This window comes from Misgurnus anguillicaudatus, chromosome 23 (genome assembly GCF_027580225.2).
Source record: "Misgurnus anguillicaudatus chromosome 23, ASM2758022v2, whole genome shotgun sequence".
NCBI lineage: Eukaryota > Metazoa > Chordata > Actinopteri > Cypriniformes > Cobitidae > Misgurnus > Misgurnus anguillicaudatus.
In genome coordinates this window covers 19,064,248-19,136,336 of record NC_073359.2, presented here as the reverse complement: position 1 = coordinate 19,136,336, position 72,089 = coordinate 19,064,248, and the positions used below count along the sequence as shown (strand labels likewise).

At 37.4% G+C, this 72,089-nt stretch overlaps 3 protein-coding genes and 2 long non-coding RNA genes across 10 annotated transcripts in view; 3 read left to right on the top strand and 2 right to left on the bottom strand.

Moving 5' to 3' along the window:
- The window catches only part of LOC129453969 (granzyme E-like), a 20,741-nt gene extending 2,681 nt beyond the window's left edge, over nucleotides 1–18,060 (top strand). For both annotated transcript variants that reach the window (XM_073861722.1, XM_055218386.2), the window contains one exon: nucleotides 17,797–18,060. In XM_073861722.1, the coding sequence (XP_073717823.1) occupies nucleotides 17,797–17,949 (153 nt within the window). In that variant the 3' untranslated portion in view covers nucleotides 17,950–18,060. The remainder of the gene's footprint in view (nucleotides 1–17,796) is intronic.
- A 3,782-nt stretch (nucleotides 18,061–21,842) lies between these two features.
- On the top strand, nucleotides 21,843–23,888 carry LOC129454111 (granzyme G). Its single transcript, XM_055218622.2, has 4 exons — nucleotides 21,843–22,533; nucleotides 22,872–22,995; nucleotides 23,134–23,361; nucleotides 23,623–23,888. Exons 1-4 carry the CDS (start codon nucleotides 22,385–22,387, stop codon nucleotides 23,770–23,772), a joined length of 651 nt encoding a protein of 216 aa, XP_055074597.2. The 5' UTR covers nucleotides 21,843–22,384; the 3' UTR covers nucleotides 23,773–23,888.
- Nucleotides 23,889–30,979: 7,091 nt separating this feature from the next.
- Nucleotides 30,980–33,607, bottom strand: LOC141359349 (uncharacterized). Its single transcript, XR_012365796.1, has 3 exons — nucleotides 32,104–33,607; nucleotides 31,652–31,967; nucleotides 30,980–31,514 (listed from the first exon to the last, which is right to left on the bottom strand). It is a non-coding gene; the product is annotated as an uncharacterized lncRNA (long non-coding RNA).
- A 6,335-nt stretch (nucleotides 33,608–39,942) lies between these two features.
- On the top strand, nucleotides 39,943–56,710 carry LOC129453880 (granzyme G-like). Of its 2 annotated transcripts, none has more exons than XM_073862092.1 (5): nucleotides 39,943–40,001; nucleotides 54,621–54,780; nucleotides 55,463–55,583; nucleotides 55,707–55,931; nucleotides 56,047–56,710. In XM_073862092.1, the coding sequence occupies exons 1-5, from the start codon at nucleotides 39,947–39,949 to the stop codon at nucleotides 56,197–56,199; spliced, it is 714 nt and encodes a 237-aa protein (XP_073718193.1). In that variant the 5' UTR covers nucleotides 39,943–39,946; the 3' UTR covers nucleotides 56,200–56,710. The 2 variants fall into 2 exon arrangements, with proteins under 2 accessions (XP_073718193.1, XP_073718192.1); XM_073862091.1 differs by lacking the exon at nucleotides 39,943–40,001 and adding an exon at nucleotides 53,815–54,413 and having other exon boundaries at nucleotides 56,047–56,675.
- A 9,155-nt stretch (nucleotides 56,711–65,865) lies between these two features.
- On the bottom strand, nucleotides 65,866–70,006 carry LOC141359441 (uncharacterized). 4 transcript variants are annotated; one of them, XR_012365880.1, is made up of 9 exons: nucleotides 69,963–70,006; nucleotides 69,632–69,732; nucleotides 69,522–69,541; nucleotides 69,247–69,364; nucleotides 68,794–68,987; nucleotides 68,621–68,700; nucleotides 67,633–67,690; nucleotides 67,276–67,387; nucleotides 65,866–66,387 (listed from the first exon to the last, which is right to left on the bottom strand). It is a non-coding gene; the product is annotated as an uncharacterized lncRNA (long non-coding RNA). The 4 variants fall into 4 exon arrangements; XR_012365881.1 differs by lacking the exons at nucleotides 69,522–69,541; nucleotides 69,632–69,732 and having other exon boundaries at nucleotides 68,794–68,993; XR_012365879.1 differs by lacking the exons at nucleotides 69,522–69,541; nucleotides 69,632–69,732.
- Nucleotides 70,007–72,089: the final 2,083 nt, after the last annotated feature.

The following is a 72,089-nucleotide window of genomic DNA, read 5'->3' as shown; positions in this document are numbered from 1 at the left end:
ACCATGAAACAGCACCAATGCATAAAAGCATGTCAGCACGGTGAAAAGGTTCAGTTTCACATGACTAAAAGTTCACTGTAAACCTCATCGGCTGAAAAAAACACCTGATCTCTATCAGAGCACTAGGATGGATCAGCAATAGTTGATATTCAACACTTCCTCTTAAATGCTGTTAGATATTAAATAAACTGATCTGAATTCAGTTTATGCTGACTACTTTAGCTTTATATTCATGTTAGTATGATGCCTATTGGACAAATTAATGAGGAAAGGTGGTGCTGAAAAGCTTCATGATTAAAAGCTTAAGTTTAGGCGGAAACCATTTAAAGGGGAATTTCCAAACAATATACAGCACAGTGTTGTCATATGAATTGGTTTTGCTCTTGCTCAGAAAATTCTTGTGCATGTTTTGTCCTTGCATCAATTAAGACCAGATAGGCTAAATATTACATCATATTCAGCAAACATTTTACAAATTCTTCTTTAGTTGTTGGCATGGATCATGGTATTGATGGCATTAGAGGATCTATTCTACACAGCCGCCCATATATGGTCAACAGTCAGAACTTAAAAAACTTTCAGCATGTAAGAGAAGATTTGTGGTGACAGCTGCTCACTTTCCACTGCACACAACAAACGATGGTCAATAAACAGGAAGTCATTCATTAGAGTCGCAAAGGGGCTGCGTGAGGTGTCAACCGTCTGCGGATATGTAATTTTCGATCCATTTTGACAGTTGGATCCGTTTTTTTACTTGTGTGACTACCAGTGTTGGGTAAGTTACTCAAAAAATTAATTAATTTCTAGTTACTAATTACATCTTCAATCATGTAATTAAATTACTTTACAAATTACTCTCTCCAAAAAGTATTTAATTACTTATTACTAATTACTTTCTAAATCCTATTTAGTACATGATAGAAGGATAGGCTTGAAATGGCTCGAAGAAACAATATATAAAAGTACATCAATTATTCTGGTCCCACTTTAGGGTCCAATTCTCTCTATTAACTAACTATTAACTACTTTTGCCTCAATATACTCCAACTACTGCTTATTAATACTAAAGTAGTTGTTTATTTTAAGTATTTGTAGAAATGGGGAGGGTTAAGGATGTAGAAGGAGGTTTTGCAGAATCAGGCATTAATTGTTATTTAAGTAGGCCTACTAATAAACAGTCAACATCTCAGTAATATTAATGCTAATAATCAACCAGTTAATAGTGAGAGTTAAATGTTTAATCCACTATTTATTAAAGTTTATAAAACGGTTAGTTCCAATCCTTGATTCTGATTGGTCAATAGGTGTGCTTTATTCACGGTAAAACACTGCTATGACCGCTTCACCCAACGGTTCTATTAAATATCACTGCGCCCTTAGCAACACCCTTAGCAACACATAAACATATAATGAGACAAAGTCTGAGAACAGTTTGTTGTTTTTATTTGAGCTTTCATGTTGTTGTTCGCAGTCAGGCACTATTTTTTCTAGCGGAAGGAATGCTTTTTATTGATTTAACTTCATGAAAGTTGCACTAATATTTTTTTTACTTTAATATTGTGTAGTAACCGTTTTATAAAAGCAATAAGGTACTCGAGGCAAGTGCTGTATCGTGAATAAGTAACGTTTCGCGTCGTGCCTAACAACGCCCTTCAGCCGTTACTTATTCACGATACAGCACAGCCTCTCGTACCTTATTGCTTACATACATAATTGTTTTACAGTCCATACACAGTATTTAGTTACATCAGAAGTAACTGTAATTCGATTACAAGAAAAATACGAGTAATCCCTTACTTTACTTTTTCAAGGGAAAAGTAATTAAATTACAGTAACTAATTACTTAGTAACTAGTTACACCCAACACTGGTGACTACACCACTGACTGTAAGTGATGTATCAATCCAAACAATGCGCGAGGTGAAAATTATTTAATCATTTTTGTTTAACTTTATCAGTAACACTTGAATCCTTTAAAAAACTATTGATTATTACATTTAATATATGAAGAGTTTGGTTCCAAAACGCGATAAACGGCATTTTTGAAAAAAATGAGTTACTGCCAAAATCAGTATTATATCAGGTCAGTAGTTAAAAGTAAATTCTTAATTTTACGCAAAATCCAGTACCCGCCGTGATATTCTGTCATCTTTTCTCCCTTTTTTCCCAATATGCGATAAGCGCCACTCCCCCTTTTTTACAGAACGCAATAAATCCTACAGTGCACCATGCACGCAATGTAAACAAACATGGCGGCGCGCTGAGTACATACAATATTTACAGATGAGAAAAAAATACAAGTACAAAGACCAACAAAACACATAACATAACAGCCAGTAGAGTGTGTGTGTGTGTGTGTGTGTGTGTGTGTGTGTGTGTGTGTGTGTGTGTGTGTGTGTGTGTGTGTGTGTGTGTGTGTGTAACTATAATAGATATGACAGTTGAAATTGTTGAATAAAGGAGCAGAAGTATAACAGACATAATTAGGAGTAAATAAATAAATAAATAAACAAAATGGATAAGGAAATTGATAATAGCAATAATAATAATAATAATAATAGTATCAATATTAATAATAATGAAAAATCTATTAATATGAAATGGCAGATAGTAGTAATAGAAATAATAAACAAATTAATTAATAAATATACAAATTTCATCTGGACTTAGAGGGAGGATCAGGAAGAGGATTATAAATAATAGTAGAGATAATAACAATAATAATATTTAAAAAAAATAAATAAATAATCAAAATAATAGTAATATTGATACATCCAATAGTAGTAATGATACTAGTAGTTATAATATATGATAATAGTAATAATAATATTAATAATAGTAATAATGATAATATTTGATAAGGATATTAATAATGATATATTAATGATAATATTAATACAGATATTAATAATAAGGTGTTATAAAACTGCCTCTGACCCCCCTCATGGCTATGGCATAGGTTAGATCCCCACCACTGTCATGTTACAACGAGCTATCAAGGTGAGGTGCTGCGGGGCCCAGGGACCCAAAATCCATCCCCAGGCCGACCCATACACATGCCCCGTCTTCCCTGTCTACGTTGTTTTTTTTTTTCCCCTTTCATTATTATGTTCAAGCATTTGTTTGTGTCAACTAGAGTGCAGTGCATTAAAAAAGCAAGGCGTGCAGCATGGAACCAACCCGGTGCAAATCCGAGGCCGCCACGCCCAAGCCTCGCTTACCCTATATGTGTTGTATTTTAATTTATTTATTAGTATTTTTTATATATTTTTTTTCGTGTGTGCTTAATTTTTATTATTTTTAAAGCTTCAAATGAATGTGTGTGTGTGTGCGCACCTTGTCTAATGTGATGCATTAAAACCGCGAGACATGTGATGCATCGGCCGGAGACAAGAAATGCCGGTCGAGAGGACAAGCTATGGCGCGAAAGCCCAGGGTCCCCGGCCCCACAACACACCCACCTACAAATAATAACGTTCGCACAGTGCAGGGATTGATATGCCATAGCCAATATTGGGTGAGAAAGAGAGAGTGAGTGAGAGAGAGAGTGAGAGAGAGAGAGAGAGAGATTTAAGTATATTATTAAAAGTATTTTATATATATTTGATATTATTCAAAGGTTCTATCTCTTCCTGACCCCCTCCCCTCACTCATGTATGACTATTGATAGTGTGTCATTGGGGATGGCTTCAGACAAAAAAGGTCAGTAGATTTAAGACGGTTGGAAGTTAAGGAGAGATGACCAAGAGGGGTGTAATTCTGATGTATTGTTTTGTGTTGAGATAGACAAGTTTTCCATGGCGATGTACTCTATTAATAAATTTTTCCAAGTTGTAATGTGTATGGTGTTCCTTGATTTCCAGTTCATGAGGATAGTTTTCTTGGCGATAGTTAGGGCCACTAGGAGTAATTGAGTGTTTATATTGTTTAGATTAATTATAGATATGTCACCTAATATACAGAGGGATGGAGACAGCGGGATGTGACATCCCAGAAGGTTGGATAGTGAGTCAGTAATGTTTTCCCAAAATTTTTTAACCGAGGTGCAATGCCAAATAGCGTGTAAATAAGCGTCTGGGGTGTTTTGTTTGCAATGTGAGCATGTTTCCGAAGTGAAGCCCATTTTAAATAATTTCCGTCCAGTTAGATGATACCTATGAAGTACTTTATACTGTATGAGTTGTAAGTTGGCATTTTTTGTCATGGAGTATATATTTTTGCAGATTTGTGTCCAGAAATCGGCATTGGGAGCAATAGATAAATCTGATTCCCATTTAGCACTGGGTAGGCTTAATGTGTTGTCTGATTTGGATATTAATTTATACAATTTGGAAAGTAGCTTTTTGGGGGAGGATATATTAATTAATTCAAAGATTGGAGGGGAAAGGTCTAAATTAATTGTCTGAGTGTCGATTTTTGATTGAATAGATGATTTGACTTGTAAATATTCTAAAAAACAATTACTTCCAATGCCATATTTCTGGACCAAGTGTGAGAATGGTGCCAGTTTGTTATTAAGAAAGATGTGCTGAAGTTGTGTGATGCCCTTATCTACCCATGTTTGTAAATTGAGTGGCTTCCTGTTAACTGTAAAGTCTGGGTTATTCCAAATCGGGGTGTATTTAGATGGTGCAAGAGGAGTGTTTGTGATTTGGTGAAATTTCCACCAGGCTGTCAGAGCTGCGGCTATTGTTGGTGTTTTAAAACAGTGATGCTTTCTGATTGTTTGATTAAAGAAGGGTAATTCTGAAATGTTAATGTCCTTACAAATTGACTGTTCAATATCTTGCCACGTGCTTTCTGATGGGTTAGGATGAAACCATTTATATATAATTTGGAGCTGATTATCCAAAAAGTAGTGGTAGAAATTTGGTGCTTCTAGTCCTCCTTGTGTTTTTGGTTTTTGTAGGGTAGTCAATTTGATTCGTGGGGTCTTATTTTTCCAGTAGAATTTAGTGATGGTTGAATCTAAAGATTTAAACCAGGTGAGGGTGGGTATTGTTGGAGTCATTGTGAATAAATAGTTTAATTTAGGGAGTATTGTCATTTTAATTACTGATATTCTGCCCATAATAGATAGAGGTAAGTTCATCCAACGCTGAAGGTCATCATTTATTGTTTTAAGTAATTGAGTAAAGTTAAGTCCAAACAGCTCTGACAGTCTGGGGGAAACATTAATGCCTAAGTATGTGATGTGATTGGAGCACAAATGAATTGGTGGTGTTTGGGATGTCACATCCAAGCTGTTGGGATGTAATGAAAGTATTGAAGATTTGCTCCAGTTGATCGAGTATTCAGAGATATTTGAAAATGTATCGATGACTTTAATCGTTTCTTGTAATGAGGATGACGGGTCTTGTAAATATAGTAATATATCATCAGCGTAAAGACTAATTTTATGATGCATATTTAGTGTTTGAATACCTTTGATGTAGCTGTTTTGACGGATAGCTGTTGCTAATGGCTCAATGAAAATGGTAAATAATGAGGGGGAGAGTGGGCATCCTTGTCTGGTCCCACGATGCAGTGTGAAGATATGTGATGTTAGTCCATTGGTGATGACAGTGGCTGAAGGTGATGTATATAGAATTTTAATCCAATTAATGAATGACTCTCCAAAACCAAATCTCTCTAATGTGGAAAACAGGAATTTCCAGTTGACCCTATCGAAAGCCTTTTCTGCATCGAGAGTAACTATGATTGTTTTGTTTTTTTGTGTTGATGAATAATGCATTAGGTTAAAAAGTCTGCGTGTGTTGTTCGATGAAAGTCTGCCTTTGATAAAACCGGTTTGATCTGGATGTATTATTGATGGTGTGACTTTTTCTATTCTATGTGCGAGTGCTTTCGCAATGATTTTAATGTCCACATTGATTAGTGAAATTGGACGGTAGCTTGACGGTAATGTTGGGTCTTTATTTGGTTTAAGAAGGAGTGAAATTGTGGCTGTGTTCATTCTATCTGGGAGTTTTGATTTTTCTTTTGATTCAGTAATCATACGGATGAAGAGTGGTGATAAAATGGACCAAAAGTGTTTGAAGAACTCAGCATGGAATCCATCGGGGCCTGGTGCTTTATTGTTTGGCATGAGTTTGAGGGCATTAGAAAGTTCTTGTTCTGTTAAAGGTAATTCAAGAGAATTTATTTGATGGTTACTGAGTTGAGGCAAGTTGATATGGTTAAGAAATGAGTCAATGTCTTTTTGATCTGGGTCTTTTTCAGAGGAGTATAATTTACTGTAAAAATTTTGAAAGATTTGATTTATTTCTTCTGGTGAGTTGGTAGGTTTCCCTGCTGCATCCACAATCACTGGGATTGTTGCTTTTTCTTTATTTTGTTTGATTTGATTTGCCAAATATTTACCGGATTTATTACTATGGTGGAAGTTTTCCTGTCTTAATCTATGAATTAGGAATTGTGTATGTTTATTTATTAATTCATTCAATTTGAGTTTATATTTTCTTAGTGAATCCTGTGTTTCTTCTGTTGGATTATTTATGTTTATGTCTTCTAGCAGTTTGATTTTTTGTTCCAGTTCTGTTTGTTGAGCCTTTTCTTTCCTTTTTTTGTAAACGGAGAATGAAATAATTTTTCCTCTTAGTACTGCTTTCCCTGTTTCCCACAGAAGAGATGGAGATGTTTCCGGGGAGTCATTCATCTCCAGAAAGCATGCCCACTCTCTTTTAAAAAAACTGTCAAAATCATTGTCCTTTAAAAGAGATGTGTTAAATCGCCATCTAGTAGTTGGTTTATATTGACGAGTTGTGTTCCATTTCAATGTTACCGGGGCATGATCACTTATGATTATTGAATGGATCTTTGATTCAGAAATATGTGATATGATAGAATTAGTAGTGAGAAAAAAGTCAATGTGGGAATATGAGTGGTGTACTGATGAGTAAAATGAATATTCTTTAGTATTGGGGTGCTGTAGACGCCAACTATCGCCAAGACCAAAATCACTCATGAACTGTTTTATGGTTTCTGCAGATTTCCAAATTCGTTTATTGCCTAAGCTGTTACATCTATCTATTGTTGGATCTAGAACTGTATTGAAATCGCCTGCGATTATGACTGGACAATTAGAAAAATTTGAAAGTGAAGAGAAAAATGTCTGGAAAAAGGATGGGTCATCTGTATTTGGGCCATATACATTGCCAATTGTGACTGGGCTATTATTAATGGAGATGTTTATGATAATGAAACGTCCTTCAGGGTCTGCGATGGTGGTATTATGAACAAAAGAGACTTTTTTGCCTATTAAAATGCAAACACCTCTTTGTTTTGTGTTGTAGTGAGCAGAGAATAAGTGCGGGTAATTTGATGATTTAATTTTGTTATAATCGGATTCTGATAGATGAGTTTCTTGCAGTAGACATATGTCAGCTTGTAGTTCTTTTAAATGATTAAAAACTTTAACCTTCTTTGTCTGAGAGCCAATTCCACGAATGTTCCAGGTTACAAAAGTGATAGATGACATGTTTTGATGAAAAATAGACATATATGTATATTAATGTGTAAGCCTGTTAATACTGTACATGTATAGATGTGAGTATATGTATTCGAGTGGGTGTAGTGTATGTGTGCATAACAATGCAATGTTGTTGACCGACTAACAAAGATACATAAATACAACTGACAGAATATACACCACAGAACAGCAACAACAAAACAGAAACCATGAAATGCAAGCATATAGTGGAATATGGTACGGGGGGATCGAGACCTGGGTGCAAAGGTAAAAGCACATCTAATAGAAAAAAATAGAGAAAATAGTGAATGCGTTTAGTTTGGTTATGATAGTTATTGACTTACGGATTTAAGTAGAGTGTTCAAAAAAGCCAGGGAGTAATGTCCTTATCGCGATATAGTTGTCCATTTATGTATAATTTGTCCACTGTAATGATTGCCTTTTTTCCTTCGTTTATTTTTTGTTTTCTGATTGGGAAGAGTTGTTTCCGGCGTTCGAGAATGTCCTTTGGATATTGTTCATTGAGTCCGTAGTTTGTTCCTTTGAGTTGTCTGCCCTGTTTCTGAACCAGTTCTTTATGTTTGTAGTGCTCGAATTTCGCGATGATCGCTCGTGGACGGTTGTTGATGATTTTGGATCTGATGCGGTGAACACGGTGAAAGGTGATGCTCTGTACGGTTTCCGCTGGTAGTTTGAGTTGTTTTATCATAAAGTCCTTAACTGATTTTTCGGGGTCGTCTGGAGTTTGTTCCGGGATGCCTGTGAAAACCAAGTTGTCCCTCATGCTGCGTGATTGTAAGTCCAAAATATTTTCTTTAATGGTTTTATTTTCGGTGACGACAGAAGTGAGTTGAGCAGTGAGTTCGTGAACCGAGTCCTTCAGGAAGTTATTTTCTTTAGTGAGTGTATCTATCTGTTCTTGGCTGAATTCTAAGCTGTGCCGTAGTTCCTGGAATTCTTTGTGTATGACTTCTATTATTGCAATCCTATTGTCGAGTGCGGTGAGTTTATTTTCTATTGAGAGCAAAATGTCGCTTACATCAGTGCAGCATGGCGGTTTTGGTGATGTGGATGGAGTTGTACTTGGGGTGATAGGTGAATCTGGACGAGGTCTCTTGGAGATTGGGATGTTACCTTTATTTTTGTCCTTGTTCATGGTGCAGCAGAATGTGTTGTAGTGCCCGTCGATGTAATCCTCGAGATGATCCAGGTTGTATAGTGTTAATCCGGTTTTTGATGTGGAGGGAAAAAAAAAGACGAAATGATAGTAATGTGGATGGACGATGAAAAAAAAAGTTTGATTTCTGTATTTTTACGGGAGTTGCTTGAAAGTTGTGTGAAAGTTGTTTGGAAGCTAGCAGGCGGGAGCCGCCATTTTGAATCACGCACCGGGTCTCGTGAGGTCTCGCGTTACTCAGCCATCCCCCCGCCCAGACTCCTATTACACACCGCTTAATAAAAAACTTTCTGATTGGCCCACCCGATCTGTCAGCGCGGTCTGACGTCATCCGTTCTAAATGCCGGTAATGCTATATTTTTCATTCACACACAGCGCTTACCGGTAAATTACCGTTAATCTTACAACCTGTCTTACTGGTAAATTGGGAGCCCTGATTTACCGGAAAGGTTCTGTTCACACATGACATGTTAACTGCAATTTACCAGTAAATTACCAGTAAAGACTGTATGTGTGAAAGGGACTAATATGTATTTTTTTTACACATTTTCTCTTCTTCTTATATCCTGTTTTCCTTTACTGGGCACTGATGTCTAAGACCTTTATCATTTGTCATGAAAATGTACGGTAAAAACCTGATCGCGCATTTTGTATTTTTGTCACGGTTTCGATTTGGTCGCAGTCTGGAGCTGTAATGAACGTGAAACCGGTTAGATCCAAATGCTGGTTTTATTGAAGGGTAATCCAAAATCAGTAGTCAATAACCAGCCGTGGGTCAGGGCAGGCAAAGACCAATCACAAACACGATAAACAGAATAGACAGAATAGAGTAACAGGATGAATGCTAAGAAATGTAGACAAGGCTAACAAGACTTCGCAGTGTGAGTGTGTGTGTGAATGGATTAAATAGTCCAGGTGATTACAAACAGGAAACAGGTGTGGTAAGGAACTGGTAGTGCAAGGGATGATGGGTAATGTAGTCCAGATAGTGCCAGATGAGAGACATTCTGGCTCTCACAACAGGAGCCCTTGGTGCCCCCCATTGCCTGGTACCCAAGGGCACTCGCCTAATCCTGTCTATAGATAATCCGGCCCTGACCGTATAGAACCACACTGTGAGAACAGCAAAGAGCAACCCCAGTGGACCTTAATAAAAAACCCATGCACCGTACATACAGCCAGAATATAGGCCTTATCACCGCACTACACTGCAGCCAATAAGCCAATGCAACAAATGAGTATGTTAAAATCTTTCACTACCTTCCATGGATTCATGAAATCATGAAAGAATTTCTTTAAAGCAACACAAACCATGGAAGGCAAAGTTGGATCACCTCAACATGTTGATATTAAAGCATGTCTGATTTATCTGCAACTGAATTGAAATAAAGGCAAATCCTTATCACTTCAGAAGTTAAAATCATTTCTGCTGCAACAACCTACATGCTTTTGTGATTTTACAAATCTTTACGCTACCGCAGCTCACCTCTTTTAACTTGTGGTAAAAGTATTTACCATTGATATAACAGGAAAAATGGCATCAAACAAACAACATGTTTTAATAAATGATCATGCTGTAAAGTTGCAACATGCATTTGGAAAGGGGAGGCGCTAGAGAGCAATGTTCATTTGAATGCAAAATACAATTCCACCACTAGATGATGGTAAATCCTACTTATTGCCCCTTTAAACTATTTATTAGTTATAAGACTCTTTTAGCAAGAAAACCTAACTTCAATCTAGAGGTCCTGCTGAATCTTTAGTGAAATATTCTTGGATTTTTTAAGTGTTTTAATTTCCATGAAAGGTCTGAAGTAAGATTTTACACAATGATTCACAGCACCTTTTGCATCAACCACATTAACCAAACATTAGAAAGAAACTTCAACTATCTCATAAATCTATAGCATGCAGCTAAAAAGGAAGTAGCCAACACTTTCCAATCCTCATGCAGAAGGACTATGAATTTAAACAAGCTGAGTTTACCTCAATGTTCTCAACATGCAAGTTTTTCAAACTACAATATACAGCACAGTTTTCTCATATGAATTGGTTATGCTCTTGCTCAGATAATGCTTGTGCATGCTATGTCCTTAAGACACCATATTTAGCGCAAATTCCTCTTCAGTTTGTTGCCATGGATCATGGTATTGATGGCATTAGAGTATCTATTCCATATAGAGTCCCATATATAGTCTAGTCATGACTTAAAAAACATTCAGCATGATGTGGTTTAGTAAGAGAAGAGTTGTGATGACAGCTGCCCACTGCAAATGAGAGTGAGTAAAATGTTATGCTATAAATGGCCTATGGTTGTTATCGCAGAATAAACCCTGACAGATTGATCAAGAGCCTGACAAGAAGCAGAGGGGTGTTGTATCACCCTGTGTTATAACAACTGTCTGGCTGTACGTTATTCAGCTTATTACACGGCATTCAAGTCAATCATTACCTATGGAGAACCTACATGGTCTATTGTAATACAAATGTTCACAGCAGGCAACCACCATCACCCTGTGGTCTGTTGTATAGGACTTGATGTTGATATCACTTAAAGGTGCAATTTGTAAGATATTTGCATTCCAAAAACCACTAGGCCAGATATTTTGTCCAGCTGATTACTATCAATATCTGTAATGTTGTAAAAACTACTTGTAAATCGTGAGAAAATTGCCATTCAAAACATTCACACGGGGCAGTGCAGTCTCCTATCAATGACGTTAATATCCATGTGACCCTTTGTCACCGCCTTTACTGACGTAAAAACCACATGACAACAGTGGTTGAGTTCGAAAAAATTAAATGCCGGCCAAGGAAGTGACTGGAGCACAAATTTTGTATAAATGAAGGTATATTTTCACTTTTTACACATTTTAATTGCATTTCTAGCGAGAAATTAGTATTGTAGTTTTCAAATATGTGATAAGTTATCACAAAGGCGCTCTCTGTTTATATTTCAAACACGCTGCCTTTGAAGTGTGAGCCTTTTTCTGAGCTGCCTTTATGCCTCCGAAGTAATTGCCTCATGAGGCAGCGAGGCAACAAGTCACTGCCTTGAGTTTTCGGACGCAGCCAGTGTCGTGGACAAATGCGGAACTATGCGTTACTGCCTGTCGGGCTACGCGCTTGCTTATGGACTTATGGATAACTCTATTTACCGTCTGCCGCTGGTTGTGTCAGCAAAGACAGCTCCCGTAAGCGTACGGGCCAACCAAACGACCCAAGAAGAGTTTGGAACAAAACGAAAGAAAAAATGAGGATCAGTTTGGTGTTGCATTATCTGGATGGAGAGAGCTTCGCGACAACATTTAACTAGACCGAGATTCTGATCCTGCTTGTGTTTTACGTGATGGGTGAGTTGTTTTGATTCATAACCCTTCAAAAAACGTATGCTATTATATTGATCACAACATTAGTGTGTAAACTGTAATCAGTGCGTCTTCCCGTGGATGATATGCACATCAAGAGGTATTGTACAGCAATATAAATGGTAATTCTAAGACACTTCACAATAAGATTTATACTGTCAATACATTATGTGAAAAATCATTGTAGATTGTAAGTTGAAAACTAAATTCTGTGCTGTGTTAAACATCGAATTTGGACTAATACTGTAACATCTATGACTAACAATTTCATTTTGAACCTCACATATAAACTTACATAATGAAATAAACGATGTCATCAAACGCAACATTTATAAGACTTGATTACCTTATCCGTCAACGTGATTTCTCGTTCACGTCTGATTGATGGCCATCAGCGGTTGAGTTAAAGACTACAAATCCCATAATTCCACGCTGCTTCAGAACGTCATTAAACAACGTCATTTGATGTTATTGTGTTTTGGCGCAATCTAGTGGTTTAAAATTCTACGTATTCCACCTTTAATGCATCCTTGAGGCACCGATGAGACTCTGTGGGATGGTCAATTGAGTGACCCTATGCCACACTGTTCCTCAGCCCTTCCATCTCCTGAGGTTGGTCCTTTCTCGTAACTCAGTGCATAAACCCTTGACATGACCTAACCTCGATCTCTAAAGCCACAATCTCACCACAACCTGACCATACACGCCAACCCGTTTGACTAAGCCCTCAATGGTTTGAAAAAAGGAAAACGAAATGAGTAACCAATATGTGAAACTGGCACGAAAAAGAAAGTCATGCCACGGACACGTGGAAACGCGTCACTTAAGCGCTCAAAACATTTCGAGCTGAATTAAAAAACAGTCACATTCCTATCTTACCATATCTGCGGTACTCACCTGACCAATGGTTTGCTTGAACTGCCAGAAGCTGGCGGAAGGCTTGATATCTAGCGCTAGTGCTGTAATTGGCTGAAACGCTCAGGGGCGGGGAGTGCCTTACAGGCAGTGCTGCCTTAAAGGCTCCGTTGACGGCTTAAAACACCAACAACGTAGACATGATTTTGCACATGCTTTTTTCAACGGTGGTGCTTTACAGGGGCTTCTTGCAAGCAATTTCCCTTCAATCTGATGTCTTCTGACTGACCCAGTACTAACAGACAACAGCTAATTGCCAATTGCATAATGTGAATAAATGCAAATATACCCTAAAACACTCAAGTTTCCTTTGAAATATGATTGTGCCCTCGTCCACTCCATCCGCCTCTCACACCCCAAGTCAGAGAGGATGACAACAGAGATGCAGCCTGTCCCGTTACAGTTTCCAACGAAGACATCAACCGAAGTGAGCACTTTTATATAACAGGAACTTGTAAATTATGTTAATATGTTAATATGTTAATTATGTAAATCACAGGGCTTGAAATTACAATTTGCCTGGCATTTAGATATTTAGATAAGTGTTGCACGACCCAACTACAGTACTTGAAATTAGGGTCCTTGATCTAAGCATCAATTTAGAAACCGTGCATTAGGTTAAGAGTCTCATATGATGTAAAATGTATTTAAATACAGGTTAAATACTGTTATTTTCATGAAAATATTGAGGCTTTTATCCAAAGCGACTTACAATGCATTACAAAGTATACAGTTAAAAAGCTAATAAACTATAACTATTAACTATGAACTAATCTCTTAAAACACCATGCTTCCCTCATCTTTTATGTTTTAGAATATAGTATTAATATATCTTTTATTAATGTATTAGGCCTACCTGTAATATTTGCAAAATGTCCACCTAAAGGCCGGGGCATACCGTTTTTCCACGTCCGCACAGCTTTCCAAGTATACTCGTTCGACACTGTACGCAATACAAATGATTTCTTATTCAAATTATTACTCTACCAGGCCGTCAGTGCAACACTGATGTGGTGACATTTACAGTACATTAAAACATTGGGATAGGTGAAGAAAAGAAACCACCATTGCAAACACAGTTTAGAACAAACAGCAAGACAACAAAGAACAGGAATCAAACATTATGGTAACAAACATGCTCCACAGCTTTCTGTTCTTGGAAGAAATAAAAATTAAAGAAGAAAAACGATAGTGTGTGTGCAAATGCTGTCTATTTCCTTTGTATAATTGTTTGTAGTGAATTGTCCTGTCTAAATATTTTCACGCGCATGCGCTATTGTATGCGGACTGTACGCGCACTGTACGCGCGGTCTCAAATTTTGGCCTTCACGCGGACCTCTTGATGACGAAAATGATGCCTAGGACAACTCGGAGGTATTGTAAACCGGAAGTGCACGTTAAATAGCGCGAGCTTCTTCAGATAGCGTCTACTTCAAAATGTAAAATATACGTTAGCAGCCAATGTTTATCGTTAATGATTTGGGACAAATATGATGTTATTTAATGTTAAACTATGTGAGTGGCGCTGAGCTGCGCGGCCGGTGTGCGATCCCCTTAAGGATCATTATGAAATTAAAGCCACAAAGAGGTGCAGATTTTACGGAAAATAGGCCTAGTGGTTTGGTTGGGGTGCATGGGTTTGGGTGGGTATCTGGGGCTGCTCTTTACTGTTCTCACGGTGCGGTTCTGTGCAGTCAGGGCCGGAGTTGTCCCTGGATGGGATTGGGCTCCAGACTGCGACCAAATCAAGTTTTGGTCAAGTTAAACCCATCGGTAGATTCCACTGAGCGCATTGTGACGTTAAACGATTGACGCGCCATGCAAATGTGTGGTAAAAAACCCTATTGACATTTCGTATTTTTGTCACTGTTACCCGCACATGTCCGAGTACTTGTGTCCTCGCCCTGTGTCAAAAGCTTGATGTGGTCGCGGTCTGAATCCCAGTCCCGTCTGTTGATGGTTCCGTCCCTGACTGTATAGAACAGTGAAGAGCGGCCCCAGTGAAGCTTGCTCGAAGCCATGCACCCCAACCACGCCAATGTGAAAAAGATTGGATGCCAGAGCCTTTACGGACCCAATCAGGAACTCGTCCCAACTCAGGACAGAGTACATACAGACACAGCCAACATATAGGTCTTATCGTCGCACTACACGGGGCAGCAGATTAGAGACACACCACAACCTGAGAACGGAAGCGACGTGTCGCCCTCAATCAGCACTGAACCCAGTAGCTGACTGCTAGGTGGGGCGGGAGTAACTCCTACTTCACTGCCTGTGTCTGTGACCCTTGCTATTGCTACTCTCTGCCTAGTGACCCCCTGCCTGTTTCTGGATTCAGTTTGCATGCAGTCCGCCCTTGATCTTCTGCCTGGTTCTCAACACACCTTTGCCTGACCGCTGATATTTCTGATTCTGATCCTGACCTTTTGCATTTGGATCTGCCTCTGTATGTTTGGTCTTATCATCAAGTGTGGTTAACGCTGATGATCATCACTTTTCAAAGGTGTTAAATTAGATAAACTGATCTGAATTCAGTGCATGGTTAAATTTCCATCTTTATCTTCCTGGTCTGAGTCCCTTGACTCTGTATTAAAGTAGAAGACGACTTCACTGTGGTTTACACATCGCTGGACTGAACAGTGACTACAATGAGCATCTTTTGGTTTATAACTACACTGCTAATGGTGCACTCCTGCACCCCAGGTAATGACTTTATATCAGACTACACTAATAACAGCAGACAGTTTTTCATAACCGTTTAAATAATTTCATAATAAGTACTTAGTTTAGGAGAAAATACAGTGAATCTGTCTTTACCGATGCAAATGGTCTTATTACCACATTTAACAATGCTTCAGGCATTAACACAAATAAAAAACATCACCAGAGGTTTGGTCAATTTCTTTTTAGGTGTCGGCATGGATCATGGTATCGTTGGTGGTGAGGTGTCCATTCCACACAGCCGCCCATACATGGTCTACATTCGTGACAAACACACACATTCAGCATGTGGTGGATTTCTGGTAAGGGAAGATTTTGTGATGACGGCTGCCCACTGCAAAAGAAAGTGAGTAAAATAATATACTATCATTGACATCAAAACACAAACTTTGTCTATACATCAATATAACTAACTAGTTGTAGCTGATTTTTCTTTTATGTGTACAATATCATTAAAATGTGATATTGATAACAAAAACTTTATAATCAACGCATTTTCAGGTGTATTTAACATTTACTGACTATGATTCAACTATATACACTTATATGCTAATAAAATAGTGAATGATATTTGTACATATGCAAGAAGCAACCAAAATATTGTCAAACTAATTGTGTAAATCTTTACTGTAGGGTTGAAATAGTGGAAATGTTTTAACATTTAGTTTATTTTGTTTGCTTTAGTCACCTCATGGCGTATTTGGGTGTTAATGACACAAATCATTTACCTGAGGGTATAGAGGTCGATGCCTTTCAACATAAAGGTTATGTGGACAAAAAGCCAGGTGATGACATCATGCTACTAAAGCTTTGTCTTTATCTTCAAAATGTATTTTAGCAATAACTAATCATTTTGATTATGCATTTGTATGTGCAATTTATTACTTTTAAAAAAACATATAAAGAGTTCAAATGCAAAACCCTCTCAGTGCGCCTGACATGTTGTCTTGTAAATGAGAATTTTTATCACACTCTTCAGTGTTGGGTGTAACTAGTTACTAAGTAATTAGTTACTGTAATTAAATTACTTTTCCTTTAAAAAAGTAAAGTAAGGGATTACTCTTATTTTTCTTGTAATCTAATTACAGTTACTTCTGATGTAACTAAATACTGTGTATGGACTCTAAACAATTATATATACTATAATACAAAAGTGGATTTAACATGGTTTAAGTTTACAATTCTCACTATTAACTGGTTGATTATTAGCATTAATATTAATGAGATGCTGGCTGTTTATTAATACTTAATAGCACATATTAATGCCTGATTCTGCAAAACCTTATTCTACATCCTTAACCCTCCCCATTTCTACCAATACTTAAAATTTTAACTTCTTTAGTATTAGTTGTTGGAGTACATTGAGGCAAAAGTAGTTAATAGTTAGTTAATAGAGAGAATTGGACCCTAAAGTGGGACCAGAATAATTGATGTATTTTTATATATTATTTATTCGAGCCATTTCAAGCCTATCCTTGTATCATGTACTAAATAGGATTTAGAAAGTAATTAGTAATAAGTAATTAAATACTTTTTGGAGAAAGTAATTTGTAAAGTAATCTAATTACATGATTGAAGATGTAATTAGTAACTAGTAATTAATTACTTTTTTTGAGTAACTTACTCAACACTGCACTCTTAAAGGATTCTGACAACAAGCCTGTATTTCTGAATGGCCTGAGGATTAAGCAGATTTGAAGATATAGTATTTGATGAATGTATAATATGTGTCGTGAACATTTAGAAAATATCATTATTTCTTTTTTTTATGGAGGTGGCATTTAGCAGCTTTTGCAACTTAAGCATCTTTACATGTCTTCCTATTCAGCTTAAAACTCCAGCAACTTTAAACAAGATGGTGAACATCATTGCCCTGCCAGAAACGAATAAAGAGAAAATCCCAAGCAACTGCATGGCAATGGGTTGGGGCTGGCAGGAATACAATAAATGGACTCCGTCAAGCGTCCTGAGAGAAGTGAACTTGACTCTTTTAGACTCTGAAAATTGTGCCACACCTCACACTTTATGCACTAAGGAAGAAGCCGGGCCAGCACGGGTATTTATTTCATAAGATTTCACTTACAGTATGTTAACTGTCAGATTTTAATAGTATATGGCCTACTGAAACACAATTTCTCTTATAGGGAGACTCTGGCGGTCCACTTATTTGTGGAAATGTCCCACAGGGCATTGTGTCTTACTACAAAATGAATGAGTCTACAAGCTACCTTACAATGTATACTAACATTTCTCACTACCTTCCATGGATTCATAAAATCATGAATGGATTTCTTTAAAGCATCACAAACCATGGAAGGCAAACCTGAATAAACTCAACATGTTTGATATTAGAGCATGTTTGATTTATGAAAGCTCTTCATCTGCAATTGAATGTACTAGATTGAAATAAAGGCACATTTTTATCATTTCATAAGTTTGTTAAAATGTTTTCCGCAATTACAACCTATATGTTTTAGTGGTATTACAAATCTTCTTCATACAGGTCATCTCTTTAACCTTGTGGTAAAAGTTTATATCACTTATTAAAATAACTGCAGAAATATTCCAAAGATTAATAAACGATTTATTAGCTCCAGAGTTTATACAAGACTCTTTTAGCAACACAACCCAATTTTAATGTATAGGTCCTGCTGAAGGATTCTCGAGAGTTTACATTTTCATTAAAAGGTCTGAAATAAGATTTTACACAATTATTTTCAACAGCTTTTTTGCACAAACCACTGAAACTATCTCTTAAATATATACTATGCAGCTGAAAGAGAAAGAAACCAGCTGATGTGCTAAGTTTGGTTCAGTAAAACCTTCAGCTACTGGTCAATACTTTTATAAGACTGAGCAACTGCAAGCACAATTAGGCATAAAAGTAAAATTAACAGAATTTGATTGGTTTAATGCTACAAGCAGATACACATCTCACCATCACAACCATGAAACAGCATCAATGCATAAAAGCATGTCAGCACGGTGAAGAGGTTCAGTTTCACATGACTAAAAGTTTACTGTGTACCTCAGGGGCTGACAAAAACTCCTGATCTCAATTTAACACAGGCCTGTTAGGATAGATCAACGATAGCTGATGAACAACACTTACTCTTAAATGCTCTTAGATATTAAATCAACTGATCTGAATTCAGTTTATGCTGACTACTGTAGGTTTATATTCATGTTAGTATGATGCCTATTGGACAAACTAATGAGGAAAGGTGGTGTTGAAAAGCTTCATGATTAAAAGCTTAAGTTTGTAGGCGGAAGCCATTTGAAGGGGAATTTCCAAACAATATAGAGTATAGTGTTGTCATATGAATTGGTTTTGCTCTTGCTCAGATAATGCTTGTGCATGCATTGTCCTTGCATTAATTAAGACCAGATAGGCTAAATATTACACCATATTCAGCAAACATTTTACAAATTCCTCTTTAGTTGTTGGCATGGATGATGGTATTGATGGCATTAGAGGATCTATTCTACACAGCCGCCCATATATGGTCAACAGTCAGGACTTAAAAAATGTTCAGCACGATGTGGTTTCTTAGTAAGAGAAGATTTGTGATAACAGCTGCCCACGCAAATGAGAGTGAGTAAACTTTTATGCTATAAATGGCCTATGGTTGTTATCACAGAATAAACCCTGACAGATTGATCAGGAGCCTGACTAGAAGCAGAGCGGTGTTGTATCACCCTGTATTATAACAACTATCTGGCTGTACATCATTCAGATTATTACATGGCTAGGTTAACCCATATCACTCCATAAAGCCGCCTTTCCACTGCACACGACAAATGATAGCCGATAAACCAAAAGTCATTCAATCCCAAGGAGAGTCACAAAGGGGCTGCGTGAGGTGTCGACCGTCTACAGAAACTTAATTTCAGATCCGTTTTCCAATATGTATATGTTATTATTTTAATTTCAAAAATTATTGGTAGTCTCTGTCATATATGCAGGTTTACTGTTTCATTCATTTGCATTCATTTATTTATTCCACTATGGTAGATATTAGAATAAAGCCTCTTGTGCGGCAATGAGCTTCTCTCCCATGTTACGATTAAACTGATACTTTTTTACGACTGCCGCTAGGGGGCGAACCCCGACAATTGTTTCTGAATGTTGTGTGCAGTGGAAAGGCGGCTTTAGTCTGTTTATTTCTGTATCAAAAACCTACATGGTCTATTATTGTAATACAAATGTTCACAGCAGGCAACCACTGTCACCTTGTGGTGAAAGTTTATACCACTGATTAAAATAACTAGAGAATAAACAAGGTTGTGTTCAAAATAGCAGTGTGTTAAAAGTGAATAAAGTGCAACATTTTATAAAAAGATTTTATTTCATTATTTAAAATCGATTAAAAACATTATACATTCAATACCATATTAAATAATTTACCAAATTTAACAAGTCTGTCTTGTTCTTTAAAAGCAAGCAAAGAAAATATTTTATAATAATATTATTGTTGAAAAATAGCAGTGTCAACATGTTTTTCATTAGACACTTATAAACTACAAAAATTACTTAAGATTTAACTTCAATTTAAACTATTGATTAACTAATATTTAGTTGCATAACCATTATTGTCTGTGCCAAATTGAGTTAGTCAACTTTTGGCAGCTAGAATCAGATATTTTTGCCAAGGATCCACGGTTCCTGTTCATTTTTAGGTTTTGCTTCTGCATTTTTAATGTCTCTCCAAAGGTTTTCAATGGGGTTGAAAAGTTTCGATCAGGGGACTGAGCTGGCCACTCTATTACCTCAATTCTTTTTGTCTGGAACCAAGATTTGGCCCACTAGCTTGTGTCTTTCTTGTTGTCACGTCGAAACAAACACCCATTTAAGAGGCATTTCCTCTTCGGCAAATCAAGGGCAATATCTTTTCAAGTATTCTGATGTATTCAAACGGATCAATATTCCCTTGTATACGATAAATACAGTCCCCATACCATCCCCATACCATGATTTTTGCACCACCATGCATAACTGTCTTCACACACCTTAAATCAGCCTGCAATACAATTATTCAAATTTTTCCCAAAATAACCATTACTGAAATATACTAAATAGACTTAACTTTATGCAGTTGTTCATCGTGCACAATTGACCTGCTTGCCCTGTGTCAAAAACCTGATTTGGTCACAGTCTGGAGCCCTTGGTACCCCCCTATTGACTGGTGCCCAATCCCGTCTATGGATAATTCCGTCCCTGACTGTATAGAACCGCGCCGTGAGAACAGTGAAGAGCAGCCCCAGTGGAGCTTACTAAAAACCATGCAACCCAACCACGCCAATGTGAAAAAGATTGGATGCCAGAGCCTTTACGGACCCAATCAGAAACTCGTCCCAACCCAGGACAGAGTACATACAGGCACAGCCAACATATAGGTCTTATCGTCGCACTACACAGGGCAGCAGATTAGACACACACCACAACCTGAGAACGGAAGCAACGTGTCGCCCTCCCACCCAGTAGCTGACTGCTAGGTGGGGCGGGAGTAACTCACAGAGCGAGTTCGAAAATACCCAGCAATCACGTCCGCATTCAATGCAATATCCTCTGCTTAAAAAGAGGCTGCCCCAATACTGCCGCTGTGGCACAAAGAGCTGCTCAGACTGCCATGTCGGGGTTCGATGACTTAGATAAACATATAAAACCCAGATTGGGCATAGCTTACATAGAGCCAGAATAGAAGGCAGAATGTAACAGCGTTAAAGGTGGTTTTAGGAACGTAATCCCTAACAGGACACTATAAGAGAGCGAGTTGTCCCGTTTCACTCCCTTAATTCTGATAACTAGATGATGCCTAGCCACAATGCGCCCATAGGCATCGTAAGTTAAAAATATTTTAACTGACCCCTTGTGTCCTTGGCAACGCGTCATGATTGTCAGGTGACGCACCGCAGCCACAAAAACAGATGTATGCTATAATTTTTTATTAAAAATATTCACTAACTTGCTTACCATGTCAACTATCTGATATTCAGACTCTTAATTTAAAAACCTTTATAAATTATCCTAATCTATAACGAGATAAGCACTGCAGTTCAGAGAGTCCTGTCAACTGGATTTACAACACCTGAATTCCCCAGTTTATCCCGAAATACAAAAAATAAAAAAGAATAAAGTATCGTTAGACTTTATATTTCCGCTATGTGTGCCTGATATATGAATAAAACTTGTCGACAAATTACATTTGAATAGATTGTTTTTGCTGCTTGCTTTCCATAGACATCAGTGTGTATTTTACAAACTGACGCAATGTTGAGAGACCGTTCTCAAAAGGGAACAAGAAAAAAACACCTTAATTCAATCAGTTAATAAAGATTTGTGAGATTAAACATAACTGCAGATTTTTTAGAAGACTTCCTGGTCTGAGTCCCTTGATTCTGTATTAAAGCTGAAGACGACTTCACTGTGCTTCACACATCACTTGATTGAACAATGACTACAATGAGCATCTTTTGGTTTATAACAACACTGCTACTGCTGCACTCCTGCACCCCAGGTAATGACTTCATATCAGACTACACTAATAACAGAAGACAGTTTCTCATACCCGTTTAAATAGTTTCATAATAAGTACTTAGTTAAGGAGAAAATACAGTGAATCTGTCTTTACCGATGCAAATGGTCTTATTATCACATTTAACATTACTTCATGCATTAACACAACTAAAAACATCACCAGAGGTTTTGTCATTCTCTCTTTAGGTGTCGGCATGGATCATGGTATCGTTGGCGGTAAGGTGTCCATTCCACACAGCCGCCCATACATGGTCTACATTCGTGACAATAACACACATAAACCATGTGGTGGATTTTTGATAAGTGAAGATTTTGTGATGACGGCTGCCCACTGCAAAGAAAAGTGAGTAAAATAATATACTATCATTGACATCAAAACACAAACTTTGTCTATACATCAATATAACTAACTATAAAAGATTAATTATAAAATGAAAAGCTGATTTTTCTATTATGTGTACAATATCATTGAAATGTGAAATTGATAATAGAAACTTTATAATCAACACATTTTCTGGTGTAATTAACATTTACTGACTATGATTAAACTATATACACTTATATGCTAATAAAATGGGGAATAATATTTTAATAGGTTAATGATGCAATCAAAGTATTGTCAAACTAATTGTGTAAATCATTGCTGTAGGGTTGACATTTAGTTTATTTTGTTTCCTTTAGACATCTCATGGTGTATTTGGGTGTTAATGACACAAATGATTTACCTGAGGGTATAGAGGTCGATGCCTTTCCACATGAAAGTTTTACAAACAAGCCAGGTGATGATGACATCATGCTACTAAAGGTTTGTCTTTGTCTACAGAATTTATTTTAGCAGCAACTAATCAATTTGTATGTGTATTTTTATGTGCAACTGTTTACTTTTTTAACAATTGTATGAGGCATCTAGCTAAGCAAGAACATAACATGTCTTCCCATTCAGCTTAAAACACCAGTAACTCTGAACAAGGCTGTGAATATCATTACCCTGCCAGAAACTAAAAGAGAGAATATCTCAAAGAACTGCATGGTCATGGGTTGGGGATGGCAGGAATACAATAAGATGACTCCATCAAGAGTCCTGAAAGAAGTAAACTTGACTCTTTTAGACTCTGAAATTTGTGGAGCACCTCACATTTTATGCACTGAGGGAACAGTCGGCCCGGAACGGGTATTTATTTCATACATTTCACTTGTTTACTGTCAATGAGAAAAAAATCTCTTCAAAAGGTTTTAATATGTGCCATTTAATATGTAATGTAATATGTATATATATGTAATATTGTAATATAATTTTTTTAAGGGTACCGGTCCCAGAGACAGCTAGGGACCTTTTTTTAATTTCTGACAGTGTTAAAAACATTAAATGATTATATTGTTATTGTATTAAATTGTATATTTATGGTTAACTTAAGCAAAATTTCTCTTTTAGGGGGACTCTGGCGGTCCACTTATTTGTGGAAATGTCCCACAGGGCATTGTGTCTTACAACATAGTGAAGTCTACAAGCTACCTTACAAAGTATATTAAAATCTCTCACTACCTTCCATGGATTCATGAAATCATGAAAGGATTTCTTTAAAGCATCACAAACCATGGAAGGCAAAGTTGGATCAACTCTGTTTGATTTTAAAGCATGTCTGATTTATGAAAGCTCTTCATCTGCAATTGAATTAAAATAAAGGCAAATCTTTATCACTTCAGAAGTCTGTTAAAATCATTTCCGCTGCTACAACCTACATGCTTTAGTGATATTACAAATCTTCACGCTACCGCAGCTCACCTCTTTTAACGTGTGGTAAAAGTATTTACCACTGATATAACAGGAAAAATGACATGAACTATCAAACAATCAACATGTTTTATAAATGATCATGCTGTGAAATATTGACTCCAAAGCTTAAACTATATATTAGCTATAAAACTCTTTTAGCAACAAAATCCAACTTCAATATAGAGGTCCTGCTGAATCTTTAGTGAAATATTCTTAGATTTTTTTTAAAGAGTTTTAATTTCCATGAAATGTCTGAAGTAAGATTTCACACAATGTTTCACGGCACTTTTTTGCATCAACCACATTAACCAAACATTAGAAAGAAACTTCAACTATCTCTTAAATCTATAGAATGCAGCTGAAAGAGGAAGTAGCCAAAACTGCCAATCCTCATGCAGCAAGACAATGAATTTAAACAACCCGAGTTTATCACAATGTTCTCAACATGCAAGTTTTCCCACACAGAGGAGACACTTTTTACATATACGCATATAAACCGGCTGATGCGCTGGGATTTGTTCAGTAAAACCTTCAGCTATTGGTCAATACTTTTATAATACTGAGAAATTGGCCATAAAAGTAAATTAGCTTTGACCTAAAAGAATTGGATTGATTTATTCCTATCAGCAAATACACAGCATGATAACCATGAAACGGCATATGTCAGCACGGTGAAGAGGTTCAGTTTCACATTACTAAAAGTTTACTGTGTACCTCAGGGGCTGACAAAAACACCTGATCTCAATCTAACACAGCACTGTTAGGATAGATCAGTGATAGCTGATGAGCAACACTTCCTCTTAAATGCTGTTAGATATTAAATAAACTGACCTGAATTCAGTGCATGCTGACATCTTTAACTCATTCACCGCCAGCCTTTTTGAGAAAAGTTGCCCACCTGCATTTTTGTGATTTTAACAAAGGTTTCACAGAATTCCTTGCAGGAAAAATTATCTTCTATAAATATATAAACATACAAATTATATCAAATTAAAGAACACACCCTCTGCTTTCAAACAAACAATAAACAAACAAACAAACAAACAAAATGGGGAAAAAACGTTTCATTATATATTTACTTTTTCCGCTGAATTTAACCACTGAAATATGGATATTTCTCTTCAAAAATACAACATTTTGAGGAAAAAGCTTAAAAAATTGCATTTTTGTAAAGGAATTTATGTTAGAGATCAGACTCAGAATGACTATCAAACATAAAGGCATTTAAAATCAATCACTAAACCTTTTTAACTTCCGTTTTTGATAAATTTGGTTTGGCCATCTAGTGGATAAAAGCGGTATTACACTTTCACTTTGAAATTCGTCCAGAAAGGCATATTTATTAGTTAAATATTAACTCATAATTGACGAGATAACTCGTCAATGGCGGTGAATGAGTTAACTTTATCTTCATGTTAGTATGATGCCTAAATTTTGCCTGTTGGACAACCCAACCAGGAAAGGTGATGCTGAAAAGCTTCATGATTAAAAGTTTGTAGGTGAAGGCCATTTGAAGGGGAATTTTCAAACAATATACAGCACAGTTTTCTTATATTAATTGGTTCTGCTAATGCTTGTGCATGTTTTGTCCTCAATTAAGATAAGATAGGGTAAATATTTTACCATATTTAGCAAACATTTTACAAATTCTTCTTTAGTTGTTGGCATGGATCATGGTATTGATGGCATTAGAGTATCTATTCTACAAAGCCGCCCATATATGGTCAGCAGTCAGAACTTAAAAAACTTTCAGCATGTAGTGGATTCTTAGTAAGAGAAGATTTGTGGTGACAGCTGCCAACACAAATGAGAGTGAGTAAACTTTTATGCTATAAATGGCCTACGGTTGTTATCACAGAATAAACCCTGACAGATTGATCAGAAGCCTGACTAGAAGCAGAGCGGTGTTGTATCATCCTGTGTTATAACAACTATGGTAGATATTAGAATGAAGTCTCTTGCGGTGCAATGAGCTTCTCTCCCATGTTAAGATTTAACTGAAACTTTATTACGATGCCACTAGGGGGCGAACTCCGACAATCGTTTCCAAATGTCGTGTGCAGTGGAAAGCCAACTTTAGTCTGTTTATTTCTGTATCAAAAACCTACATGGTCTATTGTAATACAAATGTTCACAGCAGGCAACCAAAGTTTATACCACTGATTAAAATAACTAGAGAATAAACAAGGTTATGTTCAAAATAGCAGTGTGCTAAAAATGAATAAAGTGCTAATATTTTATGAAAAGATTTTATTTCCTTATTTAAAATTGATTGAAAACATTATACATTCAATACCTTATTAAATCATTAACCAAATTTAACAAGTCTGTCTTGATCTTTTAAAGCAAGCAAAGAAAATGTATATTAATGTTAAAAAATAGCAGTGTCAACAATTTTCTCATTAGACACTTATAAACTACAAAAATTTCTTAAGATTTATCTTCAATTTAAACTATTGATTTACTCATATTTAGTTGCATAACCATTATTGTCTGTGCCAAATAGAGTAAGTCAACTTTTGGCACCTAGAAACAGGTATTTCAGCCAAGGATCCACAGTTCCTGTTCATTTTTAGGTTTTGCTTCTGCATTTTAATGTCTCTCCAAAGGTTGAAAAGTTTCGATCAGGGGACTGAGCTGGCCACTCCATTACCTCAATTCTTTTTCAATTCTTTTTGTCTGGTACCAAGATTTTGCCCAAGCCAGCTTGTGTGTTTGTTGTTGTCATGTCAAAACAAACTCCCATTTTAGGGGCATTTCCTCTTTGGCAAATTAAGGGCAACATAATCTCTTCAAATATTCTGATGTATTCAAACTGATCAATATTCCCTTGTATACGATAAATACAGTCCCCATACATCCCCATAACATGATTTTTGCACTACCATGCATAACTGTCTTTACACTGTACTGTGCCTTAAATTTATTACATGGTGATCACCTGACATTTACTCCCATCAGGCCACAAAATAGCCATTTTTAGCCATTTCTTAATAATCGACATTAAACGATTGACGCATCATGCAAAAACCCAATTGCGCATTTCATATTTTTGTCAGGGTTGCCTTCACATGTCCGAGTACTTGTAAAAAACCCTGCACGCGCTGTGTCAAAAACTTGATTTGGTCGCAGTCTGGAGCCTTTGGTGCCCCCTATTGCCTGGTGCCTCAGGGCACTTGCCCAATCCGGCCCTGACTGTATAGAACCGTGCCGTGAGAACAATGAAGAGCAGCCCCAGTGGAGCTTACTCAAACCCATGCAACCCTTAGCAGGAACACATAGCACAGTCCTAGCACAGTCGGCATAAGCCAACGTGAAAAAATTGGATGCCAGAGCCTTTTAGGGACCAGTGTTGGGAACGTTACTTTAAAAAAGTAATTAGTTATAGTTACTAATTACTTCTCAAAAATAGTAACTGAGTTAGTAACTGCGTTACATTATTATAAAAGTAATTAATTACCAGGAAAAGTAATTATTGCGTTACTTAAAAAAATCTAATATTTCAAATAAATTGAATACCCCTTACAAATTAAATATGTTAAATGACTAAAATGAATACTAAAGAGAAATCACTATTTTTTTGGCAGCATGTGACGATTTGAGGTGCTTTATTAGATCAGAATTACTTGCCACAGACGTAGAGAGACTTTTTCTTGATGGGCATAAGTTGCACATTACACAAACATTCTTGCCTTTCACATCAAAAATGGAAAAGTAGTGCTTTATACTTCGTGTTTGCGATCGCTACCTTTGAGCTTGTTGAACTTTCCATCACCCTGTCGCCGGTGTTTTCGGAGTGATTGATGCACGATGACCGTGCTTTGAGATGGGGCACAGCAGCAGCACGCACCGCTGCTCGTTGAGAAGAGAAAACGACGCGTATTTCATGTCAGTCTATAAATATCTCCAACCACGTCAGAAAAGATAGCTAGATTAGTCCTATAAAGTCGCTAAAGTGATAGAAAGTTGCTAAATCTAGCGACAAAGTGACTCAGTTGCTCAGACTTTTTTTACAATGCTCGCTCGCTCAGACTCGGAGTCGGACTGTGCGAGTGGGCGTGCCTGTTTGTGAACTCTGCCTCTGGTTGGCTAACGATGGAAACTAAGCCAATCACCATCAGCTATGTGGTTCTCCCACCCCCTCTAACACACAGACACACCAATCATCATCCGTTATGTTTCTCACAACAAACACACAGAGAACAACAGTGTTTGGCTGAGAGAGTGAGCATACGCGGCTGAAAATCACTACAGTGAGATCAATTTTAGTAATGCGCAGCATTTTAATGTCAGTAACGATAACGGCGTTATAACGGGGGAAACAGTAATTTATTTGATTACTCGTTACTGAAAAAAATAACGCAGTTACTAACGCCAATTACTTATAACGCCGTTATTCCCATCACTGTTAGGGACCCAATGAGAAACTCGTCCCATCCCAGGGCAGAGTACATACAGACACAGCCAGCATATAGGTCTTACCGCCACACTACACAGGGCAGAAGGTAAGCACAACACAACAAATGACCAAACGTCCAGGCCTAGCACAACGCAATCAATAGCAAGCATTCTTGCATGTGGCTTCTGCTGGCATAACATAAGATGCACATCAGAATAGCTAGTTTGAAAGAAACGAGGGTGAAGCGAAAACAGCTCCATGCCTTGACATTAGCAATAACACAGTAGTACTGGCAACATGTGATACACACTGTGAGTACGTGTTAACCACATGACTGCCAACACAGACCACAACCTGAGAGCGGAGGTGACTTGTCACCCTCCCTCAGCACCGAACCCAGTAGCTGACTGTTAGGTAGGGTGGGAGTAACTCACAGAGCGAGCTGGGAAATCCCCAGCAATCACGTCCGCATGCTTACAAAGAGCTGCTCAGACTGCCATGTTGGGGTTCAATCACTCATAAACATTTACGGGCGGTTTCCCGGACCAGGATTAGCTTAATCCAGGAGAAGGCCTTAGTTTAAATAAAAATAACTAGTTTTAACAAACATTTCTTACTAAAAACATTACCTGTGTGCATTTTGAAGTAAAACAAAGGGCCCTGATGTATTTTAAGATCTGTTAGTGCAAGTTGTTTTCAGTTTGGAGAGCTCTTAAAAGTGTTTAAGTCTGGGACTAATCCCTCTCCGGGAAACCGCCCCATAGAGCCCAGATTGGGCATAGCTCACATAGAGCCAGAATTAAAGGCAGATTGCAATGGTGTTGAGGGTGGTTTTAGGCACGTAATCCCTAATGGGACACTATAAGAGAGTAAGGTGTCCCGCTTCACTCCCTTAATTCTAATAACCAAATGATGCCTAGCCACTGCGTGCCCAGAGGCATCATGCAAAATGCCACAGGAGCTGCGTCGAAACCCTAACGGTAGACAGCCTGCATTGCTGCCAACTACCCGCTACTGTAAAGGTAGTCCTAGGATGAGATAGTAGCAGCTGTACAAGCAGCTCTAACCCATTCGTCAGGCACGTACTTTGATGCACAGTCACAATTGCTGGACTCAGTACCAGCGCACTGCGCCGAAAATGCAAAGTGACCGCATTAACTTGGGTGGTCAAGTCAAATAAAATCGTAATCCCGTAAAAGAGTAATAGGATTCAGAAATACCCATACGGCAAGGTAAAGGGGGGTAAACAATGACCAATTACCACAATGCGAGGACGTTGTGAACTCCTGAAATGTACTGCACAATGCACAACGCAAACGTGCATGAACAATGTATCTCCTTAACACGGAAACAGCTCGCCATGTGCACGCAGGGTGCCAGTAAAAAAAAGAGAGAACATTTCTCTACTCGATGTAAGTCTACACAACAGTTGCCCCCCTTGTTATGCAGCCCATAACCTCAAACACCTCGGGGCAAAGTTTATAGGGCATCCATACGTCGTTATGGCAGGCATTGGCCAGTACACTGACTATGTGCTATAAAAAAGCTTCAGAAAATCGTAAGAGGGGAGGACCTCCCATAGCGTCAGCTTCTGGCGTAATGTCGAGAGACTGTTCTCAAAAGGGAACAAGAAAAAACACCTTAATCCAATCAGTTAATAAAGATCTGTGAGATTAAACATTTCTTTTTTAACAATTGTATGAGGCATCTACTTAAGCAAGAACATTACATGTCTTCCCATTCAGCTTAAAACCCCAGCAACTCTGAACAAGACTGTGAATATCATTGACCTGCCAGAAACTAATAAAGAGAAAATCTCAAGTAACTGCATGGTTATGGGTTGGGGCTGGCAGGAATACAATAAGGAGACTCCATCAAGAGTCCTGAAAGAAGTGAACTTGACTCTTTTAGGGTGGGTTGCACCAACAAGGATTAAATTAAGCAGAGTTTAGAGCTAATCTAGGGTTTGTTGATCCCAGTTTAATTTTAATTCGAGTTGTGTTGCACCACTTAAATTTAAACACAGATTAACAAATCTTAGATTAAACCTTTAAACTGTATTAAATCCTTCATCTGCTATTTATTTTGTCCGCCATGTTGAATTTTCCGGTGTAATCAAATAGCAACAATTTTGACATTGTCATTCAAAAAGGAAATAAAAAGTTTATGCAGGCAAAGGTAATGTAATTGTTGTATTATAAATCACCTACATACACCGGTACACAGCAAAATCACTGGTGTTAAAATAACACCCACGGTGTCAAATTTAACACCGGCAAAGTGTGTATATGTGTCCACACTACACTGTGTTAATTTAGTCAAAAGTGTAGTGTTAATTTAACAACACCCATTATATGTTAATTCAACACTCAATATTGTTAAATTTTACACTTTGTTCAACACTATTCATTGTTGTTTCCACACTACACTGGTGTTGGCACAGAAATACAGTGTTAAAAATTAACACTCCTAATTTAAGGTCAACACCAGTGTAATGTGAATTCAACAATGTTAAGTGTTAAAATACTGATTAATAGCCACTTTTGTTGCTAATGGGTTGTTTCTATAAAAGAAAAATGACAATAAATATTGCAAAACCTCTTTTTATTAAAGTAAATCACATTTAATAATTACATTGATACACACAACACTTTGCATTTAACACTGCTTATTTAAATACCTCAGCTACAATTAAAAAAACAGAATACAGTATGGAATAATGAAAGTTATCTTATACCACAGCGCAGTGACATGAAAACCACTTATTATAAGGTCTTTAATAAATCAAATGAGAGTTAAAAAAATTAGCCACCCTACTCAAAACTTGAACATTAAAATACATGCAATTACCTTATCGGCAAGCAGAAATGTTATCCTTCACAATACTAAAGATTTTTCCATTAAACAGACATTTCAATTCAAAAGACGTTTCATTTTTCTTAAACACGTTCCAACCTGGTATTTAGTTCTGTAGTTGTTTTACTCATGATGTACAGTAGTGTAAGGCTGCATCAGTGGTCTTCATCATGCGGGGAATGGCTTTTCGGTCCAGAATGATGCAAAAATTCTGGATGCAACTTCTGTTCCCAAAGCAGAGCAGGCAGGGCTGTGCTGATCCATCCCCCTCAAAGCATGGACTGATGCTCATCACCTAAGTGTTTTAAAAGAGTATATTTGATGAATGTATTTGATGTGTATTAATAAACTTGTATGCATTTACATGGGGTGAACAATGCAAGCAAACTAACTGCTGAATAAATAACTAGAACAAAATACCAAAAAACTTACACAGCACAATCAGTAGCTTCAGTTACACATTGACCCTCTCCAGTCTTTCCTCCTTTCACAAATGAAGGCAAGAGGTGAATGAGTCAGGGAAGAGCTGCCACATCACTGTCCTATCCTAGCAAAACAGAATTTAAACACCATGAGTATACAGTTAAACTTTAAAACCGTAAAAGCAGCAAACCCATTTACACTTACCATATTTAAACTCCTGTTGACCAGACAGAGGGTCGTCCATATCTTCATCAGGATGTAGGCTGCAATTATCCTTTAATTGTTGTATGTTGGCTATTTTGCAATACATCACCTCAGCATATTTCTGCAGATTTTCAAAGATAAAAAGAGTCAAGAAAATACCAAAAAGGATGCAGTTTTAACGGTTATTTGAATCAAAATCATCTCAGTATAATCATGTTAGAGACAGTGTACAGTACTTAAGTACTGTATGTACTCACATAACTAGTTGGTAAGCTCTTATCCTCCAAACTGGGTTAAGAAATAAAAGTTCCAGAATTCACGGGTATGCCGTATTCAAATATAGTCTGGTAGGGTCCTATCACAAAAAAAATGACAATAAAGACTCTGAAAACTCAACATTCTTTTTATATTAAAAACAGCACTCAAGACAATATGAATCTTCAATTATACATTTTCAAAATAGTAATCAATTTGATTGCTATTTAATATGATATCAATAGCAAAACGATGTATGAGAAGATAATATATTTTTATTAAAGTTGGCAGCAGGTCATGTCACTTTCTTGCCTGATTAATAACCATAATATGTACAAAACTACATATACTAAAAAGATTGGTTAACTGTTCAGTTATGTCAAATAAAATGATTTATATGTATAAATGAAACTTACCTTCTGTAATGAATTTATATAAGTATTAGCAATCGATTCTCATTGGAAGTCATCCATGTCAGGTCTTCATTAATAAACTGCCCTAAAAACAGCATCTCTTCTGAATGATTTTAAGCACTCAGTGTGTACTTTCACCAAACTAGCATCTATAATGACAGAAAAACAAACGTTCGCCATACACGTTTTACACTTTCGTATGTATTTGCTATTTGCATCTGTCTGACATCTAGCGCCACGAAAAGCTTACAACACACAATGCATCCAATCTGTGCATATTCTGAGGTAAAATGAATTGTTGGTTTGGCGATATTTTCCCTGTTTGCATACATCTAAAAAAAAAAAACACATGACGATGCGGTTGCGGTTTTCTCCATGTTTTTCAGTAATTTGAATAATTAACCGATATCCGTGCACTCACGTGCATGTAAACGACCTCGTTAACTCACGGTATCTAGCCTAAGTTATATGATTACCTCATAACGAGCATCATATGGTGAATAAACGAGCTTTCATTTAACTTAATTTCATACCTTCAATTTGTAGTGCATGTCGCGTTTTATCAGGGTTCAATTCTTACATTCATTCAGCCTATCTCCTGTTAATATTATCCTTCTTGGTTAAAACTTGTAGCTAGCAGTTTAACTTTATACCAAACTAACAAGGGAACAACGTAACACAAGGTAGCTCTGATTAAACTGAACCAAATAACGAACAAAGGGGAAATAAAATGGGAAAAATATCTTATTTAGGTTTTTTGGCAAATGGCTGCGTAGAGTCAGACAGAGAAATAACAGTTTAATTAAGCTAAACCATGTGAATATTATGAGATTTACCTGCTCTCTTCAGTCCTCCTTTGAAAGAAAATGGCGGTAAAATCCCTGGCAGGAAATGGTTAGTGGAGGCGTGGCTTGATTTACACCGCTCAGTGTGAAATCTGGTAACACCCTTGTTTTACACTGACACTGTCGTGGATATAACACTGGCCTAGCAATGGCAGTGTTATTTTATTACCAGATAGTGTTAAAACAGCATCAACACTGTGTATTTAACACCATCCCTGAAAATTTAACACTGGTGATTTTGCTGTGTAGGCTAATCTAACGGTCTGATTCAAATAAAAACATTTGACAATCTTTTAAAACAATTAACAGATCAGGAAATATTGTGACAGGAAATATCGCAAAGCTCAGATATTGTGATATAATGAACAAGATGTGTCGACGCATTTGTCATGAAGCACCACCGTGTGTCCGTACATTCACTGTCCTTCGTCTGACTGGAGCGCGCGTGACAGAGGAGAAGCACATACGAGCATCGGTAGCTGTCCCCGGTGCTGTTAATAATCTTTTTGAGCCGCCAAACTCACTTTGTTGAGATGTTATAATAAACGCATCTTTGAATAGCGCCACCATGCTCGCGGTATGTGTTTCTAATCATTTAGCCAGACATTTAATTGTAAAAAAACATATTTAAACCTCCTCATATGCAAGTTTAAAGTTAATCCCTCACTGAGATTTAAAACGGAGTTTAAAGTAATGGAGCAACAGGATTAAAGATAATCTAGATTTACTGTAAGATTTAAACCTGGATCAAAATGACAGTTTAAATTTAAACCTGTTTATTTTTAAACAGGTTTAAAGTTTGGTGCAACGGAATTATTAAATAAGCTTTGATTTAAACCAGATTTAGGCCTAATCCTTGTTGGTGCAACCCACCCTTAGACTCTAAAAATTGTGGCACATGTCACACTTTATGCACTGACGGAACAGCCGGGACAGCACGTGTATTTATTTCATACATTTCACTTGTTTACGGTCATTGGAACAAAACTCTTTAAAAAGGTTCTGTACATATTTGATGTACATATTTTTTTAAGGGTACCGGCCCCAGAGACAGCTGGGACATTTTTTACATTTCTGACAGTGTTAAAAACATTTAATGATTATATTGTTATTGTTTTTAATGGTAAATTTATGGCTAACTTAAGCAAAAAATCTCTTATGGGGGACTCTGGCGGTCCACTTATTTGTGGAAATGTCCCACAGGGCATTTTGTCTTCCAACATAGTGAAGTCTACACTGTAAAAAATACTTTGCTGCCTTAATTTTTTTTTTGTTAAATCAACTCAGATTTACAAGTCATGTCAACAGAGATAAGTTGTCACAACTTATAAAATGTAGTTGAGAAAAGTCAACTTAATTTTTTAAGTTACAACAACTCACCTGTAGTTATAACAACTCATCTTTAGTCAAGATAAATAATAGTAAGTTGAAATGACTTGTAAATCCAAGTTGATTCAACTAAAAATTTTAAGGCAGCAAAGTATTTTTTACAGTGTACAAGCTACCTTACAAAGTATATTAAAATCTCTACCTTCCATGGATTCATAAAATCATGAAAGGATTTCTTTAAAGCATTACAAACCATGGAAGGCAATTTCTGATTTATGAAAGCTCTTCATCTGCAATTGAATTGAAATAAAGGCAAATCTTTATCACTTCAGAAGTTTGTTAAAATCATTTCCGCTGCAACAACCTACATGCTTTAGTGATATTACAAATCTTCACGCTACCGTAGCTCACCTCTTTTAACTTGTGGTAAAAGTTTTACTGTTGATATATCAAACAAACAAACATGTTTTAATAAATGATCATGCTTTAAAGTATTGACTCCAAAGCTTAAACTATTTATTAGCTATAAGACTCTTTTAGCAACAAAACCCAACATCAATCTAGAGGTCCTGCTGAATATTTAGTGAAGTATTCTTCAATTCATTTACAGGATAATTCCGGTATTTAACACTTTGAGTCTCATTTCTGGTTTGTTTTGGATGAACTACAGTGATGGACACAGAAATTTTGACAATTGGTCGTGTCTTGACTTTTCGACTCATTTAGAAGCGTCTCTTGACTGCTTCAGAATGGAAGTCAATGGCCATGCACAAAATGTCATTAAAACAACACTTAACATTCATTTTCAAAACTGTACTACTCACCGAGTGGTTCGTGGTGTTCGTTGATGATTAAAAACAAATATATTGGCGCAATGTATGATGTCAATCCGTGTTATTTGCTATAGTGGAACTATTTTTTCAGATACCTCACAACCGCGTATATACTTCCGCTCTATATTTGAGTCTGAAGCATGAATGAACGTAGTCCAACAAACTGTAATAAAACGGTAGCATACTTTCAAAATCAAGTTTATTTATAACACTTACACCATAAACATCAAATTCCACACATCCAATATGTTTTTTTTCATCGGCAGAACAATAAAGAAGATACTCCGCAGAAACCCCAGTGCTCCGTCATGCAAGTCAACAGATCCGCACACTTTAAGAGCTAAAGCATATATATCCAATACAACAGTAATCCCCCATAACTCTGTGTGACACACCGACGTCTTGCGAAGCAAATCAATCAGTTTTTGCAAGAAACTGAACGTTATTTACAACATTATTAGCGTGAATGCCAAAGCAGGAAGCATATTTTCCGTTTGAGGCGATCTTCCACTGGTGCAGTTTGGTGGCTGTTGGCTATGGATGTTGGTCTCTCTGCGCCACCTATAGAGCGGGAGGGTGAAGCGCACTTCCTGCTTGGCAAAAGCTCTGCATTAACGCTGTAAAATATTTATATATATATATTCGAATCTCAAAACTGAAAATCGAATGTCAACCCACGGAACGAATATTCGAATATTCTGGTCCAGCCCTACAAATATGGGAAAAATTTATTCTGAGAGAAACCGAGCGAAAAACAACAACCACATGTAAACAGTCCCTTTTCTGTTTCCCGGCGGCGGAGTGATATATCAGCGAGCAATAAGTCTTCCAGAGAAGTCAATGGAATTTTACAAAATGCCAAATAAAATACGACAGAAACTGTATTTCGCTACACAACTTGTTTTTAATCATCAGCGAACGCCACGGGCCACTCGGTGAGTGGCACGGTTTTGGGGGTGAACGTTGGGTGTTGTTTTGATGACATGTTTGTGCATGGCCATTGACTTCCATTCTGAAGGCGTCAAGAGACGCTTCTAAACGAGTCAAAAACTCAAGACACGACCCATTGTCAAAATGTCTGTGTCCATCACTGTAGTTCATCCAAAACAAACCAGAAATGAGACTCAAAGTGTTAAATACCGGAATTATCCTTTAAGAGTTTTAATTTCCATGAACGGTCTGAAATAGGATTTTACACAATGTTTCACGGCACTTCAACTACATTAACCAAAGATTAGAAAGAAACTTTAACTATCTCTTAAATCTATAGCATGCAGCTGAAAGAGAAAGTAGCAAACACTGCCAATCCTCATGCAGCAGGAAAATGAATTTAAACAACCTAAGTTTATCACAATGTTCTCAACATGCAAGTTTTCAGACATTTTTTGCATCTACGCATATAAAAAGGCTGAAGTGCTTGGATTTGTTCAGTAAAACCTTTGGCTATTGGTCAGTAAGTTTAGAATACTGAGAAATTAGCCATAAACATAAATTAGCTTTGACCTAAAAGAATTGGACTGATTTATTCCTATCAGCAAATACACAGCATGACAACCATGAAACAGCATCAATGCATAAAAGCATGTCAGCACGGTAAAGAGGTTCAGTTTCACAACACTAAAATTTCACTGTGTACCTCATTGGCTGACAAAAACACCTGGGGCCTCATTTATCAACATTGCGTAGAAAATATTCTATATTTGTACCTACGAATGAAATTTAGAATGTGCCTAAGTACAAAAAAATCGGGATTTATCAAACGTGCGCACGTGGTTCGTACGCACATCAGTAAGTAATGCTTGATGATAAATCCCACTTGTTCTTAAGCACCATGCTCGTGCACGTTTATAGTCATTTGCATTCCGAAACGCCTCCAATGAACCATATATGGTGACAACACCTCCCGTTATATGTCACGTGGTTGTGCTTTTTCCCTCATCGCAATAATGACAAAGAGAGCGTAAAAGAGGAATTTTACAGACACAGAAATTGAGTTACTGGTGGATGAGGTTAAATCCTAATAACACATCCTGTTTGGTTTACTTAGTGCGGGAGGAATGACTAACAAAAGAAAACAAATCTACATGGGAACATGTTACCAGTGAGTTTAATTCCGTTGAATATGAGTAGAGAACACTTCCAAAAATAAAAAAGTGGTTTGACATTAAATTATCAGCAAAAAAAAAAAAAAACGCGTCACAGCACACCGACGTGAAACGAGTGCAACTGGAGGAGGACAGACAACTTTCCACCTTGGACAGCAGCATATATAACCAGCATCATTGGCGCGATCTTTGAAAACGCGCTACCGGCAGAATGGATTATTTTCCAAGTCTTCCAATAACGCAAGATAAGCCATTGCACTGTGTCAAGCATTTGTCGGAGACTTCATTTATACAAATCACATGTAGAGCTTTCACAGATACAGATACAGATCACAAATAAAGCATTATACTTATTTGCTGTTACCATACTGACATTAATAATTTTTAACACCTGCTTGTGGATAAAAAATAGACACTTCTTTACTCACTGGAACAGGCTCCTATATGTAGTATCGCTATTCTACCACTAGATGCTCTGCGTACGCATACTCAGAGGTGTGCGTATATTTACACACATTTCTACGTATAAGTGCAATTTGATAAATTCCACACTTTGCGTAAAACTGTTCCTACGCACACTTTACGCACACTTCTGTGCGTACGCACGCTTGATAAATGAGGCCCCTGATCTCAATCGAACACAGCCCTGTTAGGATAGATCAGCTATAGCTGAAAATCAACACTTCCTCTTAAATGTTGTTAGATATTAAATAAACTGATCTCAATTCAGTGCATGCTGACTAGGTTTATATTCATGTTAGTATAATGCCCAAAGTTTGCCTGCTGGACAATTGGTTTTGCTCTTGCTCAGATAATGCTTGTGCATGCTTTGTCCTTGCATCAATTAAGACCAGATAGGCTAAATATTACACCATATTTAACACAAATTCCTCTTCAGGAATCATGGTCTGCATGGATCATGGTATTGATGGCATTAGAGTATCTATTCTACACAGCCGCCCATATATGGTCAACAGTCAGGACTTAAAAAACATTCAGCATGTAGTTGTTTCTTAGTAAGAGAAGATATGTGATAACAGCTGCCCACTGCAAATAAGAGTGAGTAAACTTTTATGCTCTACGGTTGTTACAGAATAAACCCTGACAGATTGATCAGGAGTCTGACAAGAAGAAAAGGGGTTTTGTATCACCTTGTGTTATAGCAACTGTCTGGCTGTACATTATTCAGCTTATTATACGCCTAAAGATGAACCCTTATTACTCCATAAGCCTGTTGATTTCTGTAGCAAAAATGTACACAATCTAGTTGTATTACAAATGTTCACAACAGGCCACCACTGTCACCTTGTGGTAAAGATTTATACCCTAAAATAACTGAAGAATAAACAAGGTAAATAGGCAGTGCCGGGATTTGTTCGGTTAGTTATTTTACGATACTGATCAAGCAAGCACATTTAGCCATAAAATACATTTAGTTTTCCCCTAATAGAATCTGATTGATTTAAAGGCGGGGTGCACAGTCTCATGGTTTGAAATCACCTAAACAAACACGCCCCTACCCCAAGAGAATCTGGACCTTCTTTTGATAGACCCTCCCCACACTTACGCAACCCAGGCAACGATGTTGGTTAGTAGACACGCCCCTTACTGCTGATTGGCTACAAGTGTGTTGTGGTACTCTGCCCAACTCTGTTTTCCAAAGTGTTTTTCAAAAATGTTATGCTACCAGCAAATACACACCTCACCATTACTGCCACACAACTGAGCTGTTTGATCACAAAAGTTTAGCTTCCACCTTTAAACTAGCAGCATGTGTAACATTTCAGCCTTAAAAATATAAAAGGTATCCTAGTTAATTATGCATAAGAGGTGGGAAAACACTCGTGCATTAATGTTGAGAAATAAAGCAGAATATTTTAATGGTTCTCTAAACTCTTAAAGGCACATGACACAAGTGGAACATCTTATCAGATCTTGACTTATTATATCTTATCTTATTTCAGTATCATTTCACTCCCCTGCAGTCACATACAGAAAAAACACTTAAATTCAATCAGTTAATAAAGATCTGTGAGATTAAACATTACTGACAGATATGTCTGGATCAGATTAGTGTTGGTCAGTGGTCTTTTAAGAGACAGATTGGATATTGCTGACATAAGCATGCAAGTTTGGTCTTATCACCAAAAATGTGGTTACCTGATGATAAATCAGCAAATGCTAATGATCAGCACTTTTTAATGTTAAATTAAATAAATTAATCTGAATTCAGTGCATGGTAAAATGTCTGTACTCTGTATTTAAAGTAGAAGACGACTTCACTGTGCTTCACACATCACTTGACTGAACAGTGACTACAATGAGCATCTTTTGGTTTATAACTACACTGCTACTGCTGCACTTCTGCACACCAGGTAATGACTTCATATCAGACTTCACTAATAACAGCAGAGAGTTTCTAATAACCGTTTAAATAGTGTAACGCCACGTCAGCAGAGGGAGCCATCGCCGGAGTACTAGCTGAGCGCCGCCCTCTGCTTCTCTCTCGTCTTCCTGTGTATTTCCCATTTCACTGAGCTTACGGCAACATACAGACGCGAAGTATTGCCAGTTCTATCTGCATACCGAGCGTTCTATCTCCATTTTTATTCTGATATTCTGTTGTGACCATTGCCTGTTTGTTTGGACCTCTGTCTCTCTGATTATCCCTCTGTACTGTCGTTTGGATTGGACTGCTTATTGTTACTGGAATTATTCCTGGACCTTGTTTACCCCTTTGCCTTAAGATTTGGATTTGTTTGTATATCGGCTTTTACAATAAACATCTGCACATGGATCCCGCTGCCTCCGCATCATCATTACAGAATACTTCGCCTCCCATGGATCCAGCGGATGTCGCCAAGTTGCAGGCCGCCTATAACTACCAGAGCGATCTTCTTCAGAGTTTCCAGGAGCAACTCACCAAACTTCAGTCGGTAAACGAACACCTCACACGCTACATCCAGTCGTTACCAGCTACGAGTGCTAAGAAGGTGAGCGTTTCAGAGCCTGATAAGTTTGACGGCACCGCCGAACATGTTAAGGGGTTTATTCGCCAGTTAGAGATTTATTTCAATGATCACGATGATGGAAATATACCTGACGAAAAGAAATGCGCTAAAGTAATGTCTCTCTTATCTGGTAAAGCTATCGAGTGGGCTGCTGCGGTTTGGGATACGGATTTCAGACTACGCTCGTCCTATTCTTACTTTGTGCAACAACTCAGAGAAGTGTTTGAATATCCGGCGGGGGGTAAAACCGCGTCTTCACAACTAATCCACATGTCTCAAAACCATCGTCCGGTTGCTGAATATGCCATCGAGTTTCGTACTCTGGCCGCACAAAGTGGGTGGAATGAGAAATCGTTAAAGGACATATTTCAACACAGTTTAGATCTTGAGTTACAGGCAGAGCTTGCATGTAAAGGTGAGGATCTTTCATTTACTGACTATATCACGCTTGCAGTCCACATAGATAACCTTATGCGTAATGCACCCAAAAAATCCCATGCCCGAGCTTTCCTCAATGTTAGTGCCCCACCTAGAAAGCCGCTGGTTGCTCCCTCACCTGCTCCTACCTACAGCGAACCCATGCAGCTCGGATTAGCTCCGCTCTCCTTGGAGGAACGTCAACGCAGGCGTACTCAGAATCTGTGTTTCTACTGTGGAAATTCTGGACATCGCAATCTCAATTGCCCTGCTAAACTTCATCGCAATAACAGCATGGTGAGCGTTAAACCCTCATTACCATACCAAGAAGCCTGCACTTTGGATGTACAAATTATTCATGAAAATAATATCCTTTCTTTCACAGCGATGATCGACTCAGGAGCGGCTCTCAATCTCATTCATGAGGAAGTCGTAAAAGAATTTAATATTCCCACACAACCTTGTAACCCCCCTCTAAGAATTACTGCCATTGACAATGTACCTATAGGTACCGGTATCTCCCGACAAACTACCTCACTCACACTTCAAGTAGGACTACTACACCAGGAAACCATTTCGTTCTACGTTATATCATCCCCTCGCCACGACATCATTCTTGGACATCCCTGGTTATCGGCTCACGATCCGAAAATCTCATGGAGAACAGGTGAGATTACCCAATGGTCTCAATACTGCCTTTCCAACTGCATCACTCATCCCTTAATCAAGCCATGCCTCTCTACTAGTGTAGAAAGTCCTACTGTAAGAACTGTTGAAATTCCTGCCTGCTACCAAGAGTTTCAAGAAGTCTTTAGTAAATCCAAAGCCACTAAACTCCCCCCACATAGACCCTGGGACTGCGCTATTGACTTACTACCCAATGCTATGCCACCTAAAAGTAAAGTTTACCCCCTTTCACAGCCTGAAACTCAAGCTATGGAGGAATACATCACTGAAGCCCTCAATAATGAATTTATTCGGCCATCCACATCCCCCGCTGCAGCCGGCTTTTTCTTCGTCGAGAAGAAAGACGGTGGACTAAGACCATGTATTGATTACCGAGGACTGAACAACATCACAGTAAAATTTCCATATCCCTTACCATTAGTACCTGCAGCCCTTGAACAACTTCGTGAAGCCAAAATATACACCAAATTAGATTTGCGAAGCGCTTATAATCTCATCAGAATCAAGGAAGGGGACGAGTGGAAAACAGCATTTCATACCACCAGAGGGCACTATGAATATCTCGTCATGCCATATGGTCTATCTAACTCACCCGCAATATTCCAATCCTTCATCAATGAAATCTTCAGAGACCTACTAAACAAGTATGTAATCGCTTACATAGATGATATCCTCATTTACTCGACCACCCAGGAAGAGCATATTGACCACGTCAAAGAAGTACTTTCCCGTCTGTTGCAACACCAACTCTACGTCAAAGCCGAAAAGTGTGAGTTTCATGTAACGCAAACTAATTTCTTGGGTTACAACATCAGTCCTCAGGGTGTCGAAATGGACGTCGCCAAAATCGAAGCAGTCACAGAATGGCCACAACCACGCACAATTAAAGAACTTCAACGCCTTTTGGGCTTTGCTAACTTCTACCGTCGTTTTATCAGGAACTACAGTATGATAGCCTCGCCTCTCACCTCGTTACTCAAAGGGAAACCAAAGAAGTTAACCTGGACCCATCAAGAACAAGAAGCCTTTAACAAACTCAAGGTATGCTTCACCACAGCCCCTATCTTAAAACACCCTGATCCTAATAAACCCTTTCTTTTGGAAATAGATGCCTCTGACACCGGTATAGGTGCTGTACTTTCACAACGACAGGGTCCAACGAATAAATTGCATCCATGTGCCTACTATTCTCGTAAATTAACGAGTGCAGAGAGAAACTATGATGTTGGGAATAAAGAATTACTGTCTATGAAAGCCGCCCTTGATGAATGGAGACATTGGCTAGAGGGGGCCAAACATCAATTTCAAATTCTTACTGATCACAAGAATCTAGAGTATATTAAGAGTGCTAAACGACTCAATGCCAGGCAAGCTAGATGGTCACTTTTCTTTACACGTTTTAATTTCACTGTCACTTACAGACCCGGCAGCAAAAATAGCAAAGCTGATGCCCTCTCACGTCGTCATGAAGCCACACCCACAGAGAACATCTCCACTCCCATAATACCCTCATCACTGGTCATTGCACCTATATCTTGGGATATTATGCAGGAAATACAATCAGAACTCCAGAATGATCCATCACCACCTGAAAGCCCACCTGACAAAGTATACGTTCCTCGATCACTTCGATCTCGTGTTATTCAATGGATCCACGATTCGCTAAGCTCCGGACACCCAGGTATCAGTAGAACCACCACTCTCACCAAAACTACATTCTGGTGGCCGTCTTTGAATCACGACGTCTCTAATTATGTCAAAGCCTGTCGAGTCTGTGCCCAGTCTAAAACCCCCAAAGAACTGCCCTCTGGTCTCCTTAAACCTCTCCCCCTGCCACAACGCCCCATGTCACATCACAATTTCACCACAATTCTAGTCATCATAGATCGCTTTTCTAAGGCATGCCGTCTAGTACCACTTCAAGGTTTGCCCACAGCCATGAAAACAGCAGAAGCCATGTTTCACCATGTTTTCAGAAATTTTGGAATTCCAGAAGATATTGTATCCGATCGTGGTACCCAGTTCACCTCGCAAGTGTGGAAAGCTTTCTGCAAGCAGCTGGACATTAACGTAAGCCTAACTTCAGGTTATCATCCCCAGTCCAATGGACAAGTGGAACGCCTAAATCAAGAGATTGGTCGATACCTCCGATCATATTGCAGCAGAGAGCAACACCGCTGGGCTGAGTTTATTCCTTGGGCGGAATATGCCCAAAATTCACTACGACACTCTTCGACTGGTATCACCCCTTTTCAATGTGTCTTAGGATTTCAACCGCCTATGTTCCCCTGGTCAGGAGAACCGTCAGCTGTTCCTGCCGTAGATGAATGGATGAGAAGGAGTGAGGAAGTATGGAGCAGTGCTCACGTTAGGCTCCAAAGGGCTATCCGTCATCAAGAAGATCAAGCCAACCGACGTCGTCAACCCCATCCTCCCTACCAGTCTGGTCAAAGGGTCTGGCTCTCAACCAGAGATCTCAAGCTGCGCCTACCCTGCAAAAAGTTAAGCCCGAGGTACGTAGGACCTTTCAATATTGTCAGACAAATTAATGAAGTTACATATCAATTAGAACTCCCTGTTAATTACCGTATCTCTCCCTCTTTCCATGTCTCGCTCCTTAAACCATACCACCCGGATGCCGACCCCAACGCGGAAAGTCAAGAGCCACCCCCTCCTCTCGACGTTGCGGGGGAGCCAGCATACGCCGTGAGGGAGCTGTTGGACTCAAGACGACGTGGGGGCCGGCTCCAGTATCTGGTTGATTGGGAGGGATACGGTCCCGAGGAAAGGTCCTGGGTAGCCTCGGGTGACATCCTCGATCCTAACCTCATTGAAGATTTCCATCGAGCCAGACCTGACCGACCAGCACCACGGCCACGAGGTCGCCCTCGCAGAGCGCCAGGAGGCGCTCCTAGGAGGGGGGATTCTGTAACGCCACGTCAGCAGAGGGAGCCATCGCCGGAGTACTAGCTGAGCGCCGCCCTCTGCTTCTCTCTCGTCTTCCTGTTCATTTCCCATTTCAGTGAGCTTACGGCAACATACAGACGCGAAGTATTGCCAGTTCTATCTGCATACCGAGCGTTCTATCTCCATTTTGATTCTGATATTCTGTTGTGACCATTGCCTGTTTGTTTGGACCTCTGTCTCTCTGATTATCCCTCTGTACTGTCGTTTGGATTGGACTGCTTATTGTTACTGGATTTATGCCTGGACCTTGTTTACCCTTCTGCCTTACGATTTTGATTTGTTTGTATATCGGCGTTGACAATAAACATCTGCGCATGGATCCCGCTGCCTCCGCATCATCATTACAAATAGTTTGATAATAAGTACTTAGAATAGTAGAAAATACAGTGAATCTGTCTTTACCAATGCAAATGGACTTATTATCACTTTAAATATTACTAACATGCATTAACACAACTAAAAACATCACTAGAGGTTTTGTCATTCTCTCTTCAGGTGTCATTGTGGTTCATGGTATCGTTGGCGGAAAGGTGTCCATTCCACACAGCCGCCCATACATGGTCTACATTCGTGACACAAAAACCCATTTAGAATGTGTTGGAATTGTGGTAAGAGAAGATTTTGTGTTGACGGCTGCCCACTGCAAAAGAAAGTGAGTATAATGATATTCTATACGTGACCTTTGTTGTTAAAAATACAAAATCTGCATGTTTGTGAAATATTTATGATACATTTTGTAACTTCATTTCTAAGAAATGCAAACCTTCCACAAGGAAACCACATTTCCTAATGACCAGACATGCAGTTCAAACGAGACGCATCTGCAATTTGCTTTAATAGTTTGTAAATATACAGTCTCATACATTATTAATTTAGCATATTTATATTTATTTTATTTGGATTAATCTGCACCTACCAAAATTCCTCACAAAGCCTGGAGGACGGGATTAGAGTTGTGTGTTAGCAGTTTTAGCGGGTTGTTATATAAGAATAAAGCATTCCAGATTGCAGAATTTAATGCAACAAACTATAAACGTTTTTGTGGACAATATAATTGAAAATGTGGTATTGATAACAGAAATGTTGTAACCAATGCATTTACACATCTAACAACTATTTAATGATTACTATTAAACAATCGTATAGTACACTCATACACTAATAAAGTATTTAGTGAATGTGTATTGTATACAAAAACAGCGCCACCAAAGTATTGTTAAAAAATTATGTAATTCTTTTCATTGGGGCTAAATTTTTATAACATTTAGTTTATTTTGTTTGCTTTAGTCATCTCATGGTGTATTTGGGTGTTGATGACACAAATCATTTACCTGCTGGTATAGAGGTCGATGCCTTTCCATATCCAGGTTTTGATAACAAGCCAGGTGATGACATCATGCTACTAAAGGTTTGTCTTATTTTAGCAACAACTGATCAATTTTAATATGCATTTGCATGTTTGTATGTATGTGTAATACATAACTTATAATATAGACATAGGACACATCATTTTAAGCAGCTTTACATGTCTTCCTGTTTAGCTGAAAACCCCAGTAACTCTGAGCGAGACTGTGAATATCATTGACCTGCCAGAAACTAATAGAGAGGAAATCTCAAGTTATTGCATGGTTATGGGTTGGGGATGGCAGAAATAGGGGAGAGCGGGGTATGTTGTCACACTTTTCACACTGTCTAACATTTACTGAGCACCATACATCAAAATGGTATAAATCTCATACCAAATGAAAGAAGGAAGTCTTGGGCACATATGTTGTATTCATAACATCTTTATATCTTATCTCATTACAGAGTTGTAGACTGTTGAATAGTGACTGTGCACTTGTGACAATTTGCCCCATCGGAGGGTAAGTTGTCACACTAGGGCGGGTAAGTTGTCACACTAGATTATCTAAAAATAAGAACACAACTACTTAATTGTGAATATTGATTTTAATTTTTAAACTCAAACCAAACTGGAAATATAAACATCCGTGCCTGGAGAATCTGGAAAAACAATTATTTCAATCCAAATAATGCACATTTCAATTAAGTGGCAAGACCACTTTACTTTGAACTTTGGTTCAAATGTTCTATGGCTTTCACATAAAACCAGATAACTGAATGGAACGCTGCAGATAACTTGCTTAACTTAACATGTTTAACCTCTGAACAAAACAGATGCCCTGTATGACTAATAGGACTCATCTCCAGAATCACAATTCTGACACACATAAATTGCCTGGCCTGAGGTGCAAGCATCATGGGCCCAATTGTTGCATTTTACACATTTTACCCAGGTCTCCTTTGGACGACTCTTTGAAAATGGCTCTACACAGACGAGGCAGAAGCACTCTTCATCATCTGATGATGACTCTTGCATGATTTTTCTTCTTTTAGCTGCCTTGTTTTTCATAGGTCCAGATTTCTGCTTCCCTTTCTTTTGAAACAGCTTTTTGCTAGATTGAGGCTTATTCTTTTCTATATCATGTTTTCTGAGCATGTTCGATGTGTTTGTTTGTACAGGGGCAAGTTGTCAGATGTGACGACTTGCCCCAAAGTCATTGAGACAACTTGCCCCATACTTACTTGTGTGCTAATGTTGTCTAAATCTCAAGTTTAGCTCATCATATCACTTTAGCTAAAGTATCAAAAGACACTTTACGGTCTCCTCTATTTTGTGCAAAATAATCATTTTAAACATTCACACCTAACAAAGTTGTATTGCATAAAATGTAAAGTGATTTTTTTTTACTTTTTAAGCAGAAAAATAAGAAAATTGTGCTAACCTCAGATTACAGTGATCTTGACCACATGTGAACAGGAAGTTCACTATAGATGAAGAAGTCACATAAAGTGGCTATTTGATTTTTGAGATAGAGCCTCTAGTGTTGGAGTTATTAACAGTGTGACAACTTACCCGTGTGACAACTTACCCCGCTCTCCCCTACAATAAGAGGAGTCCATCAAAGATCCTGAAAGAAGTGAAATTGACTCTTTTAGACTCTAAAAATTGTGCCACACGTAACACATTATGCACTGAGGGAACGGCTGGACCAGCACAGGTATTCATGTCATACGCGTGCTTCTGTACGAAAGATTTAAATGATTATATTGTAATTGTATTTTGATGGTATAATTATGGCTAATTGAAGCACAATTTCACAACCAGGGGGATGCTGGGGGCCCACTTATTTGCGGAAATGTCCCACAGGGCATTGTGTCTTACCAAATAAAGGACGAGTGTACAAGCTTTTCAGTGTATACTCAAATCTCTCACTACCTTCCATGGATTCATGACATCATGAACAAAGCTCGTTAAAGCATTACAAACCAAGTCATGTTTGATATTTGAGCATGTGTGATTTAAGAAAGCTCATAAATAAAGGCAAATCTTTATCACATTTTAAGTGTTTTAAAATGATTACTTTCTTCAACTGCATGATTGTTTTGTATTACAAATGTTCACAGAAGGCACCTTGTGGTGATTTATACCACTGAATTAAATAAATAAACAGCAAAGAAAATAGGCTGATGTGCCATGATTTGTTAAACAAAACCAGTCAGTTGTTTTATTGATTGCTGAGCAATCACAGTTAGCCATAAAAATAAATGTAGTTTTGATTTAATAGAATTTGATTGATTTAATGCAAAAAGCAAGTCTAGCAAAAAAGTCCCACCTCAGCATTTAGCCTGAAAAATAAAACTGTATTTTATCATACAGAAGATGCAAAAAAGCGGTGCATTAAAGGGATACTTCACCGATTTAGCATTCAGCTTTGTATCTGTAGAAACCCGGCAGTATTACTGAATGACCATGTTTCCCTCCCTCATTTCCCCCTGAGAGGAGAGATATCTGCATTTTGGTTCTGCAAAAAAAGTCCTCCGATGATGTAATATGACGATTTTTGCATCATCGGAGGACTTTTTTGCAGAACCAAAATGCAGATATCTCTCCTCTCAGGGGGAAATGATGGAGGGAAACATGGTCATTCAGTAATACTGCCGGGTTTCTACAGATACAAAGCTGAATGCTAAATCGGTGAAGTATCCCTTTAACAATATTCATCAATAAAAGAAATCAGCACAAAACTGACAATTTTGAGAAAATGGCAAACACATTTTGGTAACACTTTACAATAAGGTTCATTATAGTTAACATTAGTTAATGAATAACAATGGCATGTGAAAATTATGACAGAATTTTCATTTTGGGTGAACTATCACCCAAGTATTTGTATTAAATTAGGAAAGTTTTCATTTCAATGATAGTTCTGAAATAAGATATCACATGAGGATTTGCTTCATCTTTTTAAACGATTTGTGTTCAAAAGTAACTTAGCTTTGACTTTACAGAATTTAAATGCTTAAAGGGATACTCCAGCCTATAATGAAAATTACCCATAATTTACTCACCCTCAAGCCATTCTCGATCAACATAATTATAATTTTTCAGACGAACACAAAGTTATTTTAAGTAATGTGCTTGATTTTCCAAGCTTTTTAGCGGTAGAAAACAGGTACCAGGGAACCACTTCTAATGACTTCACTGTGCTTCACACATCGCTGGACTGAACAGTGACTACAATGAGCCTCTTTTGGTTTATAACTACACTGCTACTGTTGCACTCCTGCACCCCAGGTAATGACTTCATATCAGACTACACTAATAAGAGTAGAAAGTTTCTCATAACCGTTTAAATAATTTCATAATAAGTAGGAGAAAATACAGGGAATCTGTACAATACTTTTAACAATACTTCATGTTTTAACACAACTAAAAACATCACCAGAGGTTTTGTCAATCTCTTTTTAGCTGTCGGCATGGATCATGGTATCTTTAATGGTAAGGTGTCCATTCCACACAGCCGCCCATATATGGTCTACATTCGTGACAAACACACATCTACAATTTTTGATAATAGAAGATTTATGATGACGGCTGCCCACGGCAAAAAAAAAGTGAGTAAAATAATATACTATCAGTGAAATCAAAACACAAACTTACCTAACTATAAAACCTTAGTTGTAAAATGAAAAGCTGATTTTTTTTTCTATTATGTGTACAATATCATTGAAATGTGATATTGATCACAGAAACTTTATTATCAACACATTTTCAGGTGTAATTAACATTTACTGACTTATATGTTAATAAAATGGTGAATGATATTTTAATAGGTGAATGATGCAACCAAAGTATTGTCAGACTAAATGTGTAAATCGATGCAGGAATACAATAAGGCGACTCCATCAAGATTCCTGAAAGAAGTGAAATTGACTCTTTTAGACTCTGAAAATTGTCACACTTTTCTTTACTGAGGGAACAGTTGGGCCAGCACGGGTATTTATTTCATACATTTCACTTGTTTACTGTCATTGGGACAAAACTCTTTAAAAAGGTTCTAATATTTGCCATTTAGTATGTAATGTAATATGTATATTTTTGTATGGGAACCAGCCCCAGAGACAGCTAGAGACTCTTTTTAGTGTTAAAAACAATTAATGATTATATTGTTATTGTTTTTAATGTTATATTTATGGCTTACATAAGCAAACTTTCTCTTATAGGGAGACTCTGGTGGTCCACTTATTTGTGGAAATGTCCCACAGGGCATTGTGTCTTACTCCATATCGAGGTCTACAACATCATTCAGCTTATTATACAACTAAAGATGAACCCTTATCACTCCATAAGCCTGTTGATTTCTGAAGCAAAAACTTACACAATCTAGCTGTATTACAAATGTTCACAATAGGCCATCACTGTCACCTTGTGGTAAAGATTTATAACATAAAATAACTGGAGAATAAACAATAAGGTAAATAGGCAGTGCCGGGATTTGTTAAGTAAAACCAGTCAGTTATTTAACGATACTGATCAAGCAAGCACATTTAGCCATAAAATACATTTAGTTTTCACCTAATAGAATCTGATTGATTTAAAGGCGGGGTGCACAATCTCACGGTTTGAAATCACCTAAACAAACACACCTCCTAACCCAACAAAATCTGGATCTTATTTTGATAGACCCTCCCCACACTTACGCAACCCAGACAACGATGTTGGTTAGTAGACACGCCCCTTACTGCTGATTGGCTACAAGTGTGTTGTGCTACTCGGCCCAACTCCCTTTTCCAAAGTGTTTCTCAAAAATTGAATGCTACCAGCAAATACACACCTCACCATTACTGCCACGAAACTGAGCTGTTTGCATCACAAAAGTTTAGCTTCCACCTTTAAACTAGCAGCATGTATCACATTTCAGCCTTAAAAATAAAAGGTATCCTAGTTAATTATGCATAAGAGGTGGGAAAACACTTGTGCATTAATGTTGAGAAATAAAGCAGAATATTTTAATGGTTCTCTAAACTCTTAAAGGCACATGACACAAGTGGCACATCTTATCAGATCTTGACTTATCTAATTTCAGTATCATTTTACTCCACTGCAGTTACATAAGGACAGAAAAACACCTAAATTCAATCAGTTAATAAAGATCTGTGAGATACTGGCAGATATGTTTGGATCAGATTAGTGTTGGTCAGTGATCTTCCAGGAGACAGATTGGACATTGCTGACATAAGCATGTATGTTCTTATCACCAAAAGTGTGGTTACTTCATGATAAATCAGCAAACGCTGATGATTGGCACTTTTCAGAGCTGTTAAATTAAATAAACTGATCTGAATTCAGTGTCCCTTAGAGGTGCTGTACTGTTTTTCCAATGGTGGAATATCAAAGGTTAATATCTCCTTCATTAAAGTATCTCTGGATCCCTTGTTTGTTGCCATGGACATTTATTGATACTTCATCCACTGTCTGTTTGTTGTCATTATTGATTGTCTACTTTGGTTACGTCAAGTTCAACATACATACACCCTATACACTCGCCTAAAGGATTATTAGGAACACCTGTTCAATTCCTCATTAATGCAACTATCTAATCAACCAATCACATGGCAGTTGCTTCAATGCATTTAGGGGTGTGGTTCTGGTCAAGACAATCTCCTGATCTCCAAACTGAATGTCAGAATAGGAAAGAAATGTGATTTAAGCAATTTTGAGCCTGGCATGGTTGTTGGTGACAGAAGGGCCGGTCTGAGTATTTCACAATCTGCTCAGTTACTGGGATTTTCACGCACAATCATTTCTAGGGTTTACAAAGAATGGTGTGAAAAGGAAAAAATATCCAGTATGCAGCAGTCCTGTGGGCGAAAATGCCTTTTTGATGCTAGAGGTCAGAGGAGAATGAGCAGACTGATTCAAGCTAATAGAAGAGCAACTTTGACTGAAATAACCACCACAACACGCACAACCTTGAGGAGGATGGGCTACAACAATTTGCACAAGCTCACCAAAATTGGACAGTTGAAGACTGGAAAAATGTTGCCTGGTCTGATGAGTCTCGATTTCTATTGAGACATTCAGATGGTAGAGTCAGAATTTGTCATAAACACAATGAGAACATGGATCCATCATGCCTTGTTACCACTGTGCAGGCTGCTGTTGGTGGTGTAATGGTGTGGGGGATGTTTTCTTGGCACACTTTAGGCCCCTTAGTGCCAATTGGGCATCGTTTAAATACCACGGCCTACCTGAGCATTGTTTCTGACCATGTCCATCCCTTTATGACCACCATGTACCTATCATCTAATGGCTACTTGAAGCAGGATAATGCACCATGGCACAAAGCTTGAATCATTTCAAATTGGTTTCTTGAACATGATAATGAGTTCACTGTACTGGACCCCACAGTCACCAGATCTCAACCCAATAGAGCATCTTTGGGATGCGGTGGAACGGGAGCTTCGTGCTCTGGATGTGCATCCCACAAATCTCCATCAACTGCAAGATGCTATTCTATCAATATAGACCAACATTTCTAAAGAATGCTTTCAGCACCTTGTTGAATCAATGCCACGTAGAATTAAGGCAGTTCTGAAGGTGAAAGGGGTCAAACACAGTATTAGTATGGTGTTCCTAATAATCCTTGGTTGAGTGTATATCCAACAATTCATTGTATGGGGTCAAAAAAAATTAAAGCCAAAGATCATTAGGATATTAAGTAAAGATCATGTTCCATTCATATTTTGTACATTTCCTACCATAAATATATATAAAAATATTTTTGTGAGCGAGCTTCATTTGGACAACTTTAAACTTTTTTTTTGCAACCTCTGATTCCACATTTTCAAATAGGTGTATCTTGGCCAAATATTGTCCTATCCGAACAAATTATTTCAAGATTCAAGATTCTTTATTCATCACACACATATATCATAAGTATGTAATAGCAGTGAAATGCAGATGGTCAACTCTACAGACAGTGCAAAATATTCAAATATTTAACCGACCAACTGATAAGAAGAAATTATAATTATTATTAAACGATTATTATTTTGTCGTATTATGATATTTTATTTAAATGAGCTGTATTTAAAGCAGAAGACTTCACTGTCCTTCACCCATTGCTTGACTGAACAGTGGCTGTGTCTCACTTTGCTTCCTTGTTTAGTAGTCAGGGCACTGATCAGGGAGTCGGCCATTTTAAGGGCTGTCTCAATCGCAAAATTCTTCCAGTGCACTGGAACGTTCATTTCTTAACGATTCCCACAATGCAACGCAAAACCCCATGAGCATCGATGGTCCCTATGTTCCCTTACCAGAAATCACCTGACCTTTTCTAAAGCTGTCCAACCGAAATCACGTAAGCCAACTCAATAAGCTTCATGAAACGCAACTATAGGACTTTTGTAAAGACAAATGTTTGTTTAAGTTTTAATATTAACACACATTGCTAGACAGGAAGGGACCACAATCTACTTAATATTTAAATGTTTCTGTATTTCTTCAAAGTATGCACATATATGTGATAAAAAATAAGAAAACAAAATTAAATATACTTTAACAAGTGTTTGAAATTGAGTCAGAGAGATGTTGGTTTTGTAGACTGTTAATGAATAGCAGCTGTAAATGATCACAACGTGCTTAAGCATTTCCTTACCAGTGCCCGAACCGGTGGACACAATGTACTTATTCAAGACCTCAGGAGCTGACTGAGACACAGCAGTTCAGCATTTCAGCCTTATAAAAATAAAAAAGGTATTTTATTATGCAGAAGATGCGAGAAAAAGTAATGCATTAACAATTCCTCTAAGTAAAAAAATCAGCACAGAATTGACAATGTTGAGAAAAACGACAGAATATTTTATGGTTCTCAAGTGGCACATCTCATCAGTTCTTGACTTATCTTATTTCAGTATCATTTCACTCCACTGCAGTCACATAAGGACAGAAAAACACATTAATTCAATCAGTTAATAAAGATATATGAGATTAAACATTACAGGCAGATATGTTTGGATCAGATTATGTTTGGTCAGTGGTCTTCCAGGAGACAGATTGGACATTGCTGACATAAGTATGTATGTTTGATCTTATCACCAAAAGTATGGTTACTTCATGATAAATCAGCAAACGCCGATGATCAGCACTTTTGAAAGGTGCTTAATTAAATAAACTGATCTGAATTCAGTGCATGGTATAGTGTTTGGTTTTATCTTCCTGGTCTGAGTCCCTTGACTCTGTATTTAAAGCAGAAGACGACTTCACCGTGCTTCACACATCACTTGACTGAACAGTCACTACAATGAGCATCTTTTGGTTTATAACTACACTGCTACTGCTGCACTCCTGCACCCCAGGTAATGACTTCATATCAGACTACAATAATAACAGCAGACAGTTTCTCATAACCCTTTAAATAGTTTCATAATAAGTACTTAGAATAGGAGGAAATAAAGTGAATCTGTCTTTACCAATGCAAATGGATTTATTATCATTTTGAATATTACTAACATGCAATAACACAACTAAAAACATCACCAGAGGTTTTATCAATCTCTCTTCAGGTGTCGGTGTGGTTCATGGTATCGTTGACGGTAAGGTGTCCAGTCCACACAGCCGCCCATACATGGTCTACATTCGTGACCCACAAACACCTTCAGAAGCATGTGGTGGTTTTTTGGTAAGAGAAGATTTTGTGTTGACGGCTGCCCACTGCAAAAAAGAGTGAGTATAATGATATGCTATAAGTGACCTTTGATGTTAAAATACAAAATCTGCATGTCTGTAAAATATTTATGATACATTTTGTAACTAACCTTCCACAAGGAAACAATTCCTAATGACCAGACGCGAGATGAATCTGAAATTTGCTTTAATCGTTTGTAAAGGAAGAGTTTTGTTGCAAAATGAGATAAATCCATTTTTTTACATTTTTGACAAAACATGTTTATTATTATGTTATCATGTTATTCTTTTGTCTTATTGTGCTACTTAGCTGTATTTTTTAAGTTATGAAGGTTTAAATCAAAACAAACCAACTGCAGTTGCATTGAAATTAATTGGAATGCAGAACCAAAAAACGAGATTTCTGAACAATTAAAAAAACGGTGGTTATCTCGTTTTGCAACGAAACTCTTCAAATACAGTCTCATACGTTATTAATTTTGCATATTTATATTTATTTTATTTGGATTAATCTGCACCTACCAAAATGCATTTACACATCTAATAACCATTTAATGATGAATATTAAACAATCGTATAGTACACTCATACACTAATAAAGTATCCAGTGAATGTGTATTGTTTACATAAACAGCGCTACCAAAGTATTGTCACAAAATTATATAAATCTTTTCTTTGGGGCTAAATTTTTATAACATTTAGTTTATTTTGTTTGCTTTAGTCATCTCATGGTGTATTTGGGTGTTGATGACACAAATGATTTACCTGAGGGTATAGAGGTCGATGCCTTTCCACATGAAAGTTTTGCAAACAAGCCAGGTTATGACATCATGCTACTGAAGGTTTGTCTTATTTTAGCAGCAACTGATCAATTTTAATATGCATTTGTATGTGTAATACATTTCTTTAATAAAAAAGACATATGACACATCATTTTAAGCAGCTTTACATGTCTTCCTATTCAGCTGAAAACCCCAGTAACTCTGAGCGAGACAGTGAAGACCATTGCCCTGCCAGGAGCTAGAGCAAAAAGCTCAAGTAACTGCATGGTCATGGGTTGGGGCTGGGAGAAATACGGGCACGCGTCTCCATCAAGAGTCCTGAGAGAAGTAAACTCGACTCTTTTAGACTCTGAAAATTGTGCCATACCTCACACTATATGCACTGAGGGAACAGCCGGACCATCACAGGTATTCATTTCATATGCTCTCACTTATGCTTTTGTATGCAAGATTTTAATCATTATACTGTAATTGTATTTTGATGGTATAATTATGGCTAATTGAAGCACAATTTCACAAACAGGGGGACGATGGGGGTCCACTTATTTGTGGAAATGTCGCACAGGGCATCATGTCTTACTTCATACAGGTGGAGTCTACAACCTACCTTAGCATTTATACTCAAATCTTTCACTACCTTCCATGGATTCGTGAAATAATGGAAACAACTCTTTAAAGCACACAAACCAAGTCATGTTTGATATTAGAGCATGTGTGTGATTTAAGAAAGTTCATTGAATGTACTTGCTTGAAATAAAGGCAAATTCTTATCACATTTTAAGTGTTTTAAAATGATTACTCTCTGCAACTCCATGATTGTTTTGTATTACATGTTCACTGCAGACACCTTGGTTTGAAAATTTATACCACTGAATTAAGTAACTAAACAGCAAAGAAAATAGGCTGATGTGCCATGATTTGTTAAAAACAAAACCATGGGTTATTTTACAAGGCTGAGCAATCACAGTTGCTGTAAAAATACATTTAGTTTGATTGAATAGAATTTGATTGACTTAATATAAAGAGCAAGTTTAGCACAAAAGTCCCACTTAGAAACATGTTCGGTATTCAGTCTGAAAAATGTTATGTATTTTATTACACAGAAGATGCGAGAAAATAAATGTAATGCATTAATATTCATCAATAAAAGAAATCAGCACAAAACTGACAATTTTGAGAAAATGGCAGAACATTTTTATGCTTCTCCAGAGAGATGCACAATTTTAACTCTACTGCAGTTACATAAACAAGAAAAAAACACTTCAATCAGTTAATAAATATCTGTGAGATTAAACATTACAGACAGATATGTCTGGATCAGATTAGAGTTGGTCAGTGATCTTCCAGGAGACAGATTGGACACTGCTGACATATACATGTATGTTGTGTTACTTCATGATAAATCAGCAAAAGCTGATGATCGGCACTTTTCAGAGATGTTTAAGTACAGATATGAATCTGAAATGAATTAATCAGATATGAAATTTCTAGCTTCATTTTCCTGGTATGAGTCCCTTGACTCAGTTAGTGATGGTGGGAGAAACGAAGCTTTGCTTCGCAAATTGATTCAGTTTTTTGAAGCGATTGAAACACCATCGCTGGCGACACCTGCTGGTCAAAATAGTGTAAAAGCAGCAAGACATTTTACACTTTTTACAAAATAATAGCAAGATTTTTTAAATTATTATTTTTCTTTAAACGTAATTTAATTTAATTAAGACATAATTAAAAGTGAATTCTGTGTTTTTAGTGTATACAAATTATTACAACGAACTCCCTTTTTAATTATGCACTTTTTTTCATTAAATCTGTCTATTAACAAAAAGTAGACAAAATGGTAGTGTTAATAGTCAGAAGAATGAATGTTTTATGAACTTTTATAATAAAACTGACCCAAGTTCACGTACACTGGTCATTTGTGATCAACTCCCCCTAGTGGTGAATCATCAGATTTTCGAAATATTTCGAAACAGTTATGACTTAATGGCTGCGTCCGAAAACTCTAAATTGCTGCCTTCTGAGGCAACTTACCGAGGCAGGAAGGCATCAAGGCATGTCCGAATTTAATGTTAAGTTTACTACCTGTCTCCTGAGATACCTATGCTTGGGCGTACAATAAGAATGTGATTGGTCGAGCCTGGTCGAGTTCGAAAAAATAAAATGGTGGCCAAGGAAGCGACTGGAGCACAAATTTAATGTAAATAAAGGTAGATTTTCACTTTTACACCTTTTAATTGCATTTCTACCGAGAAATTAGTATTGTAGTTTTCAAATACCGGTATGTGATTAGTTATGACAAAGGCACTCTCTGTTTATATTTCAAACACGCTGCCTTTGAAGCGCGTCCGAAAGAGTTTCTCTGAGCTGCCTTCATGCCTCCGAAGTCATTTCCTCATGCCTCAGCGTGCTTCGAAATCGCCCATCACTAGACTCAGTATTTAACACTGAAGAGTGTATCTCGTGGTGTATTTGGGTGTTAATGACACAGAATATTTACCTGAGGGCATAGAGGTCGATGCCTTTCCACATCCAGATTTTATGGGTGAGTACCATTGTGACATCATGCTAAAGCAACTCCAGTCCTCGGGAGCCACTGCTCTGCACATTTTGGATGTCTCCCTTATTTAACACACCTGATTCAGATCATCAGCTCGTTAGGATAGATTCCATGAACTGAACTGAGTGTGTCGGATTTGAGGGACATCCAAAATGCGCGGAGCACTGGGCCCCGAGGACTGGAGTTGAGAACCACTGTGCTAAAGGTTTGTATACAGTATTGTTCAAAATAATAGCAGTACAATGTGACTAACCAGAATAATCAAGGTTTTTAGTATATTTTTTATTGCTACGTGGCAAACAAGTTACCAGTAGGTTCAGTAGATTCTCAGAAAACAAACAAGACCCAGCATTCATGATATGCACTAGAGATGTTGCGATACCATTTTTCTCTTCCCGATACCGATTCCGATACCTGGGCTCAGGGTATCGGCCGATACAGAGTACCGATCCGATACCTGGGTGTGTCTCTGTATAATATACAGCTGTACATACTACTAGCCCTGTATGAATGGATATAACTGTTTTATGGTGTGCTTCAGACTTATTCCTGTATAAAACATGAACAAATACATACAGTGAACTACAGTATTTTTATTATCTGAAAGACATTTAACAGTAATATTTATTTTTCTTATGAGAAAATCAGCCACAAATCTAACACTGTAAACTGAAAGGCTGTTTTAGTTTTAGAATAATTGGAAAAATCTGTGGAATTCTTCGGGATGGTTTTAAATTAAAGAATTTAAGCTATTAAATAGTACAAAATTGCATCTAAAATAATTACTTTTTAAAGGCTTACAATTAAAATGAATACACCAAACCAATGAGTCCTCTGAATTAAACTGGACCAACATGAACCAGATAATGTGCTTGTCAAGATAGAATTATAGTTTGTAGCCTAAAATGACATATATTATTGTTAATGTATATTATAGCAAAATAAAAGCTTGTGTTACTACGTTCTTATTATGAATTAGGCACGTATGAAGATAATTTCATCATTTTTACAACGCAATGTAAACTTTATATTAAACATAACAATAGCATTCGTCTTGTAAACTGATTTGAAATGATGATGTGTGCTGACTTTCGCGTCACATAGACATAAACTCAGTGGTAAGTTTTATTTCATCTCAAATATCAAACAGTTCATGCTCTTATCATTAAAAACAATCACAGCAAACAGCACGCGCAGGGTTCATGTACTTGTCAATGCTGCTCACAAATGCATAAGGGTATGTGTGCTTGTTGTCAATGACATCTCAAATCTCAAGCGCGGGGTATGTGTGCTTGTCAATCACGGGCATTAAATCTGCGGAGTTTTCCGTGGAAATCTGCGGGCGCGGATTCCGTTGAGACATGTCGATGTTTTATTAGTCTGAAATACTTACAAACAGCGGACATACGGCTGCACGCTTTCATTCCTTCGCCGCTCTAGGTAAACAATGGTTGCGTCACGCGTGTGGTAACTTCCTGGTGTTCGCATTCAGAGCAGCGAAGAAGAAATGAGTTTCGCTTTGCAGCGTTAGCTTTAGTGTTAGCTATAACGGGCATAACTAGGTTAATTAAGAAAATGGTATCGGATCGGTACATGGGTTCAAGTACTCGCCGATTCCGATGCCAGATTTTTTTGTGGTATCGGACGCATTTCCGATACTGGTATCGGAATCGGAACAACTCTAATATGCACGCTCTTAAGGCTGTGCAATTGGGCAATTAGTTGAAAGGGGATTTTTCTGGGATTTAGCAATCCTGTGAATCACTAAACTAATATTTAGTTGTATGACCACAGTTTTTTAAAACTGCTTGACATCTGTGTGGCATGGAGTCAACCAACTTGTGGCACCTCTCAGCTGTTATTCCACTCCATGATTCTTTAGCAACATTTCACAATTCATTCACATTTCTTGGTTTTGCTTCAGAAACAGCATTTTTGATATCACCCCACAAGTTCTCAATTGGATTAAGGTCTGGAGATTGGGCTGGCCACTCCATAACATTAATTTTGTTGGTTTGGAACCAAGACTTTGCCCGTTTACTAGTGTGTTTTGGGTCATTGTCTTGTTGAAACAACCATTTCAAGGGCATGTCCTCTTCAGCATAGGGCAACATGACCTCTTTAAGTATTTTAACATATGCAAACTGATCCATGATCCCTGGTATGCGATAAATAGGCCCAAAACCATAGTAGGAGAAACATGCCCATATCATGATGCTTGCACCTCCATGCTTCACTGTCTTCACTGTGTACTGTGGCTTGAATTCAGAGTTTGGGGGTCGTCTCGCAAACTGCCTGTGGCCCTTGGACCCAAAAAGAACAATTTTACTCTCATCAGTCCACAAAATGTTCCTCCATTTCTATTCAATTCAATTCAATTCAATTCAATGTTATTTATATAGCGCTTTTCACAAGTGTTAATTGTTGCAAAGCAGCTTTACATGAGAAGATGTAGAGGAGAACACAGAAAATCAATAGATAATATAAGAAGTAGAGATAGCGGTTAAACCGTACAAGCGAGCATATTAATAATGTAACGTATACAGTAAAGTGCTAAGTTAAGCCAAAGTTGGCTGACTCTCCCTGGGACGAAAACCCCCCTAGGAAAAAACCCAATGGGAAAAACTCCTAGAAGGACAAAAACCCTTGGGAGGAATTAATATATATTTATATATATATATATAGATACGGTAGGGATAGGAGGCGTGTAAGCAAATTAAACTGGTTTAGCCGGTGGTCGTTGGTCGGGCATCGGCTGGTCATCACGTTGAAGGACAGCCAGTGGATCAGTGGTGTGATGATCTTCACAGCAACAGGAACTGGGTCTGTTTGTCTCATTGTCCTCGTGGTTGAGGACGAGACAGGGAGAGAAAAACAGAATTCTATTAGCGTAGGGGCCGTTCGCATGTAATGCAAGTGTCAAACATTATAGTGGTTCAAGTCAGCTCGGTTCCAGACAGGCTAACTATTGCAGCAATAGTGTATTACCCATATGAGGTATGTGAGTGCTTTGTTCTAGACAAACTAACTACTGCGGGAAATGTACATTTACTGGACATTTTATGTTAATTCTTTTTGTTAAAGAAGAATGTCTTAAGTTTAGATTTAAATTGATCGACTGTGTCTGATACTCGAACATTATTTGGTAAATCATTCCAGAGCTAAGTAGGAAAAGGATCTACCACCTTTAGACACTTTTGATATTCTAGGGATAATTAAGTGACCAGAATTTTGTGAGCACAGTTTACGTGATGGATTGTATTCTGATAGTAGTTCTTTAATATACGAGGGCGCTAGGCCATTTAAGGCTTTGTAGGTGATTAGTAATATTTTTAATTGTATGCGATATTTAACTGGTAGCCAGTGTAAAGATGCCAGAATTGGACTGATGTGGTCATACTTTTTAGATCGAGTAAGCACTCTTGCGGTGGCGTTTTGAACCAGCTGTAGCTTGTTTACCTGATTTGCATGGCATCCCCCGAGTAACGAGTTACAATAGTCTATTCTAGAGGTCATAAAAGCATGGATAAGCTTTTCTGCGTCTGATGCAGACAGCATCTTTAGGCCAGTTGATGTGTTCTTTGGCAAATTGTAACCTCTTCTGCACATGCCTTTTTTTTAACAGAAGGACTTTGCGGGGGATTCTTGAAAATAGATTAGCTTCACACATTGTAAAAAATATATATTTTAAAAAATTGTGGAAACTGAAAGTTAAGTATTGACTCAACATATTGCTTTCAAAAAATTCTCGCTAAACAAAAATATGCATTGTGGTAATTAAAACCTAAAGAATTGGCTTAAAACAAAAATGTATATTCACAGAACATATTAAACTCTGCTCAGCCAATTTATCGTGTCAAATGAAAAATCTGAGTTGACTGAACATAGTTCAGCCAGAAAAGCGTATGGGAATGCACCTGAATTTAATTGGCTTCAGTGTGGATGCGTGGCAGTTGATGATCGACATTTTCTACAATAAAGTTATGGTAAGTACTTAAATATTTACATTTAAGACATTTTTAAGTATTTTTAAAGTCATTTTCTAGTTAAACTGAGTGAAAATCTGAATAATTACAGCATACAAACAAAAGCATATGATGTTTTCTCCTCAGTGTAACGCACCGAGCAATGCTTCATTTAGTGAGGAAATGGCAAGGTCACTACAACTTTCACAGTGAGTATATTATATTTGTATTTCTTAACATATTTGTGTGAAAACTGTTAGCTTTTTCGAGATTTGGGTGCGTTTTTTTATTAAGAGCCGCTGCGCCGCGCACACACACGTGCACACATAGACATGAAAGGCTGCTTGCAACGCGCGCCTTTCTAGAGAGAAATTGTCACGTTTTTTAAATAAATGAATATATTACGAGTGTAGAGGCTTCTGTATTTGGCCTGGAAGTCACGAAACGGGCGCGTTGTTTACATGTATTTGACTGTATGCAGCACTGCGCAGACAAATCAACCTATGACATCACCCACCCAGCAAAATCTGGTTGAAAAGACGTCGAAACGACGACTTCTCCAGGCGTCTTAATGACGTGAAATTCTGGTTGAAAAGTGAAAGGTGAAAAGACGTGTTTTTCATGTCGTTGAAAAGACGCCTATAAATCGACGTCTAGAAATAGGCTAAATTTGGTTGAAAAGTGAAAGGTGAAAAGACGTGTTTTTCATGTCGTTGAAAAGACGTCTATAAATCGACGTCTAGATTAAGGCTAAATTTGGTTGAAAAGTGAAAGGTTAAAATACGTCTTTTCATGGTCGTTGAAAAGACGTCTATAAAAGGGCTAAATTTCTATATTATTTCCTATGTCTTTCCAAGGGTTTAACCTCATTTTAAGAATGAATTATATAATATTAATTATACTATTATTATTAGGCTAATAATTGTCTCAAAATAGGACAGCTAACATAAAGGTAATACGAATTTATATGTCAAATACACATATGACATGAATATTTAATTAATTGTTTTGTTTTTTCAGCCATAATTTATCCCTCACCTGGCATGGTTAAGGTTCTTACCTTCATGATCAGTTATCCTTGTTGTCCCACTATTTGACTGCATTTCTAATGACACAGAAAACCTTTTGTGTTCTGCTAGTTATACCAGAAACTGCCTTTCACATGCATATGATCTGAGATAGGCATACATACATATATGGAATTGTTTTAAAATTCAAATACAAAATTCTATCACAAATTCATAGATATCACAAATACAAAATACTGTGTGAAAAAATGTATTTTAATACAAATACGTGGGGAAAATGTGGGCACAATGGACAAAGTGTGGGCATACTAGGCTATCCCAAGCCATCCAACAAAGAGTGGGCACTCCGTGCGTGCCGTGCACACAGCACCACACGATCATTGATGTCCGCTGTTAGTAGATATATAATTGCCCCCTCAGATCTGGTTCGTACCCCCTCTGTTTCATTTTTGTATTTATGGTTAAAATGTTCAACCTTTCGATCTAAACAACAATTTAACCTTATCCACATGGGATTTAAAATGTTCAGTGACATTACTGTCAGATTCAAACGTCTTTCGCGCTGAGCCAGACGGACGAGCTCAGCGCTGTCATATAGCAACATTACAGTATGCAGAGTTTTCAACCTCATAATGTTTATTTTAGATTTCAGACATTTAAATACACATAAGCACTGGTAAAACAATAGCCTGCATTAAGTTTGAAAAATACACACTGATGTCTGTGGAAGCAGCAATACAAATCTATTCAAATAAGATAGTAATTTGCAAATAAAAAATAAAGATTATTTTCAAATAATAATAATTTGCCGACGTATGTTATTCATATCAGACTAACACAGTGGAAGTATAAAGTTTACTTTATTGTTATAAAGGTTAATGATACATGTTTGAAAGACGGGGATGCGCACCTCCCTTGCGAAAAATAATTGTGCTTAAATGTACTTTTATAACGTGTACTTATTACATAAATATAATAAACTTTAATACACTTAAGTGTGAACCAAATGCAATCTCCTCGGCGCACTGAATGCACATCAAGTGTAATTAATTTCAAATATATCACATATTAAGTTGAAACAAAATGTAATGAGTTGCCTATAGGCCCGGCTGCAGGATGAAATGACTGAGGGGGCATTTGAAATTGTTGGGGGTTAACTTATACAATTAATGAATAATACACATTGAGATCTCGCTTTGGAACGACAGATTTTTTAAATGCAGCGCTCCATAAAACACTCCATATGCAACTGCACAGGTCACCAGAAACTCACTAGCAAAATTTAAACAGCGTAATAATCCATATTGTAGACGAGAGTATTCAACGGCAATGGCATTATCCTCACAACATTATTATTGATCAAAACTTTGACAAAAATTATTTTCAAAGGAACTGTATTCTTACAGTTATTTAAAGATGCACACCTTATTCCGCATATGATTTGAATAATAGACGAGAGTATTCATATAACGGCAATGAACGTCTCATATGGCAATAAATATCTACATATTACTTTACACAACAGCATGATACAATTTATAAACGAATAAGGAAGCAGGATTGACATGTAAATTGTATTATTATTACCGGAAAAACAGCAATATTACTGAAATAAACTCTGAGGTAAATACGCAAAACACGTTAACCGCATTAACAAGTCTAAGCAATTAAAAGTGGAAAAGACATTATTATCTCTTAAAACTTTATATGACAAAAATATATTTAAAGGAAATGTATTCTTACAATTATTTAAAGATGCACAAATAATTCCATAAATTATTTCCTGTTTAAGAGCACGTTCGTCGGCCTAGCTCTGTTAGCTGCTTGACAGCCCTTGTGAAAAATTTGCTTATTGGTTTTAATTTCAACTTAATATGTGATACATTTGAAATTAATTACACTTAATGTTTATTCATTTCGCTGAAAACATTGGATTTAATCCACACTTAAGTTTATTGTTAACCGACATTAAAGTGTATTTTAAGTCACATTAATTTCATGTCATTATATTGTGTAGTGCACTTTAAGTAGCCTATATTGTAAAAACACTAGAAGCAATTATGAAAGTAGATATAAAGTTGTAATAAAGTACCAATTAAGTTAACTCTTAATGGCAACTTTTTAATTTTATTTCAACTTAATATATGATATATTTGAAATTAATTACATTTAATGTGCATTAAGTGTTCCGAAAAGATTGCATTTAATTCACACTTAACTGTATTAAAGTATATTATATTTATGTAATAAGTACACTTTATAAAAGTACATTTAAGCACGCTTATTTTTCGCAAGGGAGGAGCGCATCCCCGTCTTTTCATTATAACCTTTATAACAATAAAGTAAACCTTATACTTCCACTGTGTTTGTCTGAAACGTCGGCAAATTATTATTATTTGAAAATAATATTTATTTATTATTTGCAAATTACTATCTTATTTGAATAGATTTGTATTGCTGCTTCCACAGACATCAGTGTGTATTTTACAAACTAAATGTAGGCTATTGTTTTACCAGTGCTTATGTGTATTTAAATGTCTGAAATCCAAAATAAACACTATGAGGCTGAAAACACCGCATGTTGCTATATGACAGCGCTGAGCTGTTAAATTATTATTACAATCAAAAAGCTGAACACTTTAACCATGAAGACAAAAATGACCCCTCAGATCTGATGTTTGCATTTCAATGCCGGGCCATTTGGAACCATTCAGTTCCTACGTTAGTAGATATATAACTTTTTATCAAACAATCTTATTATATTTCTTCGTATTTATGTCCAAGTTCAAAATAAAACTCTATAAACCGTGAATGTATATAAACCATTTCACAATGGAGAGGTTTATAGAGTTTTATTTTGAACTTGGACTTAAATAGAAAGAAATACAATATAATTATTTAATAACAGTTATATATCTACTTACAACAGACATCAATGATGCCATATGGTGTAGTGCTGGGTACACGACACGCATGGAGTACCCACTTCTTTATTAGATGGCATGGGGTAGCCTATTTCTAAATTTGAAATATTTAATATTAATTTAATAATGATCTTCATGCTGAGAAGTCAAGCAGCATAAGTTAAGTGACAATACTAGACCATTTTGGAGTGAATATTAAAATATTAAATATTAATATTAAATTACTTTTTTTAACCACATAAAACCACTTATTACTAAACATAAAAAGCAGGTCCAAGAACAATATGTCTCCTCATGGGCACCAGTTGACATTTTCTCATCCGATTCCTCCTTCATCCTGCTCTCGGTCACTCCAGGTGTGTTGTCCTGGTTGCTTTATGGTTACAGCATCTAAGTGAGAACATAAAAAAATTAAATGTTAACATTAAAAACAGGGGTTGTCTTAAAAGGTAAAGCATAATCAATCCAATTAGGTACACTAATATTTAAAGGAATGTATATTTTATTTTACCTTTGTTATTTAGTCCCAATTATGTATTGCTATACTCCATTTAAAACCTTAAAGCGATACTTCAGACAGATTTTAAAATTACCCCATGATGTACTCACACTCAGTAACTCCAGATACACATGTTCAGACGAACACATTTGGAGTTATTCTAGTAAATGTCAGAGCTTTTCCGAGCTTAATATGGGAAAAAACATGGATCAGGGTACATTTTCCAAAGAAGTGCAGCCTTTAAAGAAGTAATCCACAGCGCTCCAAGGGTCTTCTGTGGGTATTCGATGCTATATAGTAAGAAAAGATAATGTTTTAAACTTTATAAACTAAAATAACTAGTTTCCGGTAACGATGTCTTGGACTCACACGATTCAATGCGCAATGAGTGGCAATATTTGAGTATGGATTACCTCTGTGAAGGATGAATGCACTTTATTGAGGTGTCAGAAGTTGTTCCCTAACTGTTGTTTTCTACCATTATAAAGTGCAAGTAAAAAAGGGGCCGTTTACACTTGGTATTAAGATGTGCTGTTGTCGATCGGATCACAAGTGGACGATGCTAAAGACAGGTGTAAATGATGTTCAAAACATCTTGAGCTCGTCCACTTTTGACCACATTCAGAGGTAGTTGAAAACACTTTTGATCGGATTGCTTTTGTAGTGTAAGCGCGCATGTGGTAGAATGTGTTCCAACAGCCACAAGAGAATATCAAAGAAATATCAAAGAAAGCTTTTACATATAAATGTACAAAACACTGTGCAGCATGTTTACTTACAAGCAGCGGACTCTGGCATAATATTAGTTGCGTCCATTTAAACCCGTCATTACTCCTGCTCATGTTTAAATGACAGCAGAAGGAATCCCCCACAGTCTCCACAGACCATCACCTAAAAGTATTCAGAACAGAAGAGGTTGAAAGGGGACAAGACTGACGGATTTAAATACCAGGTGTAAACAGAATGTGTCCTTCTCATCCACTTGATCCGATCGACAAAAAAACCAAACACACATCTTAATACCAAGTTTAAACAGCCCCAAAAACACAATCACTTCACCAAAGTGTGTCATTCTGCTTATAAAAGAAATGTGCATGCAGTGAGCAAAGACGTTTCTCATGATGATGACGACTCACCTTTATGGATTCAGTCTTGCATAAGCAATATGACACGGAACAGGAATTTGCAGAAATTCTGATGGGAAAGGAAAGAAACTGAAGTTAGTTTCAAGTTAGACAACTGTTCCCATATTTATCAAGCTTCTGAAAGTGCCATTTTTGTCTTAAGTACTAAGAATTCATGAAATATACTCCTACTTTCAATCTTAAGTATAAAAGCAAGTTGTCAAATTTCTTAAAGCTAAGAATCACTCTTAGGGGCCAATCACACCAAATGCATTTATGGCAGTTGCAGGCGCCTTTTCATTAATTATATTCTATGGGCAGGGAGTATTTGCGCACTGTTTATGCGCGCTGAACGCCTTGCGTTTTTTGCCACCAGCCGCAGCACACGCTTTTGAAGAAGCGCTGAGAGCGGAAAAGCAGCCGACGTCATTCGCATCTTTCCATTGTCCAATCGGATGGGGGGAGAGGCGGGCCTTACGGTGTGGTGAGGGAAGAACCGGACACCACTCACTCACTCTCCTGCGTGTTTTTGCACCTCTCACCCTCAAACAAGGTCAGAGCAAGCGCCCTCTTTTTAAAGTTTCTGCTAATATGACAGTTAATAGCAAAATAATATCACGCTTCAATATTTGATTGACAAGACAGCTGACTCGTTGGTTGCTAGCAATATGAAAAGCCGCGTCACACTGCTCTTTTTTAACAAAACGCAGTGCGTCGCGCTTGCATTTCCAAGCATTTAAAGCGCGTTTGGTGTGATTATTTGAGAAAAATAAAACTGAATTAAGGACAAAATTTTAATGGATTTCATAGGGTCCTACTAGATGCCGCTCCTCCACCGCTTTAAAGAATGATTCTACAGCCCTAGAAATATGACATCAAACACGGAACAGGAAAGGAGATTCCTGTGGCAGACACACTCTCCAAAAAGTCCATAGCAACAAAACATGACAATCTCATCAAAGATATGGACATGTAGATTCACTTAATTATAAAAACTTACCAGTCAGTGACACAAAGCTGCAACAGATCCGTACCGAGGCAGTTTTCAGCAGCTCAGATAGATGATCTTGGATGGATGGCCTGCAAAGAGGAGACAAATTTCCCACATACATTATTGACTTTTAAGACAAACTTTCATTGACCAGTGAAGATTAGAAAATAGTCATATCTGACCTGAGATATGCGCACACGCTGAGAAGTCTAAGCTAAGAGCACGAAATGTTATTCTGGCTAGGAATGTGTAAGCAGACAGAACACATGATCGAAAGATGGAGTACTTGCCTGGTTCAACATAATTCAAATACCAAGGAACCCATGATTCCTCATGAAATACCAATCAGACCATGGCAGGTATTAGCTTCAGACCTCTTCACCTCGGACAATGAATAAATGGTTAATTTAGATTACTATTACCATTTCTTCCAATTAGACATACTCAACACTACTATGTCTGCCACTGTCATCAGCAAGCTTAGTCACTTTCGCGAGACATGGCATACCAGTGAAATTAAAAGTTCCACAAAATCAACACAAAGAGTTTAAAGACTTTGCAAAAACATTTAGTTTCACACACATTGGCCCACATGACTGATCCCCATCTCATTTTGGTAAAGTATAGGAACACACCTGTTGACAACCTCTTCATGTCTCCAGCCCAGCTCCTCATGAGTCGCAGACCGTGATCCATACTGCCAACCACAAACCAGCAGCTCCTACCTGAGATTGTCAGTTTCACAGAGACATGCTACAATGGAGTAAACAGCAGCATCATAAAAAGTATTATTATCGTAGTTATACAGCAAGTTTGGTGGTACAAAATAAAACATAGCGCTTTTCTATTTCTTTCAAACGAATGTCGATGTAATATTCACGTCAGTACTAAAAGCTCAATTCGTACTTACTCTAAGTCTCCTTATTTGCACTACAAAAAATGAAGAACAAGACAGAAGCAATAATAAGAAAAGTGCTTAGGATACCATAATTCATATCTACACTGTACTATTTTTCTTACCCCATAACAAGTATGTTTACTGCTGTAACTATATGTTTTACTGGCTCCTGAAGGATTATCTTATAGTTGTCTTTGCTTTATATATCTCTATGCTTTTATTGCTATAAAAAAGAAAGCAGACATATAGCCAGTGTCACTGTTTGATTTGTATGAATGAGCTGTGTTTTGACCTCGAGCAAACTGTACATAAAGTCAAAATGAGATATGACTATTTTATTAGTTATAACTATTTTATTTATCATTGCATTGAAGAGACCAACATGCTATTTCACTTTTGAGCACTTACTTCTGATTCTGGTGGCTGTGAAAATATGAACAAAGTAATACTTACTCTTTAGCCAATAGAAAACATCAAGACACACCAAGAAAAGTATCTGAAAGAAGTAACAATAAATATACAACAGTTAATGGCCTTTTAACATTTTAAAGTAGACTAGTTAATCTAATTTTGATAGGGAGCTGAACAAAGCACACATACATTGCAATACATGGAGTAAACTTGCAATATAATTATACATTTAAGAAAAAAGCACAACACGTTTTTATAAAAGATATAAAACAAATATCCACTAACGTTAACTGCTAGCTCACAGCTGTGCCACGAGCTCAATCAGGCTAGCAGTAAGCTGAAAAAATCCCACACTACAATACTTGGAGTAAACTTGCATTATAATAAACTAAAAAATTTAAAATACATATAAAAAAAAGCATAAAACTATTATATAGAAGATATAAAGACAAATAAAAGATTTCCATTAACTGACCTGCTCGTCACCTGCGCGACGAGCTCAGTCAAGCTGACAGCGCTCGAGCTAACATTACTAACAAACGATAAACATTCAAATTGATCATTTATTAGTCGTATCGACATATACTGACAACTGAATTAACATCCCTGTGAACTAATTTCAATAAAGTAACCACGAATTTAAGGAAACTTACCCCAGAATCGCCCACAAAACAGAAACACTTGTCTGAGGAGAAACTGTAAATCCAGAACGCGCGTCTCCCCGTTGAATAATCACGTGATCACAAAGCATGAGACGGACGCGCGCCTCTGCCAATAATATCTTATTAAAAGAAAATAAAGATATTTGTTAAAAGATGAAAATGAAGTGCTTCTATCAGTGCTGTACAGGACCGAAATGACCTGTTTAGAGCACATTTAAGAAATTTATTTAATTAAAATAAACAGAAATATTAATAGACTTTAAACAAAGCATATGTTTCATTATCGTTCAATGTGCTCAGTATTTATACATTCATGCATATTTTGTCAGGATTATTATTGAATGGAGACACGTTGAAAAGTGGTCCGAAAAAGACGTCTAATTTTAGGCTAAATTTGGACTGAATTAGACGGACCAAACAAAGACCAGTTTTCAACGTCTTTTTTTGGACTAAATGAAGGTCATGACGGGCCGACGTGATTTAGCCCAAAAAACAACGTCTAAATGACGTCTTGTGCTGGGTGGGCAAAGTTCCGCGAGAGCCATTCAAAAGCTTATATCTCGCGTTACATTGATCTCATGTGTCAATCGATCTGCGCCGCGCATGCTGCCGTCGTCTATGAGGCGCGGGAGTTGACAAAAGTGAAGCGAACTCGAGAGAGAGCGAGACCGCGCGAGAAAGAGTGAAACCACGCGCGAGAGACCGAGTGTGCGCGCGAGAGAGACCGAGTGTGCGCGCGAGAGGGAGCGAGACCGCGCAAAAGACCGAGTGTGCACGAGAGAGAGCGAAACCGCGCGCGAGAGGGACCGAGTGTGCGCGAGAAAGAACGGGTGTCGGGTAAAGGATCAAATATACTGAACAGTTTTAACTTGTATGGTTGCGTTAAGTGGAGGTATAATGCATTTTTTAAATATGTCTAAAAAGAGTTTTATTATCAATTATGCTAGTACTAAATTATTTGTCAGTGCAACGAAATATAGAGATATTTCAGAGAGCTAAACACTTGTGTGAGAGTTTATGATGAATGTATGCTATCCAGAAATTTTAACACCATGGAGCACTGTCACAGGTTATTGGAGGAACATTTTCAAATTAGGATGTTGGATCATAGGCTATAAGCAATACTTTGTATGAAAAAAGATATGTATAATTTTAACACAAACTTTTTCATAGGACTACCAAATAACGCCCATGCTATCTGAGTTACATGTCAGTCTCTCAGAAATGTTACTACAACTTGAACTTTTCCTTCATCCTCAATGTACACCGACAATTCATATATCAGTCTCTAGGACTGGTGGACGACCAAGGTGAATGTGTTACTTCTTTTTTTTTATAACAAACACACGTATGATGATAGTCTACCCCAAATGCATAAAAATAAACATTATACAGATTTTCAGACATCTATAGAATATCTATAGTTCAGCGCGGAATAGTAGCCTACTGCATTATGAAACAACCAATATTTTATGATTTAATACTATTACTCTTGATAACCAGCAAC

Coding starts and splice junctions, on each gene's coding strand:
- LOC129454111 (XM_055218622.2), top strand. CDS start 22,385: ATGGATCATGGTATCGTTGGCGGTAAGGTGTCCATTCCACACAGCCGC. Junction 22,534..22,871: donor GCTGCCCACTGCAAAGAAAA/GTGAGTAAAATA, acceptor TGTTTCCTTTAG/ACATCTCATGGTGTATTTGG. Junction 23,362..23,622: donor GAACAGTCGGCCCGGAACGG/GTATTTATTTCA, acceptor TTTCTCTTTTAG/GGGGACTCTGGCGGTCCACT.
- LOC129453880 (XM_073862092.1), top strand. CDS start 39,947: ATGAGCATCTTTTGGTTTATAACTACACTGCTACTGCTGCACTTCTGC. Junction 55,584..55,706: donor ATGACATCATGCTACTGAAG/GTTTGTCTTATT, acceptor CTTCCTATTCAG/CTGAAAACCCCAGTAACTCT. Junction 55,932..56,046: donor GAACAGCCGGACCATCACAG/GTATTCATTTCA, acceptor TTTCACAAACAG/GGGGACGATGGGGGTCCACT.